The 65,258-nt window shown below is 42.9% G+C and overlaps 4 protein-coding genes and 4 long non-coding RNA genes across 25 annotated transcripts; 4 read left to right on the top strand and 4 right to left on the bottom strand.

The window, feature by feature from the left end:
* Positions 1 to 577: 577 nt before the first annotated feature.
* On the top strand, positions 578 to 2,202 carry LOC124202017. 6 transcript variants are annotated; one of them, XR_006877870.1, is made up of 8 exons: positions 617 to 668; positions 734 to 848; positions 932 to 1,012; positions 1,093 to 1,188; positions 1,304 to 1,451; positions 1,512 to 1,708; positions 1,839 to 1,869; positions 1,956 to 2,201. It is a non-coding gene; the product is annotated as an uncharacterized LOC124202017 (long non-coding RNA). The 6 variants fall into 6 exon arrangements; XR_006877868.1 differs by having other exon boundaries at positions 1,839 to 1,902; XR_006877867.1 differs by having other exon boundaries at positions 1,512 to 1,902; positions 1,956 to 2,070; positions 2,145 to 2,196.
* A 3,169-nt stretch (positions 2,203 to 5,371) lies between these two features.
* On the bottom strand, positions 5,372 to 6,010 carry LOC124202016. Its single transcript, XR_006877864.1, has 3 exons — positions 5,932 to 6,010; positions 5,735 to 5,871; positions 5,372 to 5,511 (listed from the first exon to the last, which is right to left on the bottom strand). It is a non-coding gene; the product is annotated as an uncharacterized LOC124202016 (long non-coding RNA).
* Positions 6,011 to 6,246: 236 nt separating this feature from the next.
* On the top strand, positions 6,247 to 6,885 carry LOC124202015. The gene is made up of 3 exons (XR_006877863.1): positions 6,247 to 6,325; positions 6,386 to 6,522; positions 6,746 to 6,885. It is a non-coding gene; the product is annotated as an uncharacterized LOC124202015 (long non-coding RNA).
* Positions 6,886 to 10,061: 3,176 nt separating this feature from the next.
* On the bottom strand, positions 10,062 to 11,651 carry LOC124202014. 8 transcript variants are annotated; one of them, XR_006877855.1, is made up of 7 exons: positions 11,591 to 11,651; positions 11,411 to 11,525; positions 11,247 to 11,327; positions 10,807 to 11,166; positions 10,356 to 10,746; positions 10,188 to 10,302; positions 10,062 to 10,113 (listed from the first exon to the last, which is right to left on the bottom strand). It is a non-coding gene; the product is annotated as an uncharacterized LOC124202014 (long non-coding RNA). The 8 variants fall into 8 exon arrangements; XR_006877859.1 differs by having other exon boundaries at positions 10,072 to 10,302; positions 10,356 to 10,419; positions 10,550 to 10,746; XR_006877861.1 differs by having other exon boundaries at positions 10,072 to 10,302; positions 10,389 to 10,419; positions 10,550 to 10,746.
* A 749-nt stretch (positions 11,652 to 12,400) lies between these two features.
* On the bottom strand, positions 12,401 to 17,084 carry LOC124202012 (unconventional myosin-XV-like). Of its 3 annotated transcripts, XM_046598286.1 has the most exons (14): positions 16,784 to 17,084; positions 16,315 to 16,722; positions 15,538 to 15,749; positions 15,387 to 15,461; positions 14,864 to 15,280; positions 14,675 to 14,793; positions 14,530 to 14,601; positions 14,151 to 14,466; positions 13,865 to 14,078; positions 13,460 to 13,803; positions 13,304 to 13,372; positions 13,032 to 13,236; positions 12,843 to 12,976; positions 12,401 to 12,775 (listed from the first exon to the last, which is right to left on the bottom strand). In XM_046598286.1, exons 1-14 carry the CDS (start codon positions 16,812 to 16,814, stop codon positions 12,542 to 12,544), a joined length of 2,850 nt encoding a protein of 949 aa, XP_046454242.1. In that variant the 5' UTR covers positions 16,815 to 17,084; the 3' UTR covers positions 12,401 to 12,541. The 3 variants fall into 3 exon arrangements, with proteins under 3 accessions (XP_046454242.1, XP_046454241.1, XP_046454243.1); XM_046598285.1 differs by having other exon boundaries at positions 13,304 to 13,803; positions 16,784 to 17,057; XM_046598287.1 differs by lacking the exon at positions 16,784 to 17,084 and adding an exon at positions 16,025 to 16,169 and having other exon boundaries at positions 13,304 to 13,803; positions 16,315 to 16,453.
* Positions 17,085 to 28,657: 11,573 nt separating this feature from the next.
* LOC124202011 (paired box protein Pax-6-like) lies at positions 28,658 to 45,880 on the top strand. 4 transcript variants are annotated; one of them, XM_046598282.1, is made up of 10 exons: positions 28,658 to 29,990; positions 31,100 to 31,159; positions 35,401 to 35,590; positions 36,220 to 36,400; positions 40,238 to 40,490; positions 42,381 to 42,530; positions 42,658 to 42,740; positions 43,223 to 43,488; positions 43,717 to 43,970; positions 44,122 to 45,880. In XM_046598282.1, the coding sequence occupies exons 2-10, from the start codon at positions 31,147 to 31,149 to the stop codon at positions 44,211 to 44,213; spliced, it is 1,482 nt and encodes a 493-aa protein (XP_046454238.1). In that variant the 5' UTR covers positions 28,658 to 29,990; positions 31,100 to 31,146; the 3' UTR covers positions 44,214 to 45,880. The 4 variants fall into 4 exon arrangements, with proteins under 4 accessions (XP_046454238.1, XP_046454237.1, XP_046454239.1 ...); XM_046598281.1 differs by having other exon boundaries at positions 28,814 to 29,990; positions 44,104 to 45,880; XM_046598283.1 differs by having other exon boundaries at positions 28,815 to 29,990; positions 35,425 to 35,590; positions 44,104 to 45,880.
* A 22-nt stretch (positions 45,881 to 45,902) lies between these two features.
* Positions 45,903 to 48,646, bottom strand: LOC124202010 (transmembrane 7 superfamily member 3-like). Its single transcript, XM_046598280.1, has 8 exons — positions 48,490 to 48,646; positions 48,051 to 48,371; positions 47,631 to 47,899; positions 47,376 to 47,562; positions 47,144 to 47,311; positions 46,831 to 47,078; positions 46,605 to 46,767; positions 45,903 to 46,538 (listed from the first exon to the last, which is right to left on the bottom strand). Exons 1-8 carry the CDS (start codon positions 48,644 to 48,646, stop codon positions 46,324 to 46,326), a joined length of 1,728 nt encoding a protein of 575 aa, XP_046454236.1. The 3' UTR covers positions 45,903 to 46,323.
* Positions 48,647 to 48,781: 135 nt separating this feature from the next.
* LOC124202009 (ankyrin repeat and SAM domain-containing protein 1A-like) lies at positions 48,782 to 59,908 on the top strand. Its single transcript, XM_046598279.1, has 16 exons — positions 48,782 to 48,917; positions 49,034 to 49,114; positions 49,197 to 49,353; positions 49,801 to 50,317; positions 50,381 to 50,642; positions 50,709 to 51,048; positions 51,280 to 51,891; positions 51,961 to 52,153; positions 54,337 to 54,466; positions 54,544 to 54,743; positions 56,093 to 56,259; positions 56,332 to 56,772; positions 56,844 to 57,173; positions 57,239 to 57,403; positions 57,633 to 57,773; positions 57,863 to 59,908. Exons 1-16 carry the CDS (start codon positions 48,814 to 48,816, stop codon positions 58,472 to 58,474), a joined length of 4,452 nt encoding a protein of 1,483 aa, XP_046454235.1. The 5' UTR covers positions 48,782 to 48,813; the 3' UTR covers positions 58,475 to 59,908.
* Positions 59,909 to 65,258: the final 5,350 nt, after the last annotated feature.

Raw genomic sequence — 65,258 nt, 5'->3', positions numbered from 1 at the left:
CCAAAAAGAATCATATATTCGTGATTTTGGCGTACTGTGTTGATTTCAAAATCGAGAATTTCTCTAAACTATAGTTCAGGAAAATTCTCGATTTTGACAAAATTTCGGATTTCGTTTAAATCACACCTAATTGACCCCAAATTTCATGGGGTCAAAAGATCACGAATATCTGGTTTTTTTGGTCGGCAGCTCAATGGTTAGGCGCTATCGCTTACTTCCGGTATACTTCTGGAAAATTTGAATTAAACTTACAAGTAAGCTTTTTTCTCTGTCCAGTTCTCAAGATTGAATGCTAGGTTTTAGTGCACAATAATGTGATTTTCAAGTTTTGTGAGTATGTTATGACCAGTCCTTCAAAAACTGAGTTTTGAGACGTGTCAAACAGATGGCGTGTGTTTATTGTGTCAGTTATGGGCTTATGGCGGTTGTCAAAAGTTAAGCTCTTCAAAAATCTTTTCTTCAAAAATTACCAATGAATTCATAGGTAAACTCGAGTGATTTCATCTGTAGCTTGTCGGTGATGTGTTCTATTCCATGTAAATGTTGGATAACCTTAATGTTTTTCATCAACTTACAGTCAGAGGAAACGTGAAAGTCGTGTAGCCTAACGTCAACTATTTTTTTCAAACTCATAATACTCTACTGAATGTGCCATCGAAATGATACAGGTAACAACCAACACTAGCTTTATTAAAGTATTGCTGAAACCTAAATTCTTCTCTTCTTTAATTAGGAATCATCTTAAATATTGTCTGTTTCTATTGGACTTGCTAGTTCACCAACTCCAGAGACCAATCTCTCATTCCATCTTCTAGAGAACCTTGAATAACTGATTGGCGGTTTCATGTGTAAGTTCACTTGTTACACTGAACCTTCTTCATTGCAGTCTAATATGTTTCAAAAATATTGATCTGCACTTTTGTCTATCTAGAGACAATTTCGAGTGTAGGCCTATACTGTTTAATGATTCTTTTAGATCATAGACGTCAAGCACATTGATGACACAAACAAGGTGACTTATTTTAATTTTTACTTACAGTTTCCTAATTACAGGTTTCTAAATTGGCATGATTAAATTGGTATCATTTCAAGAAAAAGAATAGACTATACAGTCAACACAATTCCTTGTTTGCTGACCTGTTGGCTGCTCCCCTTGAATCTCCCTGTTTGTCAACAACAAAAAAAGAGGTTCAGTATTGTGATCATGCTATCATAAATGGAAGTTGTGTTTGCATTGAATTAGAGAAGTTGTCATCCATATAGCAATTTTAAATTTTTAATGATTGTTTGGTTTCTTATTTAGATATGGCCTATATATAAGATCAAATGTGTCGTTGTCCCTCCAAAATAAGTCAATGACCACACGTCCAACACAGATTATTCGTTCTGTCATCGAACTTGACTCATTCCATCTTCTGGATTGCTCAGGAAACCTGATTGGCGTTATCTGTGTAACTTCATTGTCATGCCACTGAATTTAAATTTCGTTTACATTTTGTTTCTCGATTTAGCCATTTAGGTAATGACCGAGAAGATGCGGCCTACATGAATATCATTTCGTCGGCCATTATCATTCGACTACCCAACCGGCTTCTACTACCCTGGTCTCAACACAGCACGGAGTTTTACCCTTAAGATTTTTGGCTGTTTTTCGCGATGTGTGATATTTCGTTAGATGAGATGTTGATTTTGGCGAGAAAAATATTGCGTGAGTGACTAATATTTTTACTTTATATTTGATTCAATCTAAAGAGGTCACATAATTTTACTGCATTCATCGTCATTATACCCTTTCATTATCATTTCCATACTGCAGAGCTAAAACTGTCTTTTTGTAGGTCTGAATATTACTCATTGAATGATATATTGGTGAATATATACTCAAATGTCAATTGATATAAAGTGAGTTTTAAGCCATAACCATTTGGTATTCATTTTGAAATTGGTTTTTGTAGACCCATCCCCAGCAACGTCAACCTGGAGAAGGATAGGCCACTTTGCATGGCCTTAACGCTCGAAGGTCACGGAGATCATTACGTAAAACGTATCATGTAGTGGTGTAGAGGTTGGGTGAGAAAGGGACATGTTGCTTCATTATATGCTTCATAACCATTTGGTATTCATTTTGATATTGGTTTTTGTAGACCCATCCCCTGCAAAAGGAAAGGCCAGTTGGACGCTCGAAGGTCACGGAGATCATTACGTAAAACGTGCCATGCAGTGGTGTAGAGGTTGGGTGAGAACGACACGTGTTCATAACCATTTGGTATTCATTTTGATATTGGTTGTTGTAGACCCATCCCCAGCAATGACAACCTGCAAAAGAAAAAAAACGTAAAACTTGTCAAAAAGAGGAAGGGTGAGAACGGGATGTGTTACATAACCATTTTCATTTTGATATTGGCTGTTGTAGACCCATCCCCAGAAACATCATCCTGCAAAAGGAAAGGGCAGTCCGCCTTTCCTTCACTTTCGAAGGTCACGGAGATTATTATTTAAAACGCGTCATGCAGTGGTGTAGAGGTTGAGTGAGAACGGGATGTGTTTCATCATTTTTAAGCAACTGCAATAGCCGCAAGGCTTAAGAGGTGAGGGTGATCAAAAAATCGTATAAAACGAGAGAGAAAAGGCGAAGGTAAATCAGTTGAGGGAGCATCTCCGACACGGCAACAACTGCAGAGCTCTGTCTGTCAGTTCGCATCTATGGGTAAATATTCTGTCTTTTACAAAGAGTGTGGTATATCAATCCTTCTTTTGTTTATGTGTGCTTGTTATAATGTAATATTTATATTTAAATTTATAACTGTCTAGTAAACTGTGGCGTCGTGCTGCTGTTGTGTGTTGAATCATTAATGGCTGGGTCGACCACTGGTGTACCGATGTCTTCTTGGTATGGCGGATACCAAACCGCAACGCCACCGCCTTACTACCCAAAAGCAACTTACGCAACGACCAGTTCCTGCACTGAGGTCTTCAAGTACTACACCACTAAAGCATCGGAGTTTTATAGCACAACTTACGCTGCCCCGAGCCACTACACTGACGCCATGAAGTTTTACTGTGCCCCGAGTTACTACACCACCAAGGCGACGTAGCATGACTACGCATGCTGCCCCATCCTACTACACCGAAGCTCCTAAGTATTACTCTGTTCTCATCTACTTATTGCACTGATATTCCTAAATACTACTCTGTTCCCAGCTGCTACACCGAGACTCCCGCTGATTACTACACCGAAGCGGCAAAGTACTACTCTGCCCCGATCTACACAACCACAACTGAGGCGGCCAAGTATTACGCTGCCCCGACTCACTGCACAGAAGCTGCTCTTTCGTACAACGTTGAACAGAAGTACTACACCGATGCTCCAGTTCACTACACCACGGCCTACGCTACACCAAGGCCTACGCTACACCACAGCCTCCAAGTACTACACCGAAGACGCCGCCTACAACAACGTATGCTGCCTAGTTTACTACACCGAGGCTCCCAAGTACTACATCACTAAGGCGTCGGAATTCTACACGTCTATGCATGCTGCCCCTGCCTACTCCACCGAGGCCCCGCATTACTACAACACTGAAGCGCTCAAGTACTACACTACAACCTGCGCTGCCCCGAGCTACTACACCTACGTCCCGGAGTATTACTGTGCGTAAAAGGAGTCGTAAGAAAAAAGAAGTGCCCGAACTGCAGTGCCCTATCTGTCACCAACTGCATTTCTCATCGTGTAACCGATTCGCAATTATGGGTAAATATTCTTTTTCTATTTGTTAATATGCCTGTTAATACTAATGTTTCAAATTATTTTTGTTTAGTTTACTATGGCGTCGTGCTCCTATTGGGTGTTGTATCGTTGATGGCTGGGTTGACTGCTGGTGTAGCGATGTCTCCTTGGTATGGCGGAAACTGAACCGCAACGCCGCCGACTTCCTACACAACTAACGCAACAACCAGTTCCTGCGCCGATGTCTTCAAGTACTACACCACCAAAGCACCGGAGTTTTATAGCACAACTTACGCTGCCCCGAGCCACTACACTGATGCCCTGAAGTATTACTCTCCCTGAGTTACTACTCCATCTAGGCGACGGAGTACTACATGACTACGCATGCTGCCACATCCTACTACACCGAGGCTTCTAAGTATTACTCTGTTCTCAGCTACTTATTGTACCGATTTTCCTAAATGCTACTCTGTTCCCAGCTGCTACACCGAGGCTCCCGCTGATTTCTCCACCAAGACGGTCGAATACTACACCGAAGCGGCAAAGTACTTGTCTGCCCCGATCTACCCAACCACAACTGAGGCGGCTAAGTATTACGCAGTCCCGACTGGCTACACACAGGCCGCTCTTTCGTGCTACGTTGAACAGAAATACTACACTGATGCTCCAGTCTACTACACCACGACCCACGCTACACCTAGCTTCAACACCGCAGCCCCCAAGTACTACACCGAAGAAGCCGCCTATTACACAACTACGTACGCTGCCTAGTTTACTACATCGACGAATTTAAGTATTGCCCTGCTCCAAACTACCAAACTTAGGTTCATATGTATTGCAAATTTTCATGACTATATCACCACTGCTCCGACCTACCTAAGTTCTGAAGTATTTCTCTGTATTTCTCTGATTTGTGAAAGATTGCTGAAATACAAGATTGATTTTTAAATTACAAGTGCATGTTTCTATTTTCTCCTTAAATACCTTCTCCTGCTGACAATTGCAAACATGAACTTGAACTTTGTAAACTTAATTGTTCTTGCCAAATACACTGATAAAAATTCAAACTTTACATTTCAATAATATTTAAACTCTTCCCTTTTTATAAACTCGAAGATTGAAAGTCGAACAACCAATAATTTTATTTAAAATTCAAAGTCCACAAACCTATTTTTCTGCTAAGTCCAGACTTTTGTTTTTGAAAAAAAATTTAAAAAAATTCCCCTTACACAAGATTTTAAAAAGTTTATCGCGAAAAAGATTGATACGAATATTTTATTGCATACAAAATTTATTTTTATAACATTTTACATACATCATATACATTTTTCCTGTGGCCCCCAGGGGGGGGGGCCTGTCGCTTTCTCTACCGCGATAATAACATGATGCAAGTTATATGCAACATGCAAGTTATTATTTGTTTGGCGCAGAAAGCTTGTTTTATCTAGCAGTTCTCGACTGTTTCAAACCTGACATTGATCAGGTTGCCTCAGTCGTATACTGCATGATTGAATGAAAACTCAAAAGACAACAGATCAAAATTTTAAAGCAGCATCACGAAATATCACTGGCAGAGCAATTTCATATGGCATGGATGAAAACACAAACACAAAAATTTTTAAATCAGGAACCCAGTTGCAACAGCTCAGCTACAACAGCACAGCAACTCCTGGATTACACTGCAACTGCATGCTGCATACAAAGGCTCAATCTGTCTTCGTCACACCTTTCACCATTTGGCTGCAACAAGGTAACCACCAGCGTTAAAGAAGTGTTTGGTATACCTGTTCAAGAAAAGAAAATTAGTTTCGAGAAACACAACTGTGTACATATGCATACTCATTATAACAAAAGAAAACAAAGAGTAACAGAAAACTACGCAGACTAACAGAATAACTTTGATATCTGATTCAAACTTTCTATAGAAGCAGAGCAAATCGGTCTACTCTCTAGTCATGTTAACTAAATCTGTAGTACTTTAGCAAGACATTTGATCAAAATAATTACTTGTTTCTGTTGCATGAGATGAGACGTACGCCTAAGAAGAGGCAGCGAGACACACGAGGCACGCCATTTCGGAAATGTACAGGCCACTTCCAAGTCTGAGTTGAATGATGTGGCAAATTAGTTTCAACGTGCTACACCTGTAAATTTTCACATCAACATTTTACATTCAATAACAATAGAAAATTAACAATAAATACCTTTTAATTTTCATCGTGAGGAGCGTGACAGCCGACAACCTACTTCAACTGCGTCTTGGAACAAAATGGCCGCTAAGCATCCCTGAAGACACTCGCGCAGTCGCGCTACCTGGTGGATATCATTCATTCATCATTCATAAGTATTTTTCTGAATGTTAAACACGAGCAGTAGGTAACCATTAACTTTAGTTTATTGGATGAATATTGGAATATATTTATTGACATATTTCCTTTAGATTCATGACTAACTGCTAACTTAATAAGTTGATGAATGATATCCACCAGGTAGCGCGACTGCGCGAGTGTCTTCAGGGATGCTTAGCGGCCATTTTGTTCCAAGACGCAGTTGAAGTAGGTTGTCGGCTGTCACGCTCCTCACGATGAAAATTAAAAGGTATTTATTGTTAATTTTCTATTGTTATTGAATGTAAAATGTTGATGTGAAAATTTACAGGTGTAGCACGTTGAAACTAATTTGCCACATCATTCAACTCAGACTTGGAAGTGGCCTGTACATTTCCGAAATGGCGTGCCTCGTGTGTCTCGCTGCCTCTTCTTAGGCGTACGTCTCATCTCATGCAACAGAAACAAGTAATTATTTTGATCAAATGTCTTGCTAAAGTACTACAGATTTAGTTAACATGACTAGAGAGTAGACCGATTTGCTCTGCTTCTATAGAAAGTTTGAATCAGATATCAAAGTTATTCTGTTAGTCTGCGTAGTTTTCTGTTACTCTTTGTTTTCTTTTGTTATAATGAGTATGCATATGTACACAGTTGTGTTTCTCGAAACTAATTTTCTTTTCTTGAACAGGTATACCAAACACTTCTTTAACGCTGGTGGTTACCTTGTTGCAGCCAAATGGTGAAAGGTGTGACGAAGACAGATTGAGCCTTTGTATGCAGCATGCAGTTGCAGTGTAATCCAGGAGTTGCTGTGCTGTTGTAGCTGAGCTGTTGCAACTGGGTTCCTGATTTAAAAATTTTTGTGTTTGTGTTTTCATCCATGCCATATGAAATTGCTCTGCCAGTGATATTTCGTGATGCTGCTTTAAAATTTTGATCTGTTGTCTTTTGAGTTTTCATTCAATCATGCAGTATACGACTGAGGCAACCTGATCAATGTCAGGTTTGAAACAGTCGAGAACTGCTAGATAAAACAAGCTTTCTGCGCCAAACAAATAATAACTTGCATGTTGCATATAACTTGCATCATGTTATTATCGCGGTAGAGAAAGCGACAGGCCCCCCCCCCCTGGGGGCCACAGGAAAAATGTATATGATGTATGTAAAATGTTATAAAAATAAATTTTGTATGCAATAAAATATTCGTATCAATCTTTTTCGCGATAAACTTTTTAAAATCTTGTGTAAGGGGAATTTTTTTAAATTTTTTTTCAAAAACAAAAGTCTGGACTTAGCAGAAAAATAGGTTTGTGGACTTTGAATTTTAAATAAAATTATTGGTTGTTCGACTTTCAATCTTCGAGTTTATAAAAAGGGAAGAGTTTAAATATTATTGAAATGTAAAGTTTGAATTTTTATCAGTGTATTTGGCAAGAACAATTAAGTTTACAAAGTTCAAGTTCATGTTTGCAATTGTCAGCAGGAGAAGGTATTTAAGGAGAAAATAGAAACATGCACTTGTAATTTAAAAATCAATCTTGTATTTCAGCAATCTTTCACAAATCAGAGAAATACAGAGAAATACTTCAGAACTTAGGTAGGTCGGAGCAGTGGTGATATAGTCATGAAAATTTGCAATACATATGAACCTAAGTTTGGTAGTTTGGAGCAGGGCAATACTTAAATTCGTCGATGTAGTAAACTAGGCAGCGTACGTAGTTGTGTAATAGGCGGCTTCTTCGGTGTAGTACTTGGGGGCTGCGGTGTTGAAGCTAGGTGTAGCGTGGGTCGTGGTGTAGTAGACTGGAGCATCAGTGTAGTATTTCTGTTCAACGTAGCACGAAAGAGCGGCCTGTGTGTAGCCAGTCGGGACTGCGTAATACTTAGCCGCCTCAGTTGTGGTTGGGTAGATCGGGGCAGACAAGTACTTTGCCGCTTCGGTGTAGTATTCGACCGTCTTGGTGGAGAAATCAGCGGGAGCCTCGGTGTAGCAGCTGGGAACAGAGTAGCATTTAGGAAAATCGGTACAATAAGTAGCTGAGAACAGAGTAATACTTAGAAGCCTCGGTGTAGTAGGATGTGGCAGCATGCGTAGTCATGTAGTACTCCGTCGCCTAGATGGAGTAGTAACTCAGGGAGAGTAATACTTCAGGGCATCAGTGTAGTGGCTCGGGGCAGCGTAAGTTGTGCTATAAAACTCCGGTGCTTTGGTGGTGTAGTACTTGAAGACATCGGCGCAGGAACTGGTTGTTGCGTTAGTTGTGTAGGAAGTCGGCGGCGTTGCGGTTCAGTTTCCGCCATACCAAGGAGACATCGCTACACCAGCAGTCAACCCAGCCATCAACGATACAACACCCAATAGGAGCACGACGCCATAGTAAACTAAACAAAAATAATTTGAAACATTAGTATTAACAGGCATATTAACAAATAGAAAAAGAATATTTACCCATAATTGCGAATCGGTTACACGATGAGAAATGCAGTTGGTGACAGATAGGGCACTGCAGTTCGGGCACTTCTTTTTTCTTACGACTCCTTTTACGCACAGTAATACTCCGGGACGTAGGTGTAGTAGCTCGGGGCAGCGCAGGTTGTAGTGTAGTACTTGAGCGCTTCAGTGTTGTAGTAATGCGGGGCCTCGGTGGAGTAGGCAGGGGCAGCATGCATAGACGTGTAGAATTCCGACGCCTTAGTGATGTAGTACTTGGGAGCCTCGGTGTAGTAAACTAGGCAGCATACGTTGTTGTAGGCGGCGTCTTCGGTGTAGTACTTGGAGGCTGTGGTGTAGCGTAGGCCTTGGTGTAGCGTAGGCCGTGGTGTAGTGAACTGGAGCATCGGTGTAGTACTTCTGTTCAACGTTGTACGAAAGAGCAGCTTCTGTGCAGTGAGTCGGGGCAGCGTAATACTTGGCCGCCTCAGTTGTGGTTGTGTAGATCGGGGCAGAGTAGTACTTTGCCGCTTCGGTGTAGTAATCAGCGGGAGTCTCGGTGTAGCAGCTGGGAACAGAGTAGTATTTAGGAATATCAGTGCAATAAGTAGATGAGAACAGAGTAATACTTAGGAGCTTCGGTGTAGTAGGATGGGGCAGCATGCGTAGTCATGCTACGTCGCCTTGGTGGTGTAGTAACTCGGGGCACAGTAAAACTTCATGGCGTCAGTGTAGTGGCTCGGGGCAGCGTAAGTTGTGCTATAAAACTCCGATGCTTTAGTGGTGTAGTACTTGAAGACCTCAGTGCAGGAACTGGTCGTTGCGTAAGTTGCTTTTGGGTAGTAAGGCGGTGGCGTTGCGGTTTGGTATCCGCCATACCAAGAAGACATCGGTACACCAGTGGTCGACCCAGCCATTAATGATTCAACACACAACAGCAGCACGACGCCACAGTTTACTAGACAGTTATAAATTTAAATATAAATATTACATTATAACAAGCACACATAAACAAAAGAAGGATTGATATACCACACTCTTTGTAAAAGACAGAATATTTACCCATAGATGCGAACTGACAGACAGAGCTCTGCAGTTGTTGCCGTGTCGGAGATGCTCCCTCAACTGATTTACCTTCGCCTTTTCTCTCTCGTTTTATACGATTTTTTGATCACCCTCACCTCTTAAGCCTTGCGGCTATTGCAGTTGCTTAAAAATGATGAAACACATCCCGTTCTCACTCAACCTCTACACCACTGCATGACGCGTTTTAAATAATAATCTCCGTGACCTTCGAAAGTGAAGGAAAGGCGGACTGCCCTTTCCTTTTGCAGGATGATGTTTCTGGGGATGGGTCTACAACAGCCAATATCAAAATGAAAATGGTTATGTAACACATCCCGTTCTCACCCTTCCTCTTTTTGACAAGTTTTACGTTTTTTTTCTTTTGCAGGTTGTCATTGCTGGGGATGGGTCTACAACAACCAATATCAAAATGAATACCAAATGGTTATGAACACGTGTCGTTCTCACCCAACCTCTACACCACTGCATGGCACGTTTTACGTAATGATCTCCGTGACCTTCGAGCGTCCAACTGGCCTTTCCTTTTGCAGGGGATGGGTCTACAAAAACCAATATCAAAATGAATACCAAATGGTTATGAAGCATATAATGAAGCAACATGTCCCTTTCTCACCCAACCTCTACACCACTACATGATACGTTTTACGTAATGATCTCCGTGACCTTCGAGCGTTAAGGCCATGCAAAGTGGCCTATCCTTCTCCAGGTTGACGTTGCTGGGGATGGGTCTACAAAAACCAATTTCAAAATGAATACCAAATGGTTATGGCTTAAAACTCACTTTATATCAATTGACATTTGAGTATATATTCACCAATATATCATTCAATGAGTAATATTCAGACCTACAAAAAGACAGTTTTAGCTCTGCAGTATGGAAATGATAATGAAAGGGTATAATGACGATGAATGCAGTAAAATTATGTGACCTCTTTAGATTGAATCAAATATAAAGTAAAAATATTAGTCACTCACGCAATATTTTTCTCGCCAAAATCAACATCTCATCTAACGAAATATCACACATCGCGAAAAACAGCCAAAAATCTTAAGGGTAAAACTCCGTGCTGTGTTGAGACCAGGGTAGTAGAAGCCGGTTGGGTAGTCGAATGATAATGGCCGACGAAATGATATTCATGTAGGCCGCATCTTCTCGGTCATTACCTAAATGGCTAAATCGAGAAACAAAATGTAAACGAAATTTAAATTCAGTGGCATGACAATGAAGTTACACAGATAACGCCAATCAGGTTTCCTGAGCAATCCAGAAGATGGAATGAGTCAAGTTCGATGACAGAACGAATAATCTGTGTTGGACGTGTGGTCATTGACTTATTTTGGAGGGACAACGACACATTTGATCTTATATATAGGCCATATCTAAATAAGAAACCAAACAATCATTAAAAATTTAAAATTGCTATATGGATGACAACTTCTCTAATTCAATGCAAACACAACTTCCATTTATGATAGCATGATCACAATACTGAACCTCTTTTTTTGTTGTTGACAAACAGGGAGATTCAAGGGGAGCAGCCAACAGGTCAGCAAACAAGGAATTGTGTTGACTGTATAGTCCTATTCTTTTTCTTGAAATGATACCAATTTAATCATGCCAATTTAGAAACCTGTAATTAGGAAACTGTAAGTAAAAATTAAAATAAGTCACCTTGTTTGTGTCATCAATGTGCTTGACGTCTATGATCTAAAAGAATCATTAAACAGTATAGGCCTACACTCGAAATTGTCTCTAGATAGACAAAAGTGCAGATCAATATTTTTGAAACATATTAGACTGCAATGAAGAAGGTTCAGTGTAACAAGTGAACTTACACATGAAACCGCCAATCAGTTATTCAAGGTTCTCTAGAAGATGGAATGAGAGATTGGTCTCTGGAGTTGGTGATCTAGCAAGTCCAATAGAAACAGCCAATAATTAAGATGAATCCTAGTAAAACATCAGAAGAATTTAGGTTTCAGCAATACTTTAATAAAGCTAGTGTTGGTTGTTACCTCCATCATTTCGATGGCACATTCAGTAGAATACGTAATGAGTTTGAAAAAAATAGTTGACGTTAGGCTGCACGACTTTCACGTTTCCTCCTGTAAGTTAATGAAAAACATTAGGGTTACCCAACATGTACACGGAATAGAACACATCCCCGACAAGTTACAGACTAAATCACTCGAGTTTACCTATGAATTCATTGGTAATTTTCGAAGAAAAACTTAACTAGGACCACTTTGATAATCTGTAAAACCTAACACAATCGATAAATTCAAGCCGTAAATAGTTCTAATGGAATAATCGTTGATTCAGACCTATTCCCGGAGCCAATTGGAACGGAAGGTGAAGCCATTGCACGTCTGGTTGACAGAAATAGTCGTTCGTCAACTTCTGAAACTTAATTCAACGCTAGTTACAACACCACTCCAAAATGAAACTTCTCCACTAAACAAAATGTTTGCAGCCAGGAACCTAGAAAGAACAAAGACAATTATTATTGGCAGCTTCTTAATAACCATAGACACTCGACTAAACTACTTACAAGTTACAATAAACACGTTCGTACTTATTTAGAAAAAAAAGCTCCGCGCTGCAATTATTGGTCATGGTGGTCTTAATCTAGCTAACATATAAAGGGATTCGAGTGTAGACACCACAGTATTTAGGATCAGCGCAACCATTACCGAAGGAGGTGACGCCAATTTGAACTCCATAAAATTGAAAGGTCCAGTCAAGCCAATAGGTCAGAGAACCCATTATTAAGAAACATTTCAATGTAAAGGAAAAAATCAAAAAGTTTTCGTAACTCCGACAAATAGTAAATATCTGGTTTAATTTCTGGATATTTAAATAGCCTCCGTGTTCTACTGTTATAGACCCAATCTGAAGAAAAATTACACAACGGGCAATAGAAGCGTGGTTAAAATTTAAACTCGAATTTAAACGATTTTAAATTATCAATGTGAAGCCAAATTATTCTCTTCTTTAACGCTATGCTGCTGGATTCTTTGGTAAATGGTAATGTACTGACGGATAAGACGAGATATCTCGTGGGCCTGATCCGTTTGAATGCGTTTCACGCGCTGTAGCATCAAATTTCCACATTTCATGTCCAAGAAAAGGTGGCCCTCCTCCGATTTGACTTTGCGAGTAGATATCACCTCGAAATAAGAGTAATGAACTAACGTTTCCTGTAACACAACAAATTAAGATCAATATGAAGATGTATTTTCATCATTGGATTGAAATCAAACTTACGTGAGAAATGACATCAAGGAAGTGAACGCCATTTCGGTTGAGCGCTAAAATACTTTCAGATCGTTCGGCCGGATCTGCGTCGCGCCGGACGGCAAAGAAACTCGAACCAAAAAGTGGCCACTTTTCTAACACCTCTGTAAAAACAAAATTAGAGATTTGATATTTGGGTCAGAAGAAATTAAAACGAACCCAAGACTTCAACTTTGGCCTGAAACGGTTTAAAATGTTCGACTTCCTTCCAAGAGCTCTGGACCAGATTAACCCATTGTGGAGGTTTGATGTCACGAACAGAGAGAGCCGGTTTCGGCAACAGATATTTCGTCTCCTTCATGGTAGGCATATGATCGAAATCTGCTGCGCGATGAAGTAAAGCAGCTACTTTCGCAATGTCGTACTGCAAAAAAAGGAGGAAATCGATATTGAATGGCATCTAATTCAGCTGTGCGATGACAAAAACTTACAACACAGTCTTGAGAGATCTGCTCACCAGGCATGACGAGCAGCAGTCCCTCCAGGTAATCAGGTGCTACCTGATTAAAGACAATTTCAATGTACAGAGCGTTATCCAAACGCATTGGATAGTGCCAGACTGAACGGCAGAAGATCAGGTAGTACACCTGTTGATTCTTCTGCAATGCGGTTGTGACGTCGAGGATGTATTCTTCACGAGCAAGTGGCGTTGTAAACGTGTCACCTTCCACGATGCAATAGAGTGAATACTCTCCAATTTCCTCTTCGGATCGGACGTCGATCAACCCACAAATCTCTTCAATTACGTCCTGGACGATCGAAGTGGATTGGGTGTTGATTACACGTTCCGTACCACCTGGAAGTCGATACATTTGACGTTTGGAATTTCGACCGGCCGTTAATGCCGCGATCTCTTCGATGCTGGGCATGTTTTTACGGCCACCGTAGCGCAGAGTTTTGCGCAAATTCTGCAAACAAACCATGGCAGTCCCTGTGTGAGTAAACCAAAATGAAAGTTTGTATTCTTCATCAGAGTCGCTTTAGATGTATACCGTGATAAGCTCGTCGTTTGTCGTAGGCTGCCGCCTCCAAATACTTGAACAAGTACGGTTTTAACACTTCAGAGCAACTAAAGTAAGCGGCCATGATAGAGAAGAGTATCCAGCCACGTTGACAAGAATCTGGACGTGTGGATTTGTTGTTGGTTGTCTGTTTCATGATCTGACAGTATGTCTCATCACGTAATACTTCATAATTGTGGCAATGCTATACATGGAAAGATAAATTATTAGAATGCTATTCTATGTCCCAAAACGTGAATGTTTTTTGTTTTATTACCATTAGAATAGTGTACACGCTGTCAATTTCTGACTGGCCCTTGGCAATTGGGTAGTCACCCATATACTTCATGATGGAGATGAAACCTTCCAAGGCCAGCTTGTTGAGCTCGTTTGAATCGAGCTGTAAGAGAGAAGCGGGGATGGGTGACTTTGTAAATTTGACTAGATCCACCTGCTCTTTCCACGTCCAATCAGCACCTGCCACTGACTCGGGCCGATCCTTTGATTCCTTGTTTTTGCTCTTTTTCTTCGCCGAATGGTCGCCACTTCCGCAAAGGAGGGAGCTCACGTTGTCATGAGATAACTCTTCAAATCTAGAAATTCAAAATTATTAGAAACCAACGCCATCTATATGAGCGGAACTAAACTGAATTTACTTTTTGGGAGGTCGGAAATGGTTAAGGGCAAACTGGAGTAACGAATGTTTCCCATCGTAAAGTTGAGTTGGTCTTCCGGGATCGCAGAAAATTCACAACTAGGTCACACAAATCCAATTGAAAAATGAATGAAAGAAAACTTTACTGCGTCGAATAGTAAGTGGTCGAGGGAGACGAGGATCGTCGGGCCATTTCAAGCTGTGATGGCCGCTTGTTCGATGAAGACACATCACTACTACGACGAGCTCTATCCATTTGCTCGGCCTGGATGAATATGAAACTTGAATACAACAGAAACATATAGAATCAAAACAAAAAAAAGTTCAACACTAACAGGAGGTATTTGGTGGACAGCTTCGATGACATATCTTCTGTCCCCGCACGAAGCCCTCCGGGCGATGTGTTCTAACTCTTCAACGGAATCCCATTTCCGGCCGTTAATGAGCTCTTGCTGAAACACCAGGCTACGCTTGTCTTCCAGTTTGCGAACGCCATTAATATCATTGGGTCCGTTCAATTCTGATGGTCTTTCATTTGATGATTTAGACGTTTTCTGATAGTCTGCAGTCACCAATTCAAATTTGGGTCTCAATATCCTAAATTTGTTTATGCCTTCGGGTGCCGCTTGTACATCCCTCGGTTGACCATCAGGACTGACCTCTCGGCCCTTAACTACCGACAAAGGATTGAGCGAATTTTGAATCTCTCCTTGTGCTGCCGGCAAAAGCGGCAGCGTTGTAGGTGGAGCCCCCTGTGTATCACAAATTGAGTTTTAGTTGATCCTTTGGGTGGGATTATTTTCCAGTCTGTTCTTCCATTTTCCGGGTAGACATAAATTAGTCGCAATTCCAACTCACCTTGAAAACAGTGGATTCGTGACTGATGCTTAACTTGCGTGCGTTAGAGACATGCTCGGTTGTACTGTCAGACGACTGTGAGCACCATGAAAATGTAAAAAACAAATAAACATATTTAAAGAACAAGCAAAAATTTGAAACATTAATGTACCGTATTGAGTAGCTGCTGGAGAGCTTGATTCTGAGTCATCAGTTGCTGTTGAATCTGCACGTTCTGAGTCATCAATTGCTGTTGAATCTGCATGTTCTGAACCACTGCTGATTGGATGAAAGCAAGGCTCAGATCCTGATGCGAGGCATAATCAATGTTGCTAGTCGGTCCAGCGCTATGGTACGAGTTGGGTGCACCTGTCAATGGGAATCCTGTCAAACCCACAATTTTTGAAAAATAATTATTCCTCCATTGAAATATTCTCGTTTTTCAGAAGTAGAGCGTAAAGATAATTTCAGACCATCATTTAAAACTACATAACGCTTTTGTCCGTTAACTACATAGGAGCTGGTTAAAAGTCGTACAGAGAAAATGGTTCTTTTTTCAGTCAGTAGGTTCTATATTCTAGTTGTGTAAATGGGAAATGGTTTTGTTTTCAAGTCGTTTCATTTGGCCAATTAAAGTGTAATTCCTTTTGAGTTTTTACCTGAAATCGTTTTTAAGAAAGTAAGAGGACTACTGGTAGTGTAGGGTAAAAGAGAAAGGCTGCACGGGCGAACTTTGTTGACCAAGGCAATCTGGTTGAAGTAGATGAGCTCGGATCTAGCACGGGAAAGGCAGTCCAGCGTACGCTGGATCACATACGCAAACAAAGAGTTAACCAAAAGTGCAGTTGGAAGAAGATCAGTGTTGTTTACAATTGTCATGGTATGTTGTGATAGATATAGAAATATGATATTTGGTTGAAGTGGAGTCAGGCATGATTGTTATTTGTACCTCTAAAGAATCCTGGCATCAAAAGTGGTGATAGTGACATCAGGTCCAGCGATTGTTGTGGAGTTTCAATGTTGCTGCCCATCGGCTGGAATGGTGTTTCACAAGATGGACTTGAATGACTGTGATCTGCCAAGCCTTTGCCTCCACCTTTAATGGATGCTGCCAATGAATCCACTTGATCGTCTCCTTTGAGGTCTTCATCCAGTTGTTTATCGGTGATGAGGGTATCCACAAATCCAGTCAGAGGTCCCTTCCACTGCTGGTTGCCTTTCTTGATGGAAGCGACCAAAGGTCGAGCGTCAGAGTACTCGTCAGTGTTTCCATCCAAAACGGGCATAAACAAATCATCCAAATACTGATCCACGTCCGAACATTGTGATGGAACACGAACTCGACGAACGTGAGACGCTGCAAATAATGAAATGTATAGACAATGTGGCATTGAGTTTCGAATGGGCACAGCACTTACTGAGTGAAACTGTTTCACTTGTATCAGACATGGTCGGCGGAAATTTAGCAAATTTTTCGTTTGATTCGACGAAGCTGCTGCAGGATCAACAAACACATGGGTGCAATCAGAGATGAAGGAAACTATTTCGACACTTCACGTATGACTGCCTAACTGATGTTCAACACAGATTTCAATAACGATAATTGCCAAACTACAACGTGAAATAAGTCATTATGAACTATACTGATGGTGATATAATGACCGTCAAGCGTGACATTGCACACGATAGAGATCTAGAGACAAAGACTCGTGGAGGGAATCGTCATTCGTTCATTTGGGACGTTGGGGGAATGGTCATTTGTCAAGTAGCTGGCGGGCAATACCGGCAATGCTCTGTTGCATTATCGAATAAAGTCGCATAAAGTCATAAGACGTTCACCTTTTTCTGCCTTTTTTAAAATTCTAATCCAATTCGTCGATAACTCAAAAGTCAATTACCATACAATGATGATACATAACATACGCTAAGATTTTAAATATATTTTGTCTAGTAGTATCCGACTTTATCAGCCCATTCGAAACACGTACACATTAATAAGATAAAGAACAACGGAGAAAGACAGGTAACTCAGTTAACCGGAAATCGTAACTTCCTTTCTTTTAAATCCCCTATATCATGTGCACAGCAAAATATCTAATAAATTGTCAGCTACCTGCGCTGCGTTAAGCAAGGTACCCAGGCTGTTAGTGATTTTTTCCCATAAAAGAAAAAGGAAAAGAATATGACATTTCTCCTTCTACAACCAGGATGACTACTAGCTTTCGCTTCTTCTTTTTCTTATCAGGCACCCACAGATTCTTAGCTATGTTGCGAAAATAAATTGAGTAATGAATAATCGGATGTCTTTGATGGGAATTGAACCCGGGACACCGGCGTGCCAATTGAAGACTATACCACTAGGCTACCAAGCAATGTTAAACAGAAATGAAATATTGTTGAAAATTCTCAGCCAATACTTTTTTAGGATATGATCTACTTCCGGAAATAGTTCGATCAGGATATGCGACCATGGTATAATGGTTATAGCATCTAGCGTTGTACCAAAATGTCCCGTGTTCGATTCCCACTTCCGCCACATTGTCTCCCATCGTTGTTCCCCATATCGCCCTGTATAATATAACCATGCATGTACTAACCCATACTAAAACAAAACTAAACCAACTATTAACACTAACACTTACTACTACTAACTACGAATTCCTAACTAACACCAACAACAAACACTAACTACTACTTACTAACTAATACCAACTACTAACAACATATATGCGCGGCATATATAAAAAAAAAACCTTAGATAAATTCGTTGGGGCAAGTCAGATCGATTATCATTGTAAGACGTGGGACACTCTTGTACGCCGTAGTACTCGAGGGTTGGCTACTGCTGTAATAGACCGGTATGAGAGATGGCGAACCCTGAACGAAAAAACCTTTTTAATTAAAATTTTTTTTTACGATCAAAGTTCCGTGCTGTGTTTGAGAGCAGGGGTGGGGGATTGACACCCGGCCGCCGGTTGGGAAGTCGAATGATCATCTACCATTTTTACAAATGTGTTTCTAATATGAGTAGTCCTTTGCTTGATTAATTTTAATTTTATGCCCAAACATCCCTTTTTTGATGATCCTTATTCGCTTCCATTTACTTCCGGTGAAATTCCCGCAAAATTTTTGAAACGATTGCCAATCGTGACGCTAGATGGCAACCATAAGTGTTAATGCCAAAAAGGTTTGAAATCTAACAAAATCAAAGAAATTATACCGATACCGATACCGTAAAACTGGTATCGGTTTAAATTTAAGGTAGTTATAACCAAACTGAGTCATTCAGGTTAAATTCAATCATTGTCTTAATTCTATTTGGGTTTGTTTGTTGATAGAAATTAAGTGCATAGGATTTCATGAGCTTTTATATACAAGAAACGTTGGGGCTGAATTCGTGTATGGGTTTTTCTCGATATCAAAATGAAGTGACGCGAGTAAGACGGGTTGTCGTGTAAAGGGAAAGGGGGGGACTCTGGTTAAAAAAAAAAAGACAGAAAGACAAAAAACAAACACCACCACTCGAAGATGATGGAGAACCTGAGAAACATTCCGACAGAAGTTGCCGGACGAGCGATAAGAGACTTGCACGGTGGCGGCTCGGCTGTTTCAACACAAAGAGACTTGGAGAGCTGGAAATCTTATTCCCTATCGTCTTTTTTTGGGGTCTCGTCCTCATAGTTTTTCGTTGGTGCTGTGGTCACAACAGGTGAAAGAACACAAAAAAGAGATGAGAATCATCACGGACAGCAGCACAGGGGCCTCTCCCTTATGGTTATATATATGATACAGTGGCATTGACAGTTCAGTGTCTCGTCTGTGCGCGCCTACTACTACTCCCCTTTTGCTTGTTATGTATATTAAAAAAAAATTCAAACCTGCTTCTTTACATTTTCATTTTTCTTAGAAATTAACAATTGGCCCACCCTGCTTTTAAGTTTTTTATTTATTTTCTATTCAGTCATGTAGTAGTTGTACGAGAATAGATATCCAGGCTATTATTTAGAGTACGTATACACATGCACAGACTGTCAACGCGCATTGTGTTCGCCCCGTTTGTTTCCCTACCATACACACTCGCCCATGTACGCATATCTATTGTAAGACTCTTTCTGGTTCCTCATTGTCTCTGCTCTAACATTCACAATGGGAAGAAGAAGAACTATCCGCGTCCACTTTGGCGGATCATCAAGTAAAGCCTGTGCACTTTCATTTTGAGCTGCAATAGATAAAAAGAGAAACCCAATTTAATTGATGTGAAACAATCTTCATAAAATTGATTTCAAAAATGATTCTCATCCACAACTTGCGAGGCTAAAACATGTAACAACATCAAATGTTGAGGCTTATGTTCATTTAAAAGTGAATACACAAAATAAGCCATGAATTGGGAAATTTAGGGATTTGCCCTCCAACCATTTATGCGCTCCCATTTGGAATTCGAATGACGCGCGTGAATGTGTCGCCGAATGGAAACCCCGTGTCCGGCTCGTCGACCGTGTATAATTCGTGATAAAAGCCCCGTCCGGCATCAGTCTCACCATTATCGAGTTAACCCCTGGTGAAAGTTTCCAGCAAACAGCAGATGACGACGCCGAGGAGACGGACAGAGAGGCAACCGAGTCAGCACATCCAAAATTCAATTCAAATCTCCCGCCGGTCAGTTTTGATTGGTCTCACGATACACGACTGAATGGTTCCAAAAATAGCCCACTTTTTAATTGCGGTTCAATTTGCATGTTGAATGTTTTATCTGCCGAAAGACAAGAGGTCCGTCCGTCCGTCCGTCCGTCTTTTGTGTATGATACGTTTTCATTCCAGTGGCCCAGCCAAGCGCGCAAATGTCCGCCGAGAGGCCTGTGACAGAGACCTGTCGTGACCAGCAAAACCGACGCGGTTGTTTCTATACCAATGACGAGGGGTAGAAAAAAGGGCAGTGCTGTGGGCAAGTGCCCGTGATGATATGGTGGTTGACGGACACAGAACGTTGTGTGTGTGATGACCGAGCTAGGATGGATGAGCGGATTTCCGCGCGGACCAAACAATCGCAGCAGCTAGAGAGACATGTCGACGACATCATCTCGAAATGTGCACATTTATAGAATTGAGGTTAGACAGCAGCAAATCTCTGTGGAAATCAGACTAACAAAAGTATATAGCCGCTCGGGGGGGCTTCTGGCGCGAGGTACGGCGCTGAGTTAAACACACGAACATCTCCCGCGAGCCCCATCGTATGGAGTTATATAGGATATGCTGATGAACTGGCGATATGTACGAGCTTCAGACAACCCCCCCTCTTCTCTTCTCGAAAAAATAAAACTAAAAATCAAATAAGACAAAAATAAGAGAGAGAGAGACGACAGCTAGAAGCTGATGGAAGACGCGGCGTGTTGCTTTGTCGGCGGTCGCCGACAACACGCCAACTTCATCAGAGGATTAGCCGAATAGACTCTGAGAGGGAAAAAATAGAAAAGGGGGACTCAAGTTTTGTTTCCAGGTTCTTCCAACTTATACACCGGTGCATACCTGGACAGACGACCGGGAAAAGTCTATAATGCGCACAGAACCAGGGCTCTCTCTCCGCATTGTCTTGCGGTTATGTCCGAAAACTTTTCGAGGGGGGTTGCAAAGATGGACAAATTCATCCCGGAGAGAGTGCGGATTAGAGTGAGAACTCCTGGCGGTGTCTTTGTCTCACGCGCAAGTTTCACATTTCCAAACTCTTCAACAAGAGAAATTGGCAAATATGCTGGCCCCCACAAAATGATAGATGATTATTTTTTTACGTCATAAGTTTGGCTGCTGTAAGTCGACAGCGTGAAACTGAAAACATGTCAGTCCTTTTACATCAACTCTCATCGAAAATTTGGCCTCCAAACAACTTATTCAACCATTTGAATTCGACCTGTACACTTTTCATCGCTCAGCAGATGTACACTAGTTTTATAACTTGACGTGTATGATCATTTAGTTTAGAACGTGCAGGTTTTCGATGATGGGGTACACGAGTGGATGACAAAAAAGGGAGACAGCTGGCGACGAGAGAAACGACAAATTCAATCGAGAAAAGTGCTGATATGCTCCTGCTGGTGGTGCGCCCTATTTGTTAAAAGATGTTTCAAGTGGACAGCAGCAGCAGCAGCACTCGACCGGGGCTATCTCTACCTATACAGTGCCTATATACACAAGTCTATAAGCAAAAGCTTTGAAGCCAATAGTTTCCCAATTAGCTGGCAAAAGGGATTTGCTCTTTATGTCCAAATTTATAGACATACAGACCTCTCCGTGTGTGTCTTTCGGCCTATTCAGTCTGTATATACAGATAGATATCCGTGGCTGTCGCTTACCATCTAGGTCAAAGCGCTCAAAGGATCTTTTTTCTTTTTTAATCCGTTTGACAGCAGCAATGACGAGCTGCGTCCCATATAGGCCTGCACACACACACCCTGTCTCTTTCCGGTTGGGGGAGGAGGGTGAATGGCACTGTGTGTCCTCTTTGCCAATCTATACACATACTACTCTTCCATTACTAGTATACACACCAGGCGAATACTGGATGAAGTGTCTACTATACACTCGTATCTATAAAAATAAGCTATAACATATTCGAGTGCTTTTACCGATATATGCTGGGGTGGTACCTATATATGGGCAAGGGGTTCAAGTCGGCTGCTGTCAAACGAAGAGAAGGCACGGCGACTGTTTTTCACAAAAACTATGAATGAATAGAGAATAAAGAAGAAATGGAGAACTTGGCGCCCCGGATATAGCCTTTAAGCTCCTTTTCCGAAGAGGAACTCTTGATAAGTACGTGTATCTCTCTGTCCACCGTGTACATATAGGTATAGACGATGTGGATGTACCCACCGCCAGTGTTTGCTATGCACAGTATATATATGTCTGTGTCTGTGTAATTGTTCAATAGGAAGTACAGTTCAACTCGAGTGCATGTCCATCGAGTTCTCATAGAAAATAAAAAAGGAAAAAAAAAGGGATTGTGTGACAGTTGGTTTCATCCCCCGCCATCAAGTTCAGTCAGTCGGCCAGCAGCCACCGTATTGTTCTTCATTGTTTTTCTCTTTCTTTTGTTGTGTATTTTTATATTGTTATAGATTTGTTTTTTAGATTTGTTAGCCCTTTTTATTATTTTGCCGATGTTTCTTTTATATCTTTCTATTCTTCTGTGTTTGTTTGCTGGCTCGGCAGGATCTCATTTCATTGGCCGGCATTAGAATCAAAAGACGTTCGTTAGAGACGGCCCGGCTCGGCTACGTCAATATCGACAGACCATCCACCAACAATTTTTGTTGTTGGGGGGAAACCCTTTTCTTACAAGACCCAGAAAGTTGACCTGATGTATAACAATAGAGTATATATAGCACAAACTATAACCCAAAAGGGAAAAATAGTTTCACAGACTTTTGTATTGATTATTCGGCGACAAGAAAAATAGCGGCAGCCAACCACCAACAGGTCGCGCATGTGACACACACAGAGACATGGATAGGTATAGTTGCTGCTGCTGCTGTGCAGATATACAATTATCAGATTATGTCTGATTCCTTTTCTCTGTATGAAACATCTATTTTTCTTCGTCGGTATACGGAGACCCTTTTGGCGCGGAAGCGGGCGGTCCCAGCAGTAGGTCCCGCGGTCGGACCCAATTTAATTTTCTAGTGAAATTATTTTCTAGCTCTTGTTCTCACAGTAAAAAAAATAAAAATAAATAAAAATGTGATTGGTGGCCACGGGAATTATGGATCACTTCATTGTGTTTGGAAAAATTTGATTTTCTCCCAGTTGCTTGTGTACATATCCCAGTCGATATCGGGAGGCGATCATATCGGTCGCCTAGAAGAGATACTGAACGAGCTGGGACAGCTTAGACAGTAGGAGTCGATGAATCCGGTATGTCAACTAGAGTTACGCGTCGTGCATCACGACTGGACCAAGCTATACAGCTGTATAGCTAGCTAGCTAGCTACTTTATATTATTATTTCCATTTGGTTCATCAAACAGGAAAGAAAAAAAGCTTGAAAAACCACTACCGGTAGAACAACAAACAACAACAACAACCAACGAGAAAAAAAAGGGACACCACAAAAAATAAAATAAAAGATAAAAAAAAAAGACAAATAAAAATATGAAGACTTCCTGTCAAGGCGACAAAGATCTCGTCTTCTCTTGGCTATGCTGGCCCTCGGTAGTTTTTCTTCTTTCTCGGGAGCTATCGGTCGATGCCATCGCAAGAAGCTCTCGTCTCTTCTTATAGACTGGCGGTGGCAGATTTCAACAACACCTTGAAGGGGGCGCGCTTGACAATTCTTTTTTCTTTCGGGAAAAACAACACATGACTGTGTTTCTCTCTTTTTCTACCTTTTTTGATTATTTTCCTTCTTCGGCTTTCTCACTCAACTTTAGTCCTATATACCTGATATGTATATACGAGAGACAGTGACACGACCATAGTCTCTCTCTACTAAAAGGTGATGGACAGCTGAGAAAGGAAACCGTCTGTTGGGTATATAGTAGGTCTCTCTCGGCTAATTTTCTATACAACCCACAAAAGTTTTTATTTTTTTGTGTGAAACAGACAAAAAAAAAACAGGGAGAAATATGATAGGTATTTTGAAATGTATAAATATCTACTTGTAGGTATTTGCGCAGACTTGACTCAGTGCTGATATCTCTATCAGCTTTCTATATTGATATAGGCAACTCTATCTTCTCTAGCGATTGTTGTGGGTTATAAGAGCGAGAGAAAGAGAGGATATGGATATGAGGACAGATGATATGTACACGCAGCGCATTCCAAGCGGATCAGGGCGCGGTATCCATGGCGAAAGTATAAAAAAATAAGAGATAGTTTTATAATGCACCAACACCCGCCGCCCGGCTTGCGGAGCCCTTGCAACACACATCAGCACAGTCCGCTCCGACAGTTCGTGTCAATGAAGAAGCGCATCATATTCTCCATGTACATTTAGACGTCATTCTTCTCTCTCCCCACCACTGCGCGGTTATATATACATATTCAATCGAATCCAATCAGCCGTGTTGGATTGGCCCAACAAAAACTTGCGCGGGGTTCTATTTGATATTATAAAAGCCGCGCGGCTAGAGCATATTATAATAGGGATATATATTTCTAGAGAGATGATTGTCATCCGACATCAGCTGTCATCGAGCTCTGCGTTGAACGATAGAGAGAGAGAGAAAAAAAGACGCAACGGATGTTTGGATCGTACACACCTATATAATAAGCGCTCTACTTCTTTGATAGATTTGAATGGGGTTAGATTGCGCTATAGGCGGGATGTGGAGACTGCCGTGTGTGTGTGTGTCAATAAAGAAATGGTACAAAAGATGAGGAGAGCCACAGCTAGAGATATTGGTATACTACTACTATAATATCCTAAATATATACAACAGGATGCGGTTTGATAAGGGGAGCGCATCTTATTCTACGTGACTTGCGAGGCGAACTAAACGGTTCCAAACTCTCTTGCGGCCTCTTATATTATGTGTATGTTTATACGTTCGAATATATATGTGTATAAATACCTTTTTTTTCTTCCTTCTATCGATATCGTTCATATATATATATCGACGGAAAAGACCCAGCCGACTCTCTCCTCCATCATCAATGTTCCCCAGCGACCGGCCGTAGAAATGGTTCATCAAAGCATGAAGCGGAATAGAGACCTTTTTTTCTCTCTCTTATTATATATTACACTATAGGCGGACGAGAGTGAGGAGAGATATATAATAACGATATTGAAAAAGCATCAGCCAGTAGATGGATGGTGGGCGATCTATTCTTCTACTTTTTGATTGGGACATTTTTATTTTTATTTTCTCTCGTCCAATTTTCATTGTCCTATTTTTTTTATTTTTCCTATGATCACCTGATATAGAAAAAAAAACCACTAGGCAAAGTAAAAGGCAGAATACAATATAGGAGCATTAAAATAAAATAAATATTTTCGACGTTGGATGTTTCTATTATTATTAGGATATCATCGGCTGCATTCAATGTTAGACTTAGTTATTATTTTAGAGCTCACACGCCTTGAATTGAAACGTTGTCATTTCGATTCAACTCGCCGATATTACGCTAATAAGGCCCTCTCCTTGGGAGAGAAATAAAAATAAAGGCCGGGTTGTTCAGTTCCTTTTAGTTTAATAATGAAACCTGTTATTGAAATAACAAGAAGAGAATTGGAAGACAGACTTTAGCGGCGATACCCCCGTCTACGATATATTCTATAATCCCCACTCTTTTTCCTTGATCCCAGCCGTCGCCCTTTTCTTTAGTTCTTTCGATCCATAATCTGTTAATGTGTCCCAGGTATTCCATCCCGGAGGAGGAGAGCGGCGAAAAATATAAGAATACAAGAAACAAGGGGAGCCTGGATTCTCTATACATGTACATATTGGAAAAGGGGAATTAGCGTTGGCGGCAGGTCCATTAGTTGGCCAGATCTCTATACAATCTACTATAATCATGTATAGGCCTTTATGGCGAAAAAATAAAAATCTAAATTTCTTTTTTGAAAAAGTCTACAGCGCTGCATTGTCATCCGCTTGATTTTGTGCTGCGGATACGCCCATGTTACCTGTTGTGCAGATGCGCTTGGGCTTTCCGCAAGACTGGGCGCTTGGGTGTGTGTGTGTGTGTTTCGCTCTTGAATATACATCACAACCTGGGAGATTGAATCATTAATGCATTAGACGCATCATCCGGCTAATAAGCGAGCCAAGTTAATTGGCCGTGTTAGTAATTTATGCGCAACACCATCCCCGCCAGCGCGCGTCTTCTCATTATAAAAAAAACACCCGAACGGGAATTTAAATAAAAATGAAAAAGGTAAAAAGGTGATGGGGCGGATAGATATCACGTTGCCTGATTGAGACCAGATTTCTTCAATAAATAATAGCCATGCAAATAATCAAATGCAGAGTGATATTATATAAGAAAGACAGAAATCTGCATATGTTTATAGCTGCGTATAATACCGGGAGTCGGCTGCTGGCCAGCATCACGGAATGATGTCGTGTCGGCGTGCAATTCGGTAGTCAGTCGCAATTCAAGCGCGCGGGACTCAATAAAAAGCAGCAGCGCACATGTGGCGTGAAATAGAAGTGAAATTGCCCAGTTATTTCCAGAGTTATTATAATGGAAAGACGATCACACAAGTGATGGCTGAGCTGCTGCTGGTTCGGCAATCAAGTTTCATTATGCATCAGCAGCAGCAGCAAAGAAGCATCAATCAAAAAATGGTTTACTTCCAAAGAAACACTCTAGGCTATTTGAGTATCGCCACTGGTCAACAATTCTGTCGAGAGCCCAGAGGCGACACACTGCCATCAAAATTTAAAAAGAATCGAAAAAATAAAACTGAAAACTATCCATATAAATATGCACGTGAGGAAAGAAGTGCATGGAAGAAGAAGCAGAAAGAAAAGAGAAGGAAAAAAGAAAAAGAAACTAGCTGCCGGTTTTTTATTTTCAAGCGACAAGCATTGCGTGATCGTTCAGCTGTGAAAGACGAGAGAAGAAGAAGAAGAAGTCGTCGCGGTTCTCCGATCACAGGCCGATAAAAGTTAAGAGTATAACAGAAGAGAGTAGAAGAAGCCGGTTTTCATCTTTTTTTCCTTTTTTCAACCCACAAAAACTTTTTTTTTTCTTTTATTAATTAAGAAATTTAAAAATAAAAAAGTGAGTCGGCGTACGGAATATGTGAACTTTATTTCAGATGATCAAAAAAAAAAGTTTGGCAGGCTATTGGCGGATGACGACATGGCACACATTTCGGTGCTGAGTTATAAAAAGTTTTAAGATTTCATTTTTTAAAAAATTCCCCTCGTTGTGTCTTGTCTATTTCGACGTAGAAAAAGAAGAAGAAAACGGTTCATGAAGAGAGTCGCGGTGGGGGGAAAAAGACTTGTGAGGATATGGAGAGTTCATCATTCTAATTGGTCCATGCGCCCAGGGAACGAACTGGTGAGGCTGCGCTGGTTGGCAACTCCATCACCTCTCAAAGAAGAAGAAGAAGAAACCGCAGAGGATGAAAGGTTTCAGGAAGTAATTATATTAATTGGCGAGCTGACGTTTTTCTTCTTCTTTTTCAAAAAAAATGAGAAAAACCCCTCCTTCTTCTATCTATTTCTGGTCTCATTAAATGAAGAGGGATTATCAACTTTTGCCGATAAAGGAGAACATTATAAACCCCGCGCCAATTTTGAAAATCTGCTAAAATTTGTCTCTGCAGCTGCCAGCAGTTTCTTTCCCTTTTAGAATCTCGATGAATCGACACAAACTTCTCCACAACTCATTTGAATAAATCAGATATAAACGATCGCATTAAAAAGCAACTTTCTTATAGACACATGCACAGCCAGTCAGCCACTGCAGTAACACATGCGAAGAGACCACGTATATACCGCACAGCTGATTCTTTCGCAAGATTATGGGCTCCCCCCATTTTTCTTCGAAAAATTTGTTTTTGTTGTTTTGTTTTTGTCTTTTAAGTTTTCCCCCAAACCATTTCCATCGGTCAGTCATGTGTGACCTTCTGGTGGACGCAGTCAGGAAAAAGAAAACGTCACCGAATCGCTCGTATTATAAAAGTTTGCATCTGGATTTGGCACCTGTTTTAATATTACAATTACCCGGCTCAATAATTCATCCCCGCAGTTGATTTGAACGAGTCCATTTGACCGCGCTGCTGCCGTGAGGACAAGTGGTAAGCGAGTGTCATTGATGGATTGTTCCGCATATTTTCCCCAGCGCTGGGATTTAAAAACCTTCTTCTTCATTTGCCCAACACAGTCTCTCTTTTGTACACAGAGCCCAGCAAAAGAGGAGTAGAGATGACAAGTAATGAATAACCCAACGGTCGAATAGTCAGGGAGGCGCCGTCATCGCCTGTTTTCTGCGTATTTCACGCACGAAATGAAATGAGTTGAACTATAATACACACACACAGAGGAGCGCCCAGCTCATAGACGACAGTAGCAACAGCAGCAGCAGCAGCAATGGCTTGTGGGAAAGGCTTGTCTGACCGGTCATTTATCAACTTTTTTCTTTCGTGAAAAAATGGTTGTCGGGTTATTTTTTATACAGTGGAATATGTTTTTTTTTTTTCCCTTTGATCGCGTAAGCGAATCGAATTTCGATTTTGAACATGTTGAAGGGGGGAAAAAAGAAAAGAAAAGAGCCCGGGCGATTTGTCATCAATAAATAAGCGCTCCGACAAGCACAGATGAGGATCGCGGGAGTTGATATCATTTGGTACCGCCAGACTGCGCTCGAGGAACCGACACGAGCATCGAAAACAATAGCTAGCTTCAGGAAAATCGTGTACACATACACATGAAAAGGGGGAGGTGGGTGAGTGTGCGTGAGTGGGTGGTGTGTGTGCATTAGACGTGGTCTTTGGTGGCCCCCCCTTGTGCACTGGCGCTGCAAATCGACCAGCCATTGGCTGGGCTGGGCATAGTCAGAGGCGGAGCCTCGCCGGAGTGGGCGGGTTCTTATCCTCCCCTCCTTTTCCTGTGTATATCCCATCCATGGTCTTGTACAAGTGTTTCAAAGCTGGCGCTTCTCTATTCACAGCGGCACACTGCGCATCCATCCATCCATCCATCCAGACACAGAGCCCTGCTGTGTGCTGCACTGCCGATAGAGCGGAGGAGACAAGTTTGGCTGGGCAAGGAATAAGGCCAGGCCAGCATCAGGACAGAGGGAGTCGGAAGGGGGCGGAGTGTGTCGAGTTGTATGTGAGAGAGAAGGGAGGGGGGAGTCGCCTTGAGAGTTGCGCGGGCCAAAGGGCCACGCTCGGCAGACCGTGGAACGTGTCCAGTCAGCTATTCAGCCGTGGAGCGATCCCATCCCAGGCATATCCCCTCTTAGAGCCGGAGTTTCAGTGTCGCCGCCGTGGAGCGAGCAGCCGAGTGCTTAATGAGCGCAGACAAGCGTTGATCATCGCAGAACCGTTGAAACGCTTTTCTTTTCATTCCGTCCGATTGTCTACTCTTACGACGACTACTACTACACCAACACCATCCTGCCATCGGCACTGTGCGAATCAGTCACGCCGATATTTTTATCTTTCTTTCTTTTTGATCGCCATCCAATCGTTTGCCCATCATTTGGTTTGGCCCTGACATCGTCAACTGTTTTTTAAAAAGAGACTCTCTACCGTCTTGTGGCTGTGTGCGGGGCCTATCGAACTTATGTGTGTCGTGTCGTGATAATTTGTGCTTCGATCGAAATTATTTCCGCCGGTAGAATTGCAGCAATTGTTGTAATAAGATTCAATCACGTCATCCGCTGGAAAGAAAAAAGAATAAGGACAGGGCTGTGAGACTGATCGACGCACCTGGGCCATTGATTTTTCCCTGGCGATTATAGACGCTCAATTGCCGCAGTGATTGACTTTCTTTTGAGTCTCCGTGTGTGCGCGTGCAAAATATAAAAATAACTCAACGTCCTCATCATCATCAACAACAGCTGGTTGCCAAAAATAGCAACACCAATCAGCATCTGCTCTTGAGACGACATTTGATTGTCCGAACCGACCGGGATTATCATCATCCCGTCCATTTTTTGTCACCAAGTAAGAAACGTTTAGACATTTCAAATGAACACTATTAATTGATTAGAAATAGCTCTGATTCGGTGGGGCCTATTATATCTACACTTGATTGTCCCGATAGAGACATGAAAACTCCTTTTATACGATAGAATAGTACACACACAATGAGGAAGAATAAATGCCGTGATAAATCGGGCAACGGTTGACGCAATTAGTCACGGCTTTTAGTGGAGAGGGGGGGAGAGAAGGTCTTTGTGTAGTTACGGAACTTTGAGGCCGGGGAACCGTCGACTATGTCCCAGAAAAGAAGAAGATTAAACATCAGACAGGAAAAAGAAAAGTCTCGGTACACATTCAAGACCAATTAGACACACGACAAAAAAGAAATAGAAAACGGAGGGAAATTCAAATTCGTCTGAAATTCAAAAATGTAGACTCGTAATAATACGGCAAAGAGGGGTATAATAATCATTGATGATCTTGTTCGATTAAAAGATCAAAGCAGGTAGTGAATAGACCAATGATTTCCAAGCCAAGGTATTAAAGACGATTTACGTGCTGTGTGACGGCGGCCGCAAAAGGTGACACGTGGCTTGCCAAATGAGCCCACAAAGTGTAGTAGTAGTAGTACTTTTATGAAGCAGCCACGTATAGATGAAAGAGATGTCATGCACATCGATAGATTCTCTCTTCTTCCTTGGCCCCGGTCTTATCCGCTCATTTCCTCTTTTTTTATTTTCTATTTCTTTTTTACCCCCAGACGAATAAATTCATTAGTCATGCTCGGCAATTACGGCGACAAATTACCGACTCGGTTGGAGATAGTTAAAAAGCGGCGGCGGCGGACAAATCGTCCTCGCTCCCTTTTTACACAGTCGAAATTGGATCTCGTTATTTGAATCGATCGCAGCAGATTTTAAATTGAATTCAAATCGGCAGGACTGGGAATTGGACAGAAATAGATCAATGCGCATTTTAGTTAAAAGTTATAATAATAGCTCAATTTCTTTGTCGAATTAAAATTCATTCGGATCAAACTTTGATGACAAATCAGACATGTTAAATTGTCAACAGGATTTGAAAAATTGCTGTGGATGTTTGTCTAATGTCAACCGTTTGTTCATCCGCAGGTCGTTAACCAAAAGCCTCCAAAATTCAAGCCTTCAGCGAAGCCAGCATGCCGCACAAAGGTAATTCACTAAAGCAATATTCATTTAATATTTTGATATTTTGGGATCACCCAGCGTCAGATATAATACCGAGCGATTATTACGACCCCATCATTTATTTAAGATCAAAGTTTATTTATATCCCCACCATTCTATCTCCCCTTCTTGGCCATCAAGTTGAATGAATATAAATAAGTCCTAAATGAAATCAAAAGGAGCGCAACCACAGCAACCGAATTCGAAAAAGACTAAGAATAAAAAGGGTGGGGGGGATAACAACAACGAAAAAACACACACAAGAGAGAAAAGAGTCTGAACAGAGTTCAGCTAGAGATGTGCTACGCCACGTATATAGTATAGTGTGTGTGTATATATATAAAGCAATCGCCGACTTAGAGCTGTGGGAATTTCCGAGGATTTCGTATCGAGCGCCGGGCGCGCGGGACATTAGTTTCCATGGTGACGGCGACTTATCCACTCAAGACCTGTCAAACTGCTCTGAAACTACTCTCCGTGTCTCTCTCTCTCTCTCGACTGCTACAGAAACAAAACAAAAAAAAAACTTTTTCGACGTGTACATGCAGCGCACACCGACACACAGAGGCCTTATATACCATACATATAACATCCAAGAGTTATTTGGTTGTTTTGGGTGAGATATATAGATTTTTTTTGGGTCTCTTCTTCTCCCTCTGCTGCTTCAAAAGTAGTCAGTCAAATGCGCGCAAAGGGAGGCAGCCAAAAGGATTATAAAAGTCCGGGCCCGAAACAAATCGAAAACGCTCCTTGTTTTATCAATCCCCCACTTTTTTAAAAGAGTTGTTAGATTCTGGGGGCCATGTTTTTTAACCCCCCCAGTGCTGTGCCAACCCCGTCATTCAAACAGCGCAGTTTCCTTTTCCCCCGCGCGTTATTTTTTGGGTGGTTGTTGGGTGCATTAGGATTCTGAATAATTGACACACACAATTATAAGCTCCTATGGGTCGCGCCAGGAGCGGTTGTGTTACACACCGAGGATTGAAACGGGATACAAACAAATGGCGTCTCGTTGCGATTTGCGAGGGAGAGAGAAAATGGGGAAAAAAAACTCAGACTTGCCAAAGTTAAGCATTCATATGAATGAATAAAATAAATATTCGAGATTGAATAATAATTCTGTGGAAAATTATCTTTCGAGCGCAAGTAAGCCGATGGGTCACGGGGTATGACGAGGGATTTTAATCAAAGATTTGACACTAAATCCATCCAACTGGGCCGTTCAATATTTCCCCTATTATAAAAACGATACAGAGAGTACACTAGAAACGCTAAACAAAAAGAATGTTGTTCACATCTCAGAGAGATAGACTTTATTAGACTGGACTAGTATCTATCTATCTCTATACAGGCCTAGAGAATAAGAGCTGTGAACGATCATTACGCATTGTGTGAAAAGCGGTGAAAAGAGATGGCGGCTGCCGCCGTTTGACGCCAATCAATAGACACCCAATATGCCCTGTGCCGAGCTAGGGGGGCGTAACGAGTGCCGTATAGCAGACAATAAGATCCGACGAGTGGCCATCTCTCTATTACACAAGTAGTCACTCTCAAGTGGATATATTAAAGGTCTAATCAGATCCAGAGAATAACAAAACAACCATCGTACGAGTGTGTGGCTAGGCCGAATATATGAGGAGTGGCAATAGCGACGAATGAAAGGAAAAAGGTATCTAATCCAATATGGGGGGGAGAAGATTGAAATAACCGCCACACGCCACGGCAGCGGCAAGCCCACCTGGCCAACCAGGCAGCAGCCACCGCTAAAATAAATAAAAAAACGGATGTCGAGATGATAACCGTCGCAAGTGGCTCGTCGAATTGATGCGTGTTTCCAAGCAAAGGCTAGGAGAGCGTCGGTTCGATAACAATTGAAAGCTGCGCCCGTCGTGTAGCAACCGCCATCATAGAGAGATCGGCGGTGAGAGAGACTGGGATGAAAAAAGATGTGAGTGGGGAGACCCCAAAAAACTAAAAGAAGACGAATGCTGAGATGGAAAGAAAATGATAAATAGATGTCTAGTATTACCGTAGAGAGAGAGAGGGGGGTACATTTGAGTTGAGGAGAAACGAGTGGAATCAACCGCAAATTGTGGGCTCCGGTTGCGAGCAAGTCGTGTGCTCTTTCGTTCCATTGAACTCCGCCCAGCAACCGGGGATGACCACCGTCGCATTCAAGAGAGCTAGATAGAATAGATAGATAGATGGGCGGACGACAAGGAAAAAGCAAGTGTATTACGAGAGGGGGCTATATATACGTATAATGATTGCCTTTGCCGTGTATACTAAATATATAGCCGCTTGTCGTTATACATTGAGAAACTCTTGTATTGGCTGGATAGATTGCGTGCAGGTTATAGTGATATGGTCCTGCATGGTCGGCTGCGCTCTTTCCAGTTCGGAAATCTAATACGTGTGCTCAAAAGTCATTCAAATTGGCCTAGGCCCCGATAGACCTTCATCGACATGAGCAAATTGGACATCAAATTAGATTTTCTTTCTTTTGGGGTAATAATTTGCAAATGAATTTGCGGGTGTTAGGCCTGTAAAACCGTCAATGCGAAATACAATCCGTATAATGAGAAAAACGATTATTGGGAAAGAATCGGGTGAAATCAACAAAGAAGGGTACGAGGTGGTGCCGGTGTGGCAGCAGATCATAATATTGTCAAGTTGCACTTTGCTTCAAGTGTTTTAAAGTTCAAATATTTTCAAATGCGATGATTTTACTCACAGACAAAGTTGAGTGGTAGTACAAAACGGGGCCTGAACTGCAGTCGTTCGACAACTGAGTTTCATAATGAACCCTTACTGGAAAAACAACAAGAGAAAATAGTTGCAGTAAACCGCCTAGCAGGAATAATCGTACTCCGTACTAACCATTTCTCAATCAACGCAAAAAGGAAGACTAGAGATCAATTGTGTCCTACCTTTATGCCTGGGAAATACAGCCAGGCATCTTCGTCAGTTGCTCCATCCATCCTCTGAAGAGTTGACTTACACCAGCCGGGATAGGGAATTGAAAGGGTGTCCTCGTGAATACACCCACACTCGCATGGGCGTACACGAGGACATTTAAAGAAAGGGGGGAGAAGAGATCTGTAACTCGAACGACATCCTCGGTAGTTTTTCCAATGGAACGGGATACTGCTTCTCTAAATTAAAAATAGAAAATGGGTTACGAAAAAATGTTGAAAGCAAGAGCAAGTCAGGAAAAGTTGAAAATGAGACACTAGGCAAACCCGAAATTTTAATAAATGGGAGAATTGAAGATTAAAATGTAATAAACTACATTTATGCAAGTCATGCCTCGTTCTCAAATCTAGCAGATCACAGGCTAATGAAAGTAAAGAAAATCATTACCCAAGCGATGATCTGGTGAGATTGAACATTGCTGATGCCAGGTATGAGCACAAGCAAATCTGGCATACAATATTGTGGTCTATGATGGTTGGATCTGGCCTCAAATCTGAAAAAAGGAAAGGGTTACATGGTGCAAACAAACTGCCATGGGACATACGAAGGGCTTACATGATAAATGCTAGGTCACGAACTAACATTTCACAAATTTGGACTCTTCTAATAAGATAGCTCCCATAATCATTCTATTTGTACTCTTTGTTTTATTTACCTACTAAACAGCATGAAGTATGAAAGTTATCACAAACAAATAAATCTTTAACAATATATAAACTTGATTGGAATTCGTCTCTAACTTTATCGAAACGTGTTGAAAACTAAACGCCAGCAGACGACACTTTTCCTCTATTGTTCTAATCAGCATGCTTATACGATATCGAATGAAATCGAACCGCCTAAATCCTTTTTTCCCGCCTAAATCCAAACCGCTGAAAAACGATAGGGGAATAAGTTTTAGTTGAAATCTAATACCCATTTCTATTTGGTATATAATTCCCAGTAGAATCAGTTATTCCCTAGGCCCTAGCTCAGTTTAATTTTCAGGCCTAGATAGATACACAACCCTTAAATATCTGAAATTGACGGTCTCTTAGCAATAAAAAAACAATTCCCTTGAACCTTGAACGTTTTAAAATAACTACATTTAGCTTCAAATACTGTAATTTGAGATTGACGAAATGTACATTAGACTTTGGGTGTTATTATTTATGGGAAATGAGCATTCATGCATGTGTTTGCTATATATCTCATGTTTGACGTTTGACGATGAAAAATGCCCCAGTGTAATGATGAGTGCTCGGCGCTAGCTGACTTTTGTTTCCACCATTCAGGGCATAGCGGCGTCAACCAGCTAGGCGGAGTCTACGTCAACGGCCGACCGCTGCCGGACTCGACCCGCCAGAAGATCGTCGAGCTGGCCCACTCCGGCGCCCGCCCCTGCGACATCTCCCGCATCCTCCAAGTCTCCAACGGATGCGTCTCGAAAATACTCGGCAGGTAAAAAAGACAATCCCGAAATACTTTTAATTGCTGCGCTTATGAATAAATTAATACATAGTACTATTAGGCCTATCGAATTTCAAAGGCCCTTAAGTTGAGGTGACGATTAATGCAATTTCCAGTCATTAAGGAATATTAGGCCTTTGATGATTTGGCCACACCCTCGGGAGTTGTCAGTGGAAATTGGGGTCCCGTCGGTTTTTTGGGTCGCATCATATCCCGGCAAAAGTTTGAATTTGCCCGTTGTCTAGGCGAAGTTTTCAGCCTGAAATAAAATCATTAAACCAACGGGAGAAATGGCGAAAATAGTCTTGATGTATTTATTTATAAATACCTTTCGTGTTCGGTAAATTTCACACTGCTGGATTTAACGCATCATTAGCAACTGCCCAGTTGTCTATTTTTCTCAGGACCTGTTACCGCCAATAACACATCTCTGTTATATAAGTGCTGATTTCACGCTCGTCCGCGCTATAGTCAATAAGTAAATCAGCTATAGACATGTATATACATATCTAGCGTGTGTATGCAATTCCCATTGAACCGCGAAAAAGTATTTCTTTTCCCGGCCTATATTTTGATTTCAAAGTCTAATTGATTTTCTCTCTCCCTATTCCACGAAAAAGGTATTACGAGACCGGGTCGATCAAACCGCGGGCTATCGGCGGCTCCAAGCCGCGGGTGGCGACGTCTTGCGTCGTGACCAAAATCGCCGACTACAAACGCGAGTGTCCGTCCATCTTCGCCTGGGAGATCCGCGATCGCCTCCTGTCAGAGGGCGTCTGCAACAACGACACCATCCCCAGCGTAAGTCCATTTGATTATGATTATTTATTATTATTAGGCACTTGATTATAGTGAGATCCATAATTCATCGAACCTAATATAAGAATCAACAGCACACAATAGAGCGGCCTATAGAGATATATCTAGACTTGATCGATACGGCCGTCTGCTGCTGGGCCGAGGAGCTTTGTGATGAGAGAACAGCAGTCGCCTGCTGTTCGCTTACAATGATGATTTCATTACGTAAAATTACACGGGCCGTGATTGTGACTGCTGTGATGAGATGCCGGCCAAGGGTCTCTTCCCCCCCACATAGATTGGCTGATTCAATTGCTCTGATCCGATAGCCTCTCGTATATATAGTGAGGGCCGCTCCGGGGCTCCCATCACGTAATGTACAATCCTCCATTGTTCCCCCCGATTTTTATACATCCTCAACGAGAACGTCAAAGTGAGACACTATACCCGCTAAAATAAAATAAAAGGTGCCGTGAAATTTTCAAGAGGCCTAGAAAATATGGCGCATATAGCCGGTGCATCAGCTCTCGATTTATTCTTTCGGGTGTAGTACATCTATCAAATAGAGAGGGGATGATGGGCGCCAGCTGCGGTACACACCACACACACACACAACCTGTCCGCCTTCATTAACTCCGGACCACTGCGCACTACGCTGCCCATTGCGCTGTGTTGTAGTATATGCGCACACGCAACGCGCTTGGTATATACTCCTCCTCTCATCCATCCATTCTTCTTCTATCCAACAGCTTTCCACGCAACATCCCTTTTCTATCTGTGTGTGTTTTTTAAATAGAATGGCAATAGCAGATTGTACACATGGCACAACTATCTAGAGTGCCAAAGCCTTGGACGACCAACACTCTAGTCCCTCCACCTCTTTTGTGTGTGTCGATTTTTCAGTTGGAGAGAGAGATATTTTGATAGATTCTTTTGGCTATATCGAGTATATAACAATGGCGCTGGGGCTTTTGAGCTATACATGGGGTCGGGGGGAGACCCGCTGTTGTGGTTATCATCGAAGCACTATACTCCATTATATGTTGTGTGCTATAGAGTTCTATTCTTATTAGATATTAGATGTATACATATATAGACCCACTCGAAAATGTTGTTGATCCGGCTCCTTTTTTAATATATATAATAGAATAACCGTACGGGTATTTTTTCGCTATAAGCCGTGGAATAGAGTTTGCATTTGATTGGTGATCTTTATGATTCTTTTTATTTTTCGTCTTTGCGTCATCCGTTTTATTTTGACTTGGCGGCGGCAGAGAAACTCGAGCAGTGGCTTTTTTTCAATAGAAACAGTTGACTTTTTGATTCATCCCACATCCACCAAATAATTGAAAGAGAGAATAATAAAGAGGATCAGACTGAAAAGTTCTCGTACGAAATGTCAACTGCTGGCTGCTGCCAGTGAAAATGGCATATCGACTTAGAGATTCACATAATCCAACCCCCGGTCTATCTGCCCATCATCATCACTGGTTTCTATAGTCATCATATGGTTTGATCGGACTCTCTATAAACTCCTAACTGTGACATCCCGATAGCTCCTGCTGGTTTGATAACATTGTGTGGGAACTTGTTGTGTATTAGTCTAGCTGCTATTTTCCCTCAAAACAATCGACTGTGTAAAAACGGGAAAAGATTATGGGTCGTCGCGTCTTTTTAGAAAAATGCCGCGGGAGTCCACGGGAGTCCGCGGGAATAATATATAGCGAGCTGAGGACGAGAGGCGGCCCAGATGACGTGCTGATGTTGCGTTTCCACTCGAGTCAACAGCCGCAGCATGCAGCACGACAGAGCTAAGTCCTCTGTCACTTTTCGACTACGTGGAAGAAGAAGCGATCCGCCGGCCCCCGTCATTTCTTGATGAAATGACTGGCAGCAACTGGGACAAAACCGGCAGCAGCCAAACAGTCCGGCAATTTGCTCCGGGCAGTTCAACTTTGCTTGAAAAGGACATGCTGCTGTGTGTGTCCAGTCAGTATATTATACTCCCGTGGAAATATAACTACTGCACAGCTCTTTACGGGAGCCGTCAATCAAGTGTGTATAGCGGTCCAGCCTTCCTATCCCATTGGCCCAGCACAATTCCAAAAGTATCCAAAAACTGGACAAACCGACAAAACTGGGGGTAGACAGTCTGGCCCATCAGTCACGACAGTGGCCACCCTGGAGACTGGTGTACATTAAAATCTCCAATTATTAATAGAATTTGAATAAACCGCCAAAACTTCTTCATCATCAAATCATTTTTGTCAAGCTCACCGAATTTGATCATTGTGTTTTAGGATATACTAGAGTCTCTGCGTGTCTAATAATATAAAACCAGGGCCGACGATATTCTTCTCCGAGTTATTTTTTGTTACACCTCTCACCCCCATAACCAATTAGGGATTAAACGTGTACATAACAAGCGGAGAGAGAGGCGCGTTAAAGCGCGGAGAGAAATGGGAGAGCTGGGCACGTGTTGGCGTTCCCATCGCCTCACACAATGATGATGATGACCCCGAAAAGTGCGCAGGGGGTGCTCCGAAATAATACTCTAAAGAATATAAAGAAATAACAACTCGAAAGATATCCATCACTTTGAGATATTATTATATAATATAAGGGGCTGTAACGGAATCACAGCAGCCGAACACGAAGACGGGCATATAATAATAATCAGGAGACACCAAAAGGAGAATCGCCGCACACCCTTCTTATAGCTATTCATAATTGGAAAATCTATAACGAAATGTGTGTTATAACGTTAGGTATATAGATAGGCCTTTTCTGGTTATAATCTTGATTTCTGAACGAGCTCTCTCTCTCTACAAGCTTTTCTTCTAACGAGCAGCAGAGGACGGCCAAGACTTTTTTGATCCAAGTTGGAGACAAGAAATATCTAAGCCAACGCCGGCCGGCCGTCGCTTGCGCATTGGCGGCCAGCAGGGGAAAAAAAAAGAAACTGTGCGACTATAGCTCTCAGCTTTTTATTTTTTTTCTATCTGGTTGTTGTTTGTTGTTGTGGTTGTATGATGGAAGAGGAGGCGACCCTAAACCGAAAAAGAGCTGGGAAAGAAAAAGAGAAAAAAAGAAAAAGAGAACGAGGATTAGACATCTCATGCATGACTGACTGTGGACAATCAGCATTGATGACGTGTCTCGCCTCTTTTTATGTATTCGAGATTTTGATATACACACACGCACAACATACCAACAATCCACAACCGCTGTGTATAGAAGAAATGCCTTGCCGAGCCCCTTCTGGAATACAAATTTCTTCTTCTTTCTGTTCTGGCTGCTGCTGCTGCTGCTGTGCCAAATAAAAATGGACGAGTCTCATCCCGTCTTCTTGTGTGGGTTTCATTTTCTGGCCTTGTCACACAGCTGAGCTGAGAGGACGGCTGACTCGCAGTTGTACCTCTTTGATATATCACAAAACGCCCTCGACTGTGCTCGACTGCTGCACATGTCATCATCATCCGCGTTGTGCTGGTTGGATCACGAAATTCGGCGGGAATATTATCAAAATAGATTCTCAAACCCCCAGTCGGTGGTGACAGCAATCCTACGATTTCCCCCATTGTGTATGAAAATGTCGTTGGCAAAACTCGTCTAACAAAGCGCGCGGTTTTCAAACATCGCCCGACCATTATACGTATCAATTATCCGTTTTATATGGCGTAATGAATTAAAACATAATTACCCTGGTCTTGTTAATTTTTTACCTTTTAGCGATTAACAATTCTTTTGGTAATATTAGCCGAAATGATTTTTCTTTGAATGTATTTTTTAAATTAATTAATTTGTGTTTGTTGTTGTTGTTGGTGATGGCCCAATCAGGTTTCTTCGATCAATCGCGTGCTGCGGAACCTGGCGGCGCAGAAGGAGCAGCAATCGGCGGCGGCCGCCAGCGAGTCCGTCTACGACAAGTTGCGCATGTTCAATGGGCAGGCCGGCGGTTGGGCGTGGTATCCGGGAGCTCCGCCTCCCACCCACCCGGCCCTTGCTCTGCCTCACGGTCACGTTCCGGCCACCCCGCTACCCAGCGGCGGCGGCGGACATCACCTGATACGCGACGATCCCCACAAAAGAGGTCAGTCTTCCAACATTTCATTTCATTTTACAAGATTTTCATTTCATTCAAATGATGATGGCGAAATGAATCTAATAAAGTTGGACCAATTATTAGTCGTCGAGTTCATTTCACTCGGCCAGAGGGCGATGAGAGAGTAGGGACGGGTGGTATAGCCGCAGTCAACCGAGATAAAAGACAGATTGGTCTAGCTCTCTCACAGCAGAAAGATTCGACAATGTTTTTGTCGATTATTATGAATTTGGGTGTGTAGTGCGTGCGGTCGTTTGTTCTATTGCGACCGGCGACCCGCGGTTTCCTTTTTTTCTCTCCATGACGTCGCTCAATATCACCAACTCACTCAGGCATACAACCCCAGCTCTCCGCCCAGTAGAATACCGCACACAAAAAACAAGAAAGAGAGTGAACCACAAATATAGTAGATCTGTGTATAAATACATGCAGGGTTAGATGGTAAACACGTCGAGACTTTTTCACCCCCTACACACACGTCGACGACGACGACCCTCCCATTCTTTATGTGCAACCGTTCGCTGGGAAATAAATAAATAAAAAAAACTAGATGGAATATACATTTTTTGGTTGGTGATGGTGGTGGTGGGGGGTGATCATTGATGTTGCCTAGCCTGCGACTTTTGATTTGCATCCAGCGTGGATAATTCCACGGCCCAAGATATTATACAGCAGTTGCGCAGGCCTAGATATATCTTTATTCCTGTATTATATTTAGGCCTTCAAAGAAATCCAACGAAATAATAACTTTTTTTTCTGGCTTCTGAGAGTTTACATTTGGTGGACACTTTTTCTTTTTAAAAATATTCAAATCCCCCGCCAAAATAAAACGAATGCGCAGAAAAAACCAAATTCCCCGTTGAACACGTTTGACGTTTCCGCTGCTGTTGCACTGTGAATGACATTTGTCAACTCGAATGCAATAGGACAAGTATCTATCCACAACACAATCACAACAAAAATAAATCAAATAACCAAAATTTCCAAAAATCAACGAAGAAATTACAAGAAACCCCCCCCAAAAAAAGACCAAAAATAGCCGCAGAGAAGCTGACCGCGCAACGTGATTGAATTTCTAGTTTTGATATCATTTCTACACGATCCCCGCAGTTGCTGGTTTTTCGCGGTCTTGTACATATATTGTGAACTTCGTTAGCGCGTTATGGAGAGCTATACGACGACTGATGTGGAAAATCTTGTTAGTTTGGATCTGTAGAGAATATAAGGGAGAGACTTTTACTTGTGCGGGGGACGGACCTAAATCAAAACGAAACAAAAAAAAGAGGAAAACCCGTCGATGAAAGGGGGGGACTTTATTGATACATGTCTATCTAGTATATAGTCTATCGAACCCGAGATGTAGAGCAAACAATATCACCCCTCATCAAGCCCGGCTCACGTTAGCATATAACAACACAGCGCTGCTGCTGAGACTGGGATGACAAACAGACAAATAACAAGCGCCGACCCAACAAACACACAGGAACAAAAAATAAAAGGAATCAGATCTTTGATATAAAGAGCGCGCAAACACACACAGATACAAACAATCCCGAAAAAATAATAAAATCAAGTCCCCCCCCCCCCAGTACAGCGCTGACTGCCGTTATACTTGATTGATGATTGCCATCGGTCTTGATTGAATTGCCGTTCGAGTCTCATATCTTTGTAGGAGGACCCAGTGGAGGGTAATGAGTAGTAAATATAATATCGGTAGCGATTTGTCAATCTTCTTCTTTTTTCGGTTGTTTTTTTTTTGGTGGGGGGGGGGGATGTGATTGAGTTATCGACGCGATTGGATTGGACAGCAGATGAAGGGGATCGATCGGCAATTGAATTTCTTATTTGTTTGTGTGTCTATATTTTCGTCTCTGGCAGATTGCAACGATGGCAACATCTCCGATGGCAATTCCGACTTGCACAACTCGTCGGGCGATGAGGATCCGCAGATGCGGCTGCGTCTCAAACGCAAGTTGCAGCGCAATCGCACCTCCTTCACCAACGAGCAGATTGAAAGTCTCGAAAAAGGTTCGTCGGCCCCCACAGCCAACTGATTTTTAAAACAGTTGACATTCTCTCCATCTGTTCTCTGACTAGCCTTCAACCCCTCGTCACCAATTTGACATTAAATCAATTTCATTTTGTTGTCTTACAGAGTTCGAACGGACCCACTATCCCGATGTCTTTGCTCGTGAACGACTCGCCGAAAAGATTGGCCTACCGGAGGCTCGCATTCAGGTAAGACCGTCAAACACTTTTTTAAAATGTTTGGAATTATATCTGTCGGTTTCGATGCATATTTTTCCTGGTGTATGTTTTATTATTCAGTTGAATTAAATTGCATATGTCTAACCGGGGGGAGGGGGATGGGTCAAGTGGCGTGCATATGGTCCGATGCGTATCATCAGCCCCTCGCACTTGGCCCGAATGCTGGACAATGGGGGAAACCATTTGTTATTGCAACCAGCGGCACGGGCTTACATGTTGGTTCACCAGTTGTCGTTTTTATTTTTTGGACCATGTCCACACGCATCGCATTTCATATCCCTTTTTCGAAATCGACGATAGAGATCTCTTGGCTTCAAACAGATGGAATATATAGTCGGCCACTCTCTCGATTCGAAACTTTGCGCAATAGTCACAGACTTTATTATTGGCCTTTATTTGTCGGAGGAAAAACATATTCTCAAATTTTAATTTTGGCTGTATGGTTTTGGCAGGTGTGGTTCAGCAATCGCCGGGCCAAGTGGCGGCGTGAGGAGAAACTGCGCAACCAGCGGCGCGGACCGGAATCGACCAGCGGAGGCAGCGGAGGCAGCGGTGGGAGCGGAGGCGGTGGCGGAGTTGGCTCCTCCTCTTCGTCGGCGGCGGCGGCCGCTGCGGCTGCAGCCGCCGCCACTGGCCGTCTCAACAGCATCAACTCGGGTCTCAACAGCATGTACCCGAGCTTGACTCAACCTCTGGCATCCATGGCCGAACCCTACAGGTAAAATATCGAATGACCGCATACCATCATACAGTGGTGATGGTCTAGGCCTATAAGCCGCTCATTAAAGACTTGCCAACTAATTGGAAAAGAATCTGATAAGTACTTAGTTATTCGTCGTATTGAATGACTGGGATTGAGTTCAAGGATCTCGGCATTCCGGAGACTTTATTTCATCTTTTAATTGCATCAGTTATAAGATTGTACGTATTTTCTGGTTTAAAATAGTTCGATGGCAACGTCGCTGAGCAGCATGGGCGGAATGGGTGGCAGTTGCGGTCTTCAGCAGCGCGACCCGGCCACGGCGGCGGCCTACCCGTCGTACATGTTCGCCCATCACGGCGGCGACCCGCTCAGCTCGCTCCAATCCTCGTACAATCAGCACCAGCGGGCGGCGGCCGCGGCGGCCGCTTGCAGCGCCGCTCAGGCCTCGTCGGTCGCCTCGGCTCACAGCTACGCTACCAGCGCTCACGCTCAAACAGGTTAGAAATCAACAAACAACATTTTGCACATTTTGCCTTGCCCACTTTTGCGCATTCATCCGTCCCAGTTGCGTCAATTGAAATCAAAGATTTTTAAAAAATTCAATCGGTAACGTGTTCATCTCACCATCAGATGCTGTCTATCGTTTAGGTGTCATATCGGCCGGCGTCTCAGTTCCTTTGCAAATACCCAGCCATCAGGGATCCGACATCGCAGCTAATTACTGGCACCGTCTCCAATAATCTATCGGCTTCGACTATCTAAACAAGTTCAATCAACCAAAACAATTTCACCCGGGGACTACCAGGAAACGTAAATATAAAATAATTGGCATCGTTTGCGCCGAATTGATCTGGCGAGAAATGAAATAGAACTCAAAATATTTTTCGGTTTGGTGGGTTATATATACCTGTGTGTTGCTTTTTTATTATTTGGTCCAAATTCGTCTTCATTTTCTTCTGATTTCTCATTTGATATTATTATTATTGCGCTGTGGATGTGGCGAGCTAATCACAGGTGGGCTCATTTCGATGTGTATTTCTAAAGAAAAAACAACTCGGTGTTTGTTCGAACTTCCCGAGACCTATACATATTTACTCGTAGGCTCTATTTACTATATAACCAATTCAATTGACGAATGAAAGATAACCCAAAAAAAAAACACAATTTTTGCAAGTTTCTAAGACACTTTTTGACTTAACTCGTTTCTTATTTAAACCCACCGCCGCCGCTCGTAGGACATCAGTTGGCAGCTGCTGACTGTCCGTGTGACGGCCGAGACAATTAATCCTCCAGTGGTTGTGTCCGTTGACTAATGTGCGTGCAACCCCCCTTTTAAAAAAACAAAAAAACTAAATATTATCCCAATCTCAATTCATTTTCTTTCTTTTCCTATCCGATGATTAGACCTCTACTATATACATATTACACAGTATACATATAAAATAGCTCTCATTTGCAGCTATTATTCACATAAAATAAAATTAATAGGTTGCCATCATACATATGCAGCACACAATTTCATTCTCTCTGTTTGTTGGTTTGTCGTGAGTGTGTGTGTGTGTGTGCGTCTGACCTGATTTCATCCTTCAGCATTTGATATATCTCTTCCCCATACAAATAAAAAAATAACGACAAGTTATAAAATTCCTTTTATTTGTATGTAACACGTTGTTCATAGGATTGATTCCTCTGATTGTCTATTCGATATTCCCTTCCTCTTATCGACCCACCCCCAATCCGCGTGATTTTTTTCCATTTTGTTTTTCTCGTTCTCTCGCCTGTGTGTGCGTGTACATTTGTCAATTCGACTGCCAATATGTCTTTATATAATGATCGTATTCAGTTTTGTTTTGTTTATTTGGAACTTTTCATCTTATATGGGAGACGGTTGTATATGTATAAGCTACTTTAAATTAATCATGTGCTGGCTATCGTATGAATAGCGTGTCAGGTAAGACACATCGAATTTATTTTCTTCCCCACCCCCTTCCTCATATGATATGTTTTAACTAAAACTAACACACACACACACACACACGCAAAAGAAACAAAACTATATCGAGTAGGAAAAATGTTGTTCAGATGATTTTTGTTTTTCTGTCGATCCTCAGCAGATGATGTGATCGACATTCTTTTGTCGGTTTTGTCTTTTCGATGAAATGCCATTATATATCAAACATTTTTTCATTGGTCTGGATTTTGTTAACTACCAGTTCTTCCGGCTCTCTCGTTGTGTTGTTTTTGTATTATTTCTTAAAAAAGAAACAAGCTGCTGAGACTCTTCATCATTTTCCTATTTGACACTTTTTTCCACATACATCACTCCCTTCTTTCTCTATCCCAATTCCACTTTGTCTTTGTTGTCTTTCGGTGTGTCAATACAATTTATATGGCTTGAAAAAAATAATGTTCAACTTTATTAACCCAACGACTTTGTAATGGCCGTGTATTATATAATACAGTATATAAGAAATTGCGGTCGAATGTACACATCAGTATATTATTTATCAACTTCTATATTCAATTTGTTCAGTTAGAAGATATTATGTGAGGCCTACAGAATATTCAAATTACCACTGCAATGCACGTGATTGAGGTAGAGAAAAAAAGGTCCCCTGGAAATATAGGGGGAGGATAGAAGAAAAGGCAACATTTTGCATCGAAGCGTCGTCGTTACACACGGCAAAACGATTTCCCACACAACATAACGAGAGGGGGGAAAGAAGAAATGTGCAGACAGACTCTTAGGACATTTGACGACTGAGTGACTTTCAACAGGGTCTGGTGGAAAGGGGGAATAAGTAGACAGGTTGCTGAACTATGGGGGAGGAAAGAATCAGCGTCGGGAACTTATGCGGTGCCGTAATGAGCCACGCCTGGGTCGGGACTCACAATCAGGGGAGTCTGCTCGGCTCTGGAATTGGACGTTCCTCTGAGTCGGGTCCATCTCAGCGGGCGCCAGATATCGGCAGGCGGTGAAAAGGGTGGCCGTCGACGTTCACGCAGGTACTGGAAAGTAGCACCGCTGATGATCAATCCGATCCAGGCCAGGGTCAGGATCAAATCTGAGGCAATTTTTTAAATGAAATAAGATGCAAACTATTGATAATAAGTCGGGTTGTGGGTCTTACCGTTATCCTGGTAGGGCGGATCGAGAACGGCGCGACCAAATCCAAAGACGGTGGCGCGTCGAACGACGTTGATGACAATGTACTTCAAGCTGCTGCCGATGTAGTGATCGATAGGCACTATCACGGCATAGCTGCCCAGCACAGCGCAGCTCACGATGTTTCCCTATGCCAACCAAACGGACTGTTAAAGGCGGTAGGCGGATTTGAAACAAAAGTGGCCAATTACCAGACGAGTGAAAGTCACGAAAATGACGGGCAAGACCAGCCAGCAGCAGCAAAAGGCCGACCAGAAATTGAAATCGTTGGTGAGAAATTCAAAGCTGATGGGCAGGTAGAAGAGGACGGAAGACATCAAGAAGCCCAGCATAAACACCACTGGCAGAACAGAGAGAGCCGGAATGCCCCAGAACCACCAGACGAACCACCACAAAAGTCCACCGAGAAGACCCATCACCGACGTTCCAGCAGCCAAACCTAAAATACGCCAGACGACACTTGAACATTTACAATTCCAGTCAATTTGTGTTGAGTGGCGATACCTGTGACGTTTGGATCGAAATGATTGACCAAAATAATGTAGGAAACTGCTGAGAAGGCAATGAATCCCGCTAGGATCATTTCTAGCTGGAAGTAACGGTGGCCAGCAAACGCAATAAACAGGCCCAAGAAGAGGCTAAAGGCACATAGTACTTTAACATAAGTCGAGCCTATAAATAGAAATGGCTAGAATAAGACGAAGAAAAACAAGCAAATTTAATCATGTCGTAGTACTCAACGTCTGGCAATCGCCTTCTACGCTCAGGTCGCATCCGTAGGTGACGGACGGGATATATGCAGAGGCAGGAGCGTAACGACTAGCTTCCCCCATGTGCGTCACGGTGACGACAAAAACTTGTCCCAAGCCCGGATATAAACTGAACCGTGAACGCGTAGTTGGCGTGAAACCAAATGAACGAATCTGAGAGAGAGGATAACAAAAAACATAAAAACATTTGAGAAAACCAAAACTTGTCGTTCATCAGTCACCTCTGTACCAAATTCCTTAGCACCATTGACTGTTCTCAATAGACGAATGGCATTGAAAAAGGAATCCTCGGTAAAGTCACGTTGGGCGAGGTAGTAATGGTAGACTTCGTATAGCAGTGATTCTGATTCACAGGGGAAGACATCCCCCTGATTGGGTGGCAGAGCAGCCAGCTCGTGATCAACATTCACCATGCTCTGGTTGTAGGATACTCTTAACCAAGGGGATACGGGCATTTCAAATTCAAGGTTACATCCTCCAGGAATGGGAGCTGAAATTCCAAGGAAAACCCACATTGAATGTCTGGCTCTGGATGACTAACATGCTCATGCTCTATGACTGTCGATGATTATTAACCATTGACAAATCATTAGTCATCATCATGTTTCATGCATATGAAAATATAAAGGTGCATTACTCACCACTGCGGTCGTAGTACAGGATGAAAGCCAAAACGGTGATGTTGACAGGCTGAGTATTGATGAGGTAGGCCATGACGCCAGAGTTGCTGCTGCTAGTATCGACTAAAATACCAATTGATGTGCCATTGACATGGTTTCCTACATCAAATTTTCTCGCTTGAGACATGGAGATCCTGTGGACCTGAGAGTGGGCTTGGACGACAGCAAAAGCCACACTTTTTGGCACATTGATCGACCGGATCCTGACATAGGAATTCGCCTCTAGATTAATGATCCTTTCGTCCACCGAGCCGTTGGATCGAAATTGAAGCACAATGTCATCTAGCAAAAAAAACAATAATTGATGGGGGTCGGTAAAGCTTGACGCGTATGCCAACGGGGACAGGATGGTTTAAACCTCATTCTAATTCTAAATTTAAATTTTAAGAAGCCTCTATACTTGGTTGTATGGATGGAACCAAATTCGAAGTATCACGTTCTATGGCTGAGGAAAATTCTAAAGAGAAAATGAGAAGCAGCAGATGCAGGAAAGACATCTTGTTCTGGCTCCCACTAGTCTCTCTATCAGTTGGCTGTATTCGTCTTCTACTCCGCATTGTCAACACACCCCCAACAACAAACAACTGACTCTCGCATTGCGTGAGTCATGGCGGACGATGACGTTTCTCAATCAATTTTGTGATGTTTCCGTTTCCTTTTAGTGCTCTACTCAATTTGTGGTGCTTTCACCGGTAATCTTTCGCTGGTTTTCAGCTTGTGGACCATGGGAAAGGACCAGGAATTTCTCGAAGCCGCAAGAAACGGGAATGTAATCGCAGTTGAAAAATTGCTCAGTTCCAAAGCTAAAAGGGGCGGGCCCCTTGCAAGGTTCAAATTTATAAATGTTATTTATTAATAGGTCTAAAGCTTTCTCATGTCTCACTGAAGCTGTGCATCAACAAGTACTTTAAGCAATACTAATTCCATTTTCTCCTTCTCCCTAGTTTAAGACGGGGGCCTGGTTCAAACGTGCAAGACTCATCGGGATATTCAGCACTTCATCATGCCTCACTCAATGGTCACCGGTTAGTATTTTATCACAGATACCAAACAAGCAAAACACAGGAAATGTTTTTAAATTTGTTTATTACAAAATTTTACCATTAGGGAAATTGTGGTATTACTTTTGGAACACGAAGCTTCAGCCAATATTGTGGACAGCAAAGGATCGTCACCACTCCATCTAGCTGCTTGGGCTGGGCATAGTGATATTGTTCGCCTGCTACTGACTACTGGTGTTCGTGTTACCCAGATCAACCTGAAGGTCAGCTTATCTCTTCTCTTATCTTTTTACGTAAACATGGCGTACTTTATGTAAGTGATCATACCTCTGGGCATCAATTGTATTTTGGTTTTGATTATCATAAAAGGGTACGATTATTTTAATTGTCGTTAGGAAGTGGGTGTGAACGGGCGACAAGATAAAACTTTTGCTGAGGCTATACAGTTCAAAGGATAGATAAGAGGATATTGCAGCATTTATTTCGAGCTAATGGGATGATCTTGACAAGCTTTAAAGAGCAAAGAGCGTGGCGGTAAAATATCGATCGCCAAGGCGCCAGAGTGAAGCACAGGCAGCCCTCATTGATTCTATCGATCGACTAGGCGTGGTTATTCTTTAGCTTCAGTAGTTGCAGAAGCAAAAGGGGTGCGTGTGCTTTGGTTGGGTTCCGTTTACTCATGTCTCGCATTGTCCGACTTTGATGTATAGAACAAGGACAATGAAACGGCCCTACACTGCGGCGCCCAGTACGGTCACACGGGCGTCGTTAACCTACTGCTCAAGTACGGAGCGGATCCCAGCATCCGAAATGTCCGAGACGAAACGGCCCTTGATCTGGCGGCCCAATACGGCCGGCTGGAGACGGTCGAACTCTTGCTGCAATCACATCCGGAATTGATTGAAATGTACAAGAATCAATCGAGACTGGAAGAAGCTCGTACCATTTCAATTCGGGCCAAGACATCTCCCCTTCACGCTGCCAGTCGCAACGGCCATCGGGCCGTAGTGGACGCCCTTCTAGCCGCCGGATTCCCCGTCTCTCTGTTGACCCAAACAGGAACGGCCTTGCACGAAGCAGCTCTCTGCGGCAAGGTGGACGTGGTGCGCCGATTGCTGGACGCCGGTATCGACGTGTCGCTCAAGGATTCGCGAGGTTTTAGCGCTCTGCGGATCGTTCAGGATCTACCGACGGTCGTTGTCCAGGAAATTACGAATCTCATTCAAAGTAAGTCTCAATCTTTTGCTGGCTGGAGGCTAGTTTTGTCTAATTTGGTTTTGGGCGGAGCAGATGGCGCCCTGTCGACCGAGTTGAGCGAAGGCGACTTGGTCAGCTGTTCTCCTGGAAATGGCATGCCGTTTCGATTTCCGACAACGTCCTTTTCACCGGGATCGCCCTACGAGAATGTGTCCATATCGTCATCGGGTCGAGGAGAGAACTACGAACGCGAGTCGCGAATCTCAGTGTCGTCGTGCGCTTCCACCGGAGCCGATTCCTTCATTACGTTGCCCCGGCGCCGATCCAAAATGTCTTCTTCGTCTTGCCATTCACAGTATGACAGCTCACCCATCTCTTTTTGCAAAATCCTGTAACAAAAATGCCCTTTTTCTTTATCCAGGAGATCTGAATGTAGTAATAGCGTTTACGAAATTCCGCCTCCCCCGCGCTCCTTACCTTGGCTCCAGCAGCAGCAGCAACAGCAGCAGCGCAACCACGAAACTGACGGCGAAAAGCGGAGCTCGTCGCAGTCGGACTTGCTCGACGACGACTCGGCTTTCGTCGGCAACGACGATTGCCTGTCGCGCTCGTACGACGAGCGATCCATCGACTTCCTCTCCGATAACCAATCAACTGTGCTGGCAGACGACGACCGCAACGCTTTCAAACGATCTAGTCACACGCGTCACAGCGCCGACCAGTACTTACCGATGACCGCACAACCAGCCACCAAAGTTTCGGTGAGTTCCACGACCGCGCATTTGATTTCCATCAGGATTTAAGTTTTGACAGTCTGATTACTGGGTGGGGGGGGGGGGGGTGACAAACCGCATCGTTTCCTACGAGAAAAAATATACAATGCGGCCGTCTCTCTGATTGACGAGGCTGTATAATCTAACAGGAAATGATGGGCTGGAATGAAAGTTGTGTGGTTTTTAACTTTGTGATTTTGTTGGTTTTTCGATAATCAGCCGAATCCACCGCAAAAGCCACCGAGGAAACTCCAAGGCATGTCGGTTCACTACGAGTCGTTGCCGCGCTGCGCTGGCCGTCAAAAGCCACGCCATTCGTTATGTTACAGCGTTGACACCAAGACCCCCAGTTTATTACAATCGACCCAGGTGCCAGCCAAAAGGAATCCAGCACCCACTGGCTCTTCGTCCGGTTACGAATTGGTGTACTTGGCGCGGACGGGATCGCGGGCCGAAGGTTGCGACGTCCCGGGGCCACGCTTTCGGGTCGAGAGCACCGGCATTTATGTCGAAATGGCTGGTAGGGCGGAGCAGCCGACGTCCTACGAGAACGTGGAATTGCAACACTCCAGCGTCAGTGTGGACGATGATTCGATTTACGACATCCCCCGCGAGTTGGGCGGTTCGAAAGCCTACGAGAACGTGAGCTTTCATCCGCTGGATCGAACCACTTCATCATTTGCGGCCGCGTCGATTTCTTCTTCACCGACTTCGACCACTCCCGAAAGTCCCGGTCGATTACCGAATTTGCCTCCGACGCCCGACCATCCACCTCCTCCGGCCCATTTAGCTGAGCAGAGCATCCATCTGAGGATAAGGCCACTCAGTGAGGTACGATGTCCATTTTCTAGCAGCCTCAATCAACATTCGAGACATTCAAACGTTTTACGTCATTTTCAGGAATTCAAACGCAAATCGCGTGACATGGAGACCGAAACGGAAGAAGAACTCTTCCTGGCCTTCTCCAATGGATGCGACACGGGCGGGAGTAGCAGCAACGGCGGCTCCGTGTCCGTCTCCCTCTCCATGTCCGATAAGAGTTTGTCGGTCGACAACATGGAGGAGGTCGTCAGTAGTGATCAACCGTACGAAGGTAAGCTCAAAGTTCTGGTATAGCTCTTAATTAAGATTTAAAAGAAAACGTAGTTATTATAATCGACCACCACCACCACCATCCCCTTCTTATCCTATTATTTTGATGTAAACTTTTTCAATGTTTTTTTTTTTTTTGGGGAGATAATTTCGTTTTGTTTGTTCCATTTACATTTCTATACTAATCATGCCGGATTCGCGATTGAAACAAATTTAAAAAATGCGATTATTCGTTGTCTTGTTGGATGTTTTAATTTGATTGCCGCAAAATATTTCTACCAGATTTTTTTTTATTATAATCAGAAATTTTTGTTTTTTTTTTTACCTCCTTTTTTAAATAATATTCTGCTTTGTGCATTACTTCGTGTAATTTTCCAACCCTTTTTTTTGGTTTATAATAAAACTGCAATCCGTCATCATATTAATGATTTCTGCTTGGAGCTGGATTTTTTTTTTTGCAATTGACATGCCCCTTTTTATTAGTCATTAATTTTTGATGTCCTAATTATACCAATTTTTATATTCTTCCCAATCCAATTTGAGTTGTTTGGGTTGATTTATTATCCTGGCTTCCTCTTATACCCCTCTAGCAAATGATAGAATATCTTTTTTTCTTTTGTGCATGGCTATTCCCCTATCTTTCCCATTTTCTATTCCCAAACCGGCATTCGTTTTGGGGTTTCCCTCTGAATTCCTCACGGTGGTTGGTACTAAATACGCATTTGTATACTGTGTATCTTTCTCAGCGTGACGTCAAGGTCGGCTTGTTTTTCCCATCTTACATCTCAAACAATCGAATGAAAGAGAATCAAGTCGATAAGAATCAAAAGTGACGAACAGCCGCCGCTTTCACTTGAATCATGTGGTGGAAATGGGGACACATGCCACGGTGCGCTATCATTTCGTTTTGTCCCGGGTTTGGATACGGGCCAAGGAGGAAAAAAGTTAATTTTACAACGCGCTGCCGTCGAGAGAGAAAAAGAAATGCGAGAACCAGCATTGCAATCCAATTACTAATATTCGTTGGCATCGTGACCCGAATTTTGTATCAACACAAATTTTTCAAGATCTAGCCGGTTTTGTCGGTTTGCGTGTGTTTTGGCATCGAGCCGGGCTATTGCTGTTTGTGTGCGCTGGCCCTTATGGATGATTTCCATAAGCGTTGGAAAGGTGACCCGAGTGAAGCTTTTCTGTTTGTTTGTGTGAGCGGTGATGAAATTCGAAAAGGGGAAATAAAAGAACGAGCGGATGAAAAGGAAGTGGCGTCTATAGAATCGGAGAATGGCTGTTCAATCAGCTCCTGTATATGGCCGTCAAGTCGCTGATACTTGGATGTGACTCACGACTTGGGCATGTATATACGTAGTGTATGCACTGTTTGCTAACTTTCTCCCGGCCGTCTCAGTTCTAGTCGATTGGTTTTCCTACACGGATCTCTCACAACCTCATCTCCACAATCTCGTGAGAAACTGCACACCAGCAGTTCCTTCGCAGGTTTTAACCAACAATTATTATTTTATTTTCGTTTCATTTTGTTTTCAAGTGCATCACCGCTAGCGGTTAGACCGAGCCAATTTCCCGGTCTTTCCACCCACCTCATTTTAAATTTTTTTTTTTGCGGCGGCCACGTCTAGTGTGGTCGAGCTTGGTAGACTTTCGACACTGATTGTACACATTTTTCAAACGCAATCTCTTCGTCCTTTTCATCAAATTCCTTATTCCCTATTTTCCTTCTGTTCTTTGATTACAAAGCGTGTCGCTGGGTTGTATGACTGAGCTTGTTTCCCTGCCGTGTAATAATGTCGACGCACCCAGGAATTTGAGATAGCGCAAAGTTCAAAACGGAATCGGAAAATAACCTTAACCCAAACAAAATGAGGGCTATAGCAATCACTTGAGACGCATTTGAAATGATATCAGGCGCACAATATCCAGCGTATCTTATCTCGGTTGTACAAAAAGTCCTGTGTGCGTGCAGTGTCGGTTTTTCAGTATCATGCAGCTTGACTCGACTGCGGTTGAAAACCCAAATTTCTCAAACGAAAAGCTACGAACGACATTGGAATTTTGCCGATTCCGCGGGGAAATTCCTCGATTGTGTGTGTCGTTGACGTTGTTGTTTGTTGTTGAAATTGTTTCGAATAAGTCACCAAAAACAAAAAACCCAACCGATCGACAATACAGGACTGTTGCGAGGATCGGTGCCCGGTACAAAGTCTTCCATGGATCGGCCCACTTCGTTGCCAACTCGTGGCCACGCTTCCTTTTCTCCGTCATCATCGGTCGATCGCCACAACGACCCCGTCACCAACGGGTAAGTTGTTACATTTACATTCGATTTGTTTTTGATTTCATGGTACCGTACAACAGTCTGCTGTGTTGTTGTTGCAGGCCGAGCGGTGGGAATCGGACCAGCTTGTCGGTGTTGAGTCCGTTCGACGAGGCTGAAGAATGGTCGAAAATTCTGGAGATACTCAACTCTTGCAACAGCGGATTGGATCCGGCCGAAGACGGGACGATGGGCGGTGACGGCGGATGCGACGACTCCCATCTGCTGGGCGCCGTCCAGCGCGAATTTCAAAATCGACTCGGTGAGTAATTCAATATTTGAGATTGGCTGATAGTTTCCATCATTTCCATTGCACGAAATCGAACTTTAACAGTCCCTACTTGTTTATTTTATTCACGGGAAAAAGTGGTGGCCGCGTTGCGTAACACGAAACTTTCTATACGGGGGGACTTTTGTTAGAAATTATGGTCATACATAATAACCTCTACTTTCTTGAAACGCAAAAGCCGCTGCTAACGAGCCCGTTTTAATTCGTGTTGTTTTTTCTGTAAAAGGAAAAAAAGTGAAAAAGTTTCACACAAGACTCGCTCCACTCGTTTTGTGCCGTACTCTTTAAGGAAGTGAAAGCCGAGCATTTATACTTCCTGTTAAATAATTCCATTTAAATTTGAATGCAAGCCGCATTAATCAGGATCGAGTTGAATATCCTGGACAAGAGAAATCTCGTTTGTTGGGTTTCCTTTTTGTTTGACGGGAAGAAGACCTTTCAAGTCGCAGAACATTTCGCCCTTCGGGCCCATTATGTCACTGGTGATAGGGAGAGGTGATGGGATCTAATCCGTCTGTCAAAAATATGTACAGCAGACGTGGTGTGGCAGATCGACTTTGGCGTTTGGCCGTCGACGTTGTCTTTTTTTGAAAATTTCCTCCACCGAGTGTGTCCGTAATGGAAGCAGCTGGCCGTTTCCTGTGTGTCGTGTGTGAGCGTCGTGTGTCTAAATGGCGTGGCGGACATTAACCAGCAGTGGATAGAGTCTAGGAAACCTGTACGATAATAATAATAAAATTAAAAAAAAAGGGCCAGAATGGATAATCGACCGCAGCTCACGCTCCGTTGCCTCACGGCCAGCACTACGGCAGCACCAGCAATGCCGGTAGCTTCTCTCTTTTTTTCCCCTTCAGTGCCAAAGCAATGGGCTCTAAATACGCTAGTGTGTACACCATATCTCTCCTGTTAGGTAAAAATAATAGTTAAACACATTTTTATTCGCGCTGGATTGTCATCTCGAACCCCTGAAGAGAAAACGAACGAATCACCGGGAGTCGAAAGTTTTTTGGGGGAGAAAATTAGACCGCGCGCCCGGTCCGCTTTCACGACGATTGTTATTTGTTTTTTCCAGCTTTTTTTTTTTGGCAAGTCAACCAAGTCCAGCAAAGTGGTTGGGTCTCTCGCCAATGCAAGACATCCTGACATACGATTGTTCACCAAAGAGGCGAATAGCACCTCGGTGTGAGTGCTCCATCGAAAATTGGCAATTTTAGTTTGATTGTGTGCGTAGACTAGACAATTAGCTAGGGCTGCTCCAACTTTCCCGTCTTATTTTGCATCAAAACTCATTTGTTTTCATTTGTGTTGCCCCGCCGTGTCAGATGCCATGGGTGGAGCGCCAACGGAAGTCAAGAACCAGGACGTCATCGAAGTGCCGCCCATCGGAAATCACGGTCACGACAGCGTCGCAGATTGGCTCCTGTCGCTCGGATTTCAACATTATCTCGGCCTGTTTATTGCCAACGGTTTCGATGACGTCGATTTCCTGGTTAGTTTTTTTACCTTTTTAAATCTTTTGGGAAATTTCAATTCAATTGAATTTGAATTTAAAAAACAAAAGGGCGACGGCATTGTGGATGATTCCAGCCTGATGGAGATTGGAGTGCTGGACTCTGAGCACCGGAGGCAGCTGGTCAAGGCGTCGATGCTGCTCAAGACGCCGTTGCACAAGATGAATTCAGTGCTGGCCCGGCCGGAGACGGTCGACGAATGGCTGCACCTGCTGCGCTTGAATCACTACGGCGAGCAATTCCACAAGAACCGCTACGACGACATGGAGCGCGTCGCCCGCATCTGGGAGGTCGAGCTGACGACCGTCGTCGAGATCAAGTTGGTCGGCCATCTCCGACGCATGCTCGTCTCCCTGGGCGGCGGAGTGTCACTCCAACAACAACAACAGCAGCGCCCGTCCAAACTCGCCAACGGAGCCAATATCCCTCATCCGGTCAAAATCAACAACCCAGATGATTTAACATCCATGTCTTCCGATCTGAAACTCATCGTAAGTGTTATCATAGCCTAAGGTTATCAGCCGGATGATTAGATGATTCTAATGGATTCAACAATTTTTAGTCGTCCAATCTGGCCCGGCTAGAGGACGAAATCAGTCAGAAAATGATTGAAACGATGGGCGAACCGCTGGCGTCTTGTGCTGGCGTCAATGAAACTTGCAACAAGAACAACAGCAGCAGCAGCACACTGGGCAGGAGAAAGTCACGACCGGCTCCTCAACCACCTTCGTCGGTGGCCAGAAATCATTCCCATCCGGTGGAACTTCTTCTGAGCGAGTTGGCCATCCGTAACCCCACCGAGTTGGTCATCGGCATCGCCAAGACGGTGGCCACCCAGTGGCGACACAAACCCCAAAATCTCCTGCGTCCAGGCGTCTGTTACGAGGCCCAGGTGGGTGGTCAAATTTCTTAATTAAAACAGGATTTTCACTCATTTCATTTGCGGGGGGTGCTCAGTATTTGGGCTCGACGTTGGTGAGGCACGTCCGCGGAACGGAATCGACCAAACGATCCATCCAGAAACTCAAGAAGAAGAAAGCGGAAGAGGCGGGAAAGCGGACGACCAGCATCGTCTTGGCCATTTCTCTGAGCGGCGTCCAGTTTCTCGATCCGTTCAATCAGGTACTACATTTATAATAGAGCCTCTCTCTCGTCCGGCTGTGTCTTAGTAAGAAAAGTGGGCGGCACTTGGTACATATAAGCTGGGCCGGTGCTGGTTTTCCCACGGCACACGCGTCGACGGGCGATATGCCGCGCGCGCCATTGCCCGTTTGATTCCAAACACGACGACGGTTTTCGTTCCGCCGATTTGATTTTCCCCCCTTCCGTCCGTCTCTCTTCCGCTCGACAGGAGACCATCTGCAAGCACGAGATCCGCAACATCAACTGGGCCTGCCAGGACGCCGACGATCTCACCCACTTTGCCTACATTACCAAGGATCAGGAGTCGACGCAGGATCACTTTTGTCACGTCTTCCAGGTCCATTCGATGGTGAGTGCAACTTGGAATCACATTCTCTACCAACTACGTACGTCGTCTTGATTGAATTACATTTGACATGTGTTGGAATTTCCTTTCAGGATTTGGCGACGGAAGTGATCCTGACGCTGGGCCAGGCCTTCGAAGTAGCTTATCAGCTGGTTCTCCGTCAAGAAATCTACAGCCCTTCCAGCGAGAATTCTAGTCAGCCAAGTGTTGCAGCTCCGCTGAATAACGCTCCAGTCCAGCAGCGTTCTTCCTCTCCGCCGTTGGCGGTGCCAGTATTATCGACGCCCAAGGCAACTGAAGCAGTAGCAGTTCCAGCAGCGGTGAATCCTGCTGCTCCATCCGCAGTTTTAGCTACCAATAACAAGCCGGCGGGACGGTTCGTTGTCGATCCAGCCCGAAAAATCGGACCTAAACCAACTGTCCTGCCACCGAAACCCAAACTGGGCACAGCTCTACTCAATCAACGTCCCAGCAGTCACGGGATAAGTCACGCGCGCTCTCACTCGAGTGTGGACGGCATGCCGGTTGCATCCGGCGCCGCCAGCGCCATGACGGAAACTCGTCTCCTCTCCGAGTCCAACCTGGCCAGCCTTCAGGCCAGCAATCGGCCCACCATCGCCACGATGATCTCGCTCCCTTCATCGGCTTCCATATCATCGACCGGGTCGGGTCGAGCTCCCCTGGCTGCCAAGGATGAACTCTAACGAGATTGTTGAAACGGCCGCCGAGTCCTTCATCATAAGTTCCCTGAATTTATCTTTGCTAATTTGACGTTCATCAGCTACATAACCGCATTCTTCCTCATTCAATCGAGTCATTGTTGCTTGTTTATCCCTCCCTTTTTGGTATTTCGATTCGACCCGCTTTGAATTCGTTCCTTTTTAATTTTTTTCGTCAGCGCGAAAACGACATAATAGTTCATTGGCTGGATGTTGATAGCGTATCGGCAATATATAATTAGGCCTATAATATTAGAAGTTGTGCCTGAGTGGTTGGTTTTTGTTAGTCAAGAGGCCCCTATAGAGAGACGACGGGAGCGGGCGATGTTTTATGCCGCAGCAGCATTAACGTTTTATATGTTACCAAGTGGATATATTGCCCATCATTATTCATCTTCCTATTAATGGAATATAACCACGCAAAAAAAAAAAACTTAAATAAGGAACCAACATTTCTATAAAGTTCGTTTTTCTTATTTTTTAACTAGATCAATCGTTACCGGTACTTAACATAAAAATCGCCTACTTGGTCAAAAAAATGTTTCCAAACGACGAATACCCCAAAACAATTTTCTAAAATTTGTTTTGAAAATGATGTAATAATGTGCGTGTTGTGTAATTCCCAATAACTGTCTATAATATTTAGAGATCTCTCTCCACCCCATTTTGTTTTATCGGAACGCTGTTATATCGCCCACCTGTTTGATTGAGGGAACGGATCCTGATTGATACAATTTTTAGATTGATACTCCTCTTTTCAAAATTCCTACGTTCGGTCACCGTTTGTCTGTCAAACATCCGTCGAGTCCGATTTGTTTGTCTGTGAGTTGCTGAACGTGGCGATTGAGTTCAAAAAATCACGGGAACAAATCTGAACGGATGCTGCTGCTATTAAATTGATTGGCGTTTTGATCGAACCGACTCACGATCATCGGCCAGAAATTAAAGAGAGACTGTGTAATAGTAGATGACGTCTCAGTCTTGTACAGGTGTTTTCTAGGCTCTAATTTGTACAGGGCAGTGTGCTGTGACGTGTTCCTTTTATACTTGTGCACGAATGGCGTGAAAAAAAACATCATCGGAATATTTTCACACGTTATTGCCCGATAATCCTATTCTAATAGAATTTCACGATTCCTCCCCCTCTTGCTCTTTTTATTCTACGTTATTTAAAAAAGACATTTTTTTCCAGTGTTTCATCATACGTGTATTATATAATACCGCGCTAATATGCATTCGAAATGTGGCCATGACTATAAATTCATATGACGTAACACCTCGCTGATGGCTAATGTTTTGTTTTTATTTTGTAATATGACCACGATGTGTGTCTTTCTCGTGCTGCTGTTCTCTCCTCTCTCTTTCGCTCTTTATATTTTGATTGAAACCGTTGTAATACAAATTACTTGTGCAATCGGACGACACAGCCATTCCGCATTCGTTATTACTACGTGATCAAAAACCGATTTGGTATCGATCGATTCTTAAGCATGGCTAATTAGAATATTAGTGTGTCGTCTGCTCTCATTTTGTTACAAGTTTCGAAAAAGACACGACGAAGGCTACAAAGAAAACGGAACGAAAACTTTTTGGCTGCACGAAAAATAAAATCTACTTAACAATCAAACTTAGAAAGATGTGGTCGTCGTGTGAATTGACTGAATTCGGTGTGAACTCGTTTGAAAAAGTTTCGTGGCCATGGCCGTGGCCGGTCGTGGCTCTCCTTGCTGTTTTGGCGGGTAAATCTAAAGAATAGAATATATAAGAATATAACAAAGAATACAAAAACAAATTATTATAGGGGCTCAAATAGAAGAAAAACCTGTTCCAAATTTGTGAAAGCATTTATCATGCAAGCCTCATGTCGATGCATGGTAGTATGTTAATTGCACTATGTAACCTTTTCCCTTTGTGCAGGTTGGAGACCTGAGCCAGTCATCGTAACAACAAGATGAGCAAGCTTTTCTTGTGTTTCTTGTGCTGATACCTTTCGCCAACAACAATCTCAGGATCATTGCTTGGGTGATGATTTTCATTACTTTTACCCCTGCGACCTGCTAAACATGTTAATGATGCAAGACTAGCTAGAATGCAGTGTATTACGTGTAATTCTTGCCTTCTCCCATTTATAGATTTATGGTTTATTGTCTCATTTTCAACTTCTCATGACTTTTTTTCTGTCAATATTTTTCGTAACCCATATTTTATTTTTCATTTAGATAAAACAGTATCCCGTTCCACTGGAGAAACTACCGAGGATGTCGATCGAGTTACGGATCTCTTCTTCTTTCCCCTCTCTTCAAATGTCCTCGTGTACGCCCATGCGAGTGTGGGTGTATTCACGAGGACACCCTTTCAATTCCTTATCCCTCCTGGTGTAAGTCAACTCTTCAGAGGATGGATGGAGCAACTGAAGATGCCTGGCTGTATTTCCCAGGCATAAAGGTAGGACAACATTTATCTCTATTCTTACTTTTTGACAATTTTGGGTGGCGTTGGTTATGAATCGTTAGTACCGGAGTACGATTATTCCCTGTGCTTGGCGGTTGACTGCAACTATTTTCTCTTTCCGTTTTTGTTTTTCTCATCATTTCATTAAAAACGTGCGGTAGAACGACTGCAGATCAGGCTTGTTTTGTTTCGTACCTCACAACTTTTTCTGTGGGTAGAAAACCATCACATTTGAAAATATTTGACTTTTAACCACTTGAAGCAAAGTGCAACTTGACAATTTTTGTGACCAAGAGGGACGACCTGCCGCCACATCGGCACCTCCTCCTTGATGGTAATTGCCAAAAATAAAAGCAATCGAAAATTATGGATCAGATAGTATAAAAGCTATTCTCCCTTGTGTATAGATATGAGAACTCGCGTGTCTAAGTTATCCAACACTTTGGGCCCGTCTCATTGAACTAAGGAGCGCCCCCAAAAAGGAAGCATCCATCAGCCTTCATTTGCACTCGAAGAGTTTCGGCGCTCATCTGCATATAGATCAAATTAGATTTCAGCGGGAGAGGGTCGTCTGCAAAGTATAGGGGGATGGAGTGTCGGAACACACTTTTCCATCTCTCTCTGCTACTCGTATGAAAGCCCAGAGAGAGAAAAAGAAATCAAATCAACCAAAGAGAGAGAATATACTCTACGAGTCTGCTGCCGCCAAAAGGAAAAAAAATAAAGAATCTTGGCCTATATATCTAGTCGCACCGTTGTGTTGTTGACTGTTTGAACGAGAAGCTTGTATACACACACATAGAGAGAGAAAGAGATATATCTACTATATAAACGCGCGCCCCTCTCTTTCTCGTTTCTTTCTTTCTCTCTCGACGGATGGAAAAAGCAGTCAAGTGCGCTCATCCGGAAGTCACAGTCGCTGGCTGTGAGATGGAGAGAGACACGAGACTCTCTTTCCTATGCCCTCATGTTCCAGTGCTTGCTCAACGACGCCCCTCCACAATATCCCTATGTATAGACTCTCTTATATCCGTCCCTCGTTGTATAGCTGCTCCTGGCTGTAGCTCTTTATTGTGACTCTTAGTTAGCCAAATTTCCTAGATCCCCCCCACCCAACCCATATAGCTTCCTTCCCAAATTTTCCAAAGTTTGCCCCGACGCTCTACTCAACCTATTGTTTCTTTTCAATTGAATGAATTGCATTTTTTGCGTGTGTTTTCCGAAACGGAAAAGGAATGTTGGATAATAATATCGTCGAGAGACTCTTGGAGAGTATTGACACATCTGAAACGCGTTACGTAATGCATGAAATGTACTCAAAGGACAAGAGCATTTCCTTTTTTGTTTGTTTAAACCAATTGATTTTGCGACGACAATTTTATTTTTTTCCTCGAGATCGCGGCGGAATCGATCCGGCTGTTATGGCGCGTGCCGCACAGCCGGTACGTCACACAGGCTGTTACCGCATCGGCAGCAATCAACCGGGCACAGTCACTAGTATATAGAAGTGAAGTTCATGAGGATTAGAGTGATTGTGTATAGACACACAGAGGCTCAAACACGTGACCCAAGAGTCAGTCAGATGTAATATATCCATATCAAGTTATCAACGAATATTCCCCCCGTTGTACTTGTGTCTACCACAGAATGTGTCCCCTGGTGGATGGCCAAAGATCCTCGTCGACTCCCGACCTTTTTTTTTTTTTTAGATAGTGTACACACATGGGTAGGAGAGCAGAGAGACAAAATATAAAAGCGGGGGGAATATACATGGCACACGCGCGCGGCCCGGCCAGCCCACGCAATCTGCACTGCATTGAGAAAGACAAGTGCAGTGTGTGCTGCTGCGCACCCTCCATCTCCTAACGAGTCTCTCTTCAAATATTTGAGGTTTTCTCTCTACTCTCTTGTGATCTCTTGTATATATAGACGAGAGAGAGATATAGTCAACTCTCTTTGCTCTTCCTGGTTGTCGTTCGTCCTCCTAACGATTTTCGACGAGGAAATTTCTATATCAATCCGACGGAGAGCGAGAAAATGTCGTTTTCATTCTCTGTTTATGTGTCAAAAGGAGAGATACAAATGTATAGGAGAATAGAATGAGATGTCGTGATAGGGCGACGTGGATCCCACCCACAGCGTACCAATGCCGGCCCCCCCACCATATACGAAACTCTAAAGGACAAGATAGAAAATAGAAAATCTCCAGCCAAGAAATTACATCGAGTGTAAAAGACGGATTGACAGAATAGAAAAGAAACTTGGAAAGAAAAAAGATGGAAGCGGATAAGTTGTTGTAGAAAATACTACAAATAAAAATTCCCAGCAGGCACTGGGCACATTGCTTGTCGTCTCAAAACTGTGATGACGTGCGGTTAGTCCGTTCGTCCGGAATATTTCCTCTTTTCAGTCATTTTTTTTTTTCGTGGGGGGATATCCGTCATTTCTTTTTTCCATCTTTTGGCGGCTGTTTACTGAACAAACGGATGGATTGTTTCTTATGTGTTGCACGGCTGACCGACCCGCAACCATCTTGATACTGTCTGACCGAAAGGATAGTGTGTGTAGGCTATGTATGTCTGCTGGCCTGCTGGCGGATGAATGACATGGCGACGGAAGAGACCGCGATCCTGTCTACTTAAAAAGTGTGTATGGTCTTGGTACTTTTCCTGTTTCCAAATGCCAAGCGAAAAAAAGAAAAATAGAAGAAATGAGATGTGGGGGATGATGCCACCTCGAGCTGTGAACGGTCCGTTAGGTCTTCGGCGAACTGCGATATTAACAATATTTGTAGAAGTAATCACATAAAACTCTTAATGTTGATAGCCCGCCGGGTGTGTAGTAGAATTGAATGTCTTATCGTTTTATTCAAGCCAGTCAAAATCATAATGCGCTGTTAAACTGGACATTTATTGTTGCTCAGGCGGATTATTACGTCAGTAAAGCGGCCTATGAATGGCAGTATGGCACTATAATTCTCCCGAGTCTCAATATAGAAACCATCAAGTGTTTTATGGTTCGAATTGGAAAATGGACTCGAGCGATTAACGAATCCCAAACGATGAGAAAACAGTGACGAGGTGTTGAGCCGAATGATTCGAAAATTCTTCGTTTTGTGGTATATCGTTAACGTGAAACAAGTGAACATCAATCGTGTTAAACTATTTTACCTGGATGCACATTGCTCACCACTCAAGACGGTGCTGAAGCTCACCAACTGAAGGAAACTCCCCCGCACAAGTTTCGTTCTCAATTTGATCATTAAATGTCAAGACGTGGGGGGGAGATGTCTTGTGTCAAAGTTGGGGCTTGTAGTACGTTACTTTTCAGTCCTGTGATTTTGATGCATTTCCGAGCTTATGCAGTCAGAAATAAGACCGGTTGAAAAAAATACAAGTTCATCCATCTATCATTTTCCAGTTTGAGATTAGGCGTAACCTAAAAAAACAGATTTAAATGCACTTTAATACGACGACGAATTTCATCATTTTCTATATTAGTCTCGTTATTGTCCATGTTTAGTCATCCATTCCAGTAATTCTTCTCGACTCTAAAACAAAACTAGCGACATTTGTTTTTTTTAGATGGTAAAATGATATCTTTAGTTTTCCAACTGCCGACGACTGGTTTCTCCAATTATTTTTGGTAAATTCGCCCCAGGCATGGCACTAATATACGAAAGAAAAACCAAATTCTGATGTAGTATAAAAGTGTAATAATTGGAACTCTTAACATCATTTCGCCATCCAGTAGTTGTCACATGAATTGATCAAATCCAACAAACTAAAAAATTGCGCAATCGTCTTCATTATTTCCGAGATTGTTGTTTATCAAATTCTTTTATGTATATATGAATCATCGCGTGTTGTTGCTCGTTTCCCAAAAAAAGTTGCCTACTGTATTGCGTCTACGCCAAAAAGAAAAGAAGTCAATCAAGTTGACGGGCGCGTCAGATAAATGCGCTGCTTCTGGTGAATTTGTAGATCCATTCGACTCCAATCGGATTCTCCAACGAAGCGTGATCGGGAAACGGGAGAGAGGGGATATCAAAGCAGCCGGGACCACCCGGCACCACACCTTTTTTCTTGTTAAATTTGCATATCTTTCACCTTGATCATCTTCTCCTTTTTTTCTCGGTTATTCTCGTCAATGTCATTCACACGTCTGCCGGTGCGGAGCGACTACTGCACAGCAGCAGCAGCTGACCGTGACGATTTCGGGGAATAAATTACAATCAGACGAATTATGACGGAATAGTTCAGGTTTTCCCTAGTGTGCGTGATCATGTTTAACTGCACAGGGAATGTTGAAGTGCTGT

Source organism: Daphnia pulex, chromosome 9, assembly GCF_021134715.1.
Source record: "Daphnia pulex isolate KAP4 chromosome 9, ASM2113471v1".
NCBI lineage: Eukaryota > Metazoa > Arthropoda > Branchiopoda > Diplostraca > Daphniidae > Daphnia > Daphnia pulex.
This window is presented reverse-complemented; position numbering and strand designations above follow the sequence as displayed.

Coding starts and splice junctions, on each gene's coding strand:
- LOC124202010 (XM_046598280.1), bottom strand. CDS start 48,646: ATGCGGAGTAGAAGACGAATACAGCCAACTGATAGAGAGACTAGTGGG. Junction 47,563..47,630: donor CTAAGGAATTTGGTACAGAG/GTGACTGATGAA, acceptor CCTCTCTCTCAG/ATTCGTTCATTTGGTTTCAC. Junction 46,539..46,604: donor TCCGCCCTACCAGGATAACG/GTAAGACCCACA, acceptor AAATTGCCTCAG/ATTTGATCCTGACCCTGGCC.
- LOC124202012 (XM_046598285.1), bottom strand. CDS start 16,814: ATGTCTGATACAAGTGAAACAGTTTCACTCA. Junction 15,462..15,537: donor TCCAGCAGCTACTCAATACG/GTACATTAATGT, acceptor TGGTGCTCACAG/TCGTCTGACAGTACAACCGA. Junction 12,776..12,842: donor TCCTTGATGTCATTTCTCAC/GTAAGTTTGATT, acceptor GTTGTGTTACAG/GAAACGTTAGTTCATTACTC.
- LOC124202011 (XM_046598281.1), top strand. Junction 36,401..40,237: donor ACAACGACACCATCCCCAGC/GTAAGTCCATTT, acceptor TGGCCCAATCAG/GTTTCTTCGATCAATCGCGT. Junction 43,489..43,716: donor TCCATGGCCGAACCCTACAG/GTAAAATATCGA, acceptor GGTTTAAAATAG/TTCGATGGCAACGTCGCTGA.
- LOC124202009 (XM_046598279.1), top strand. CDS start 48,814: ATGGGAAAGGACCAGGAATTTCTCGAAGCCGCAAGAAACGGGAATGTA. Junction 54,467..54,543: donor AACGACCCCGTCACCAACGG/GTAAGTTGTTAC, acceptor TTGTTGTTGCAG/GCCGAGCGGTGGGAATCGGA. Junction 56,260..56,331: donor TCGATGACGTCGATTTCCTG/GTTAGTTTTTTT, acceptor AAAAAACAAAAG/GGCGACGGCATTGTGGATGA.